The sequence below is a fragment of the Gorilla gorilla genome, chromosome 18, assembly GCF_029281585.2.
Source record: "Gorilla gorilla gorilla isolate KB3781 chromosome 18, NHGRI_mGorGor1-v2.1_pri, whole genome shotgun sequence".
Taxonomy (NCBI): Eukaryota; Metazoa; Chordata; class Mammalia; order Primates; family Hominidae; genus Gorilla; species Gorilla gorilla.
This window is the reverse complement of record NC_073242.2, coordinates 74,608,525-74,680,613: the sequence shown is the minus strand read 5'-3', so window position 1 is coordinate 74,680,613 and position 72,089 is coordinate 74,608,525. Positions and strand designations below refer to the sequence as shown.

The 72,089-nt window shown below is 41.0% G+C and overlaps 2 long non-coding RNA genes and 3 pseudogenes across 6 annotated transcripts; 3 read left to right on the top strand and 2 right to left on the bottom strand.

The window, feature by feature from the left end:
* Positions 1-12,617: 12,617 nt before the first annotated feature.
* Positions 12,618-30,643, top strand: LOC109023593 (uncharacterized). 5 transcript variants are annotated; one of them, XR_008672834.1, is made up of 7 exons: positions 12,869-12,998; positions 13,653-13,841; positions 14,129-14,194; positions 14,873-14,982; positions 23,233-23,362; positions 28,340-28,526; positions 30,183-30,643. It is a non-coding gene; the product is annotated as an uncharacterized lncRNA (long non-coding RNA). The 5 variants fall into 5 exon arrangements; XR_008672835.1 differs by lacking the exon at positions 12,869-12,998 and adding an exon at positions 13,033-13,163 and having other exon boundaries at positions 13,640-13,841; positions 14,135-14,194; XR_008672836.1 differs by lacking the exon at positions 12,869-12,998 and adding an exon at positions 12,618-12,737 and having other exon boundaries at positions 13,640-14,194.
* A 6,227-nt stretch (positions 30,644-36,870) lies between these two features.
* LOC134757505 (uncharacterized) lies at positions 36,871-65,959 on the bottom strand. The gene is made up of 5 exons (XR_010131553.1): positions 65,894-65,959; positions 65,606-65,659; positions 40,476-40,545; positions 37,875-38,041; positions 36,871-37,568 (listed from the first exon to the last, which is right to left on the bottom strand). It is a non-coding gene; the product is annotated as an uncharacterized lncRNA (long non-coding RNA).
* LOC115931031 (uncharacterized) lies at positions 49,395-50,253 on the bottom strand (annotated as a pseudogene).
* LOC101134913 (angiogenic factor with G patch and FHA domains 1-like) lies at positions 55,921-57,013 on the top strand (annotated as a pseudogene).
* LOC101138565 (mitochondrial protein C2orf69-like) lies at positions 58,449-62,241 on the top strand (annotated as a pseudogene).
* Positions 65,960-72,089: the final 6,130 nt, after the last annotated feature.

Below are 72,089 nucleotides of genomic sequence, written 5' to 3'. Positions count from 1 at the left end.
AAATATGGCCCAGGTATATTTCACATTCCCATCTATAGACATTGCTTAGACAGGAGAGCCACATCACCTGGGTGCTTGGCCTAGGTATACGTCACAATCTCGTGTTTACATGGGTCCCAGGCAGCAGAATAAAATCAATCAGGTGCTGGGAAAAAATATGTATCAAAATCACACCCACAGAAAGGCCCAGGGATGAGATTCACAATACTGCATATGGTCCGGCTTCAAATATGAAACTCAACACCTTTTGTGAGTTTTGTCCAAGTAACAGAGTTACACTGTCAACAGTGGACTGGATCTGTGAATGAGAGCCCAAACCTCATCTGAAAAAAGTGTCCTGATAAAGGAGACAGCCTCACAGCGTGTTTAATCTTGATCCAAAAGTCACCATCTTACCAGTTGTCCAGATCCATATATGAGAGTCACAGTTTCAACTTTCAATTGCCTCCAGGTGTGAGATTCAGAATGTCAACAATGGGCAGTGCCCATGCAGGTGAAATATAATCTTTACTGTTAGCTAAGTGTGCAGACAAGAGTCACAATTTTGTTTGTGTTATGGACCCTGTTATGAAACTCTCTTTACCACCTGAGTGCAATGTGCAATATGCTTGAGTGTTGTAGGGCTCTGTGACTTTTGTACAATTAAGAAACCCAGAACACTACCTGTTGCCTTAAGCCTAGTTACTAAAGCAAACATCTATTTTATTGGCTGGGTCCAGGTATGAGAGTCATTACTGGACCTGTGAGCTGGGTCCAGAAATGAGTCACCATGCCACCTGTGGCCAGATTTACATATAGCAGTCACAATTCCAACTGTGGACTTCATCTGCATGTGAGACTCAGGAGCTCACCACTGGGCTCCCTTCATGCATGAGAGTGACAATTCTAAATTTCAGCAGGATGTGGCTACAAGAGTCACAACATCACCTGTGCTCTGGTTTGTATTATGAAACTCTCTGTACCACCCAAAGGCTTCATAATATACGTGTGTGTGTCAGAATCTCCTGTAACGTTTTACAAGTAGGAGACTCAGGACCTTACCCTTTGCCCTAAATCTATCTATAAGAGTCAAAATATCTTCTATCAGATGGATCCACATCTGAAAGGCATCATGATTCCTGTGTGCTGGGCCTAGTAAAGGTCACAATCTTAGCTGTGGGTGAACAGAAGGCAAGAGAGTCACATCACCTGGGTGACGGGCAAGAGATATGTTACAATCCCTTCTGTTGACAGGTCCCAAACAAGGAGTTACATCACCTGGATGCTTGGCTCTGTGATATGTCACATTGCCCAGTGCAGGCAGGGCACAGGCAGGAGAGTCACATTACCTGGGTGCTTGGCCCAGTGGTATGTCACATTCCCTTATGTAGGGAGGGCACAGGTAGCTAAAGGGAGTCATATTACCTAGGTACTGGGCTAGAGCTATCAGTCTGTTGGTCATTCAGGGTGAGGGTTATGATCTCTTTAGACATCCATGTAACAGAGCCCCAACTCGTTCATCCTCAGAAGCAAAGGCCAGTGGAGACCAAATAAGGCTTGAAAGTTAAGTCCTCTAAAAAGGCAGAATGTCCTAGGCTTTGGCCTCTCCTCTTTAAGCACAACCAGATCATAACCTCTCTTTTGACTTCTCACTATGCCGCTCACTGGAACAAGGCTCCTGACTCCACACCCTCGTCTTTTCACCCCTGTACATTTATTGGGCAGACCAAAGACCCGGAGACCTGAAGTCTGGGACAGTCTGGGGAGAAGCGAATCCAAAAAGGGTTGGGGCAGCAACGGCTGAGCTCCCACAGGTGCCCCGGCCCAAAACTGCAGGCCCAGGCTGTGGTCCATGTGGCACTCAGTGCAGGTTCTGCGATGCCACTGGAAGGCCCAGAAAATCCACTGCAGCTGCTGCTTCTTCCTTTTCTTAAGTGCTGAAAGGTATACACTTCCCCAAGCTTTTCAGATACGGCCAGGCACCCCCAACTGAAAAGGGGGATAATCGCATTCTTCATCATGGTTTATCACCTCGCCCAAGCACCAGCCAGCCCCAGCCTCGCCAATCCAGCTGCCCCAGGCTGGAGGAGATCCTGTCAAGCCTCCTCTCTGAAACTCCACTCCTCCTCTTTTTTTTCTTCCTCAACCACTGGCATACTTTTGGTCATCCTACTTTTCATCCCAATGGGGCACCTGATACCATAAAGACCTGGGAACCCCACTGATCACAGGTCCTACAGGGGTCAGGCAAACATACAGGAAGTCCAGAAGGACAGTCATCTGCCACCTCCAGTACGAGAAGAACAAAACCCCCGCACTCCATGAAGAAGTCAGGAACCCAGTGAAGGCTGCAGGTCCAGCCCACAACAACCTATGTATGTGGGGTGCTCCATGGCTCATACGTGTGTCCTGCAGGCTGGAGCCCAAGCGAGGGTTCGCAGTCTTTGTTCCAGATGGGGAACTACTACTTCAGCTTATTACCCAGGCTCCCTGATGGGGAAAGGAAGGAAATGGCGAGAATCTTCAGCACAGCAAATCCCATTGTTCTGGCAGAGACAACTCCTGCCTGCATGCCACACCAGCAGCCGCAGGCTAGAGGCAGTCACATCAGGCCTCCCTCCTACAACATTTTGTTTTGTTTTGTTTTTCAAAAGGCCCTAATCACCTACTTTCGGTCATCCTCCTTGTCACAATAGGGCACCTGACGCCATAGAGACTCGAGAAATGCACAGATCTGGGGTCCTGAAGCGTCCAGGCGAAGGTGCTGGGAGTCAGAGAGGAAAGTCCTTTGAAGCCTCCAGAAGCAATGTAACAGGACCCAGCACTGCAGGAAAAAGTGTGGCACCCAGTGGCAAATGCAGGCCTACGTGTAAGGTGCTCCCTGTCCGTCGCCTGCTCCCTGGAACCTGGAGCTGCACCTAGGATGGGGGTCTCCATTCCAGACCCAGAATAAGCTCTTGGCTACCTCACCCAGCACCTGGTCATGCCAGACAGAATCTTGGCTGGGGCTTTCTCATGGTCTGCAGTGCCTTCCACTTTGGGCCACCGTAATAACACTTCTCCCACAGGGACTCTGCAGTGTCCAGCTCACCAGCCTGGAGTTTCTCATCACCCAGTGATTCCAAAAGAAACAATCTACAATGGCATGACCAAGTGCCAGAAACAAACAAACAAAATATCTGAGGCAAGTCCATTGGTTACTTTGATTTTTCAAAGGTAACATTTGTCCCTCCTTGAAATCCTAAGAGTGCACGAACAGGCTATTTTAATGGACGTGAAATTCACATTAAAACTGATTGACAGATGAATTCTGATTCCAAGGTACTTTGTATTCTCAAATTGCATCTGCTTACCCTGCCCCCCTCAAAATGGAAGAGTGATGACTATTTGTCATCTTAGCACTGTGGGGATGCAGAGCCTTAGATGGAAGTGTGTTAAAAACAACATTCCATAAAGGGCTGTCACTTCCAATTTTCAAGCAAGGTGGGAAACCAACCGTGATGTATGAAACACTGCTGGCCAATGTGCACAATTAGTGATACAAAATTGAATAATATAAACTATTGTAAATATGTGTGGACATTGTGGCAATTTGGACACCAAATAACACTGCCAAATTCAGGAAGAGAAAGCTGTAACCTCATGGTTGTTATGAAGCTTAACTTCTGGGTACTAGAACCTATCAAAATTTCTCCATGCCAATCTGTCCAAACAAACATTGAGATGTTTATTTCTATAAAATTCCTATAGAATCTTCCTGGGCATGACCCTTCTAGCCCCATCCTCACAGCACTGGTGCCAGGGGAACTGCACTTGCTCCTGCCTCCTCCTATATTTTTAGGAGTGGAAATATTTAGTGACAGGATGGATTGGGAGGGTACTGAGGCCTCCTGGGTGGGTGGGTCAGATCTACTGCAGCCCAAGCCTTTTTATAATAAATAACTTATAGGTAAATTAGAAAAGAATAAAAAATGGAACTCATTCTCTTTCTTTGCTCACCACAAAGAGAAACACAGCATCTAGACATGCTGTTGGAGCCAGGCTTGTCCTGGGAAAGTAAGAAGTGCTGATCAGGAGCCCTGGGATGGAGGGCAGGTGAGATGGGGTTCCCAGGAAGATACAGCCAGGGTCAGGTCTGGCCCACTCACACTGGAAGGGGCCTTCTGAAGGCCAGGAAAAATGGTCCAGGTCACTGAAACTCAAGCGGCCCATCTGAGCCAAAGATCTGTCCAGGTCGCAGTGAATCTCATCAGCCCTGCCAATAGGGGGTCTGATCAGCCCTGAAGAGCTCCATCAATGGAGGCAGATGGCTGGTGGATGGGTCAGGAGAGCTGCCTACTGCCAATGTGGGAGTCCACTCAGTGTGGGTTTACTGCGCCTCTCAGTGGCCTGAATAACCTGCTGAGGCTGCAGCTTCTTCCCGTTTTTGAGCAAACGGGGGCACGTATCATTCCCGAAGGTTTTCAGATAATCCCTGGTGACCCCTGGCAGGGGGTGGTTATCTTGGCGATCCCCAGCGAGGCTTATTGACTTGCCCCCAGGCAACACCCAGCAATCCCGCGCCCACCCAGGCACTTAAGCATTTGTGGTAAGCCTCTTTCTGGAAGCTCGCCTTCTGCTCGCCCTTTGTCTTCCCCACCCCAGTACTTCTAGCCATTCTCATTGTCATCACAATGAGACAACTGGCTCCTGGAGACTCAGAAACTGCCATGCAGACCTTGAGTTTTTCCCAGGCCCGGCCAACAGGGTGGAGAATCTTCCATCTCCTAAAGGAGCAGAACAGACCAGGCATGTAGGAGTTGTGCCCCTGTGCAGGTTGCAGGAGCAGCTCACAACAAGGCCTGAACATGGGGTGCTCCCTTGTTTGTCCTTTTTTCCTGGAGGCTTGGGCTTGCCTGGCCAAGGTTGCCCTTCAGGACAGGGAATCAGAGCTTTTTGTGGCTGCCTTACCCAGCCAGGGCAGCACCAGAGAGAATCGTGCCTGAGGCTTTCCTGTGGGCTGCAGTGCCTGCCCCTTTAGGGTTTCCACAAAAACACCTTCCCTGCAAGTAATCCACTGTGTCCTGATTGCCAGACGAGGCTTCCTCATCATTTGGTGATTCCAAAGAAAATAATCTACAGCGGAATGACCAAGTTCTAAAACAGGAGCACACAAATAATCTGTGGAAAGTCTGTTTGTCATCTAGATGTTTCAAATATACACATTTTCCCTTCTTGTTATATTCAGTCATGCATGAAACCGATATTATAATAGATGTGCAATACACTAAAGCTGATTAAAGGGTGAATTCTTATTCTAAGGTACTTTGTGGTCTCAAATTTGTCTGTTCCCACCCCCAGGACTCCCTTAAAACAGAATAGTTATCACTGAGAGCAGAGGTAGAAAGAAACTAGCTAGGCAGATAGAGCAAAGAGTACTTAGCGTAACATCCCTTCTAATGAAAAGCAGCCCAAAAAATCACATCTCTTTAACAAAGAGCAACCTGTAAGTTCGGGCTGCAATCATAGATAAGTAAGCTGGAAGCTTGTATGGGCAGGGATGGCTGCAGCTTCATGGATAGAAATGTCCAGCTTGGGCTAGATACATCCAACATGGGGGGCTCCACTCCTCTTTGTAGCACATGCACCATAGGAAAGAGATAAGCAACTTGGAGTAGCTCAGGCTAAAAACCCGCCTGCATAGTAGAAGGTTGGGGTATGGGCTGCCAGAGATTCATGCTCTATGCATATGACACACCTGGTTCTGACCAGTTTTTCATGCCCTATGTAGAGAAGATACCCCCTCCCACTAGCTCAACTATAAAAACCCTTGCATTTCACTGCAGAATGGCAACTCTTTTTCAGGACCCTTCTCTCCTTGTCTGCAGCAGAGAGCTGTTCTCTTTTTTTCACCCATTGCACTTTTGCTCTAACCTCATCCTTGGCATGTCTGCATCCTTGATTTCCTTGGCCCTAAGACCAAAAAGTTCGGGTATAATCCCAGATGACAAGGCCAGTTCATCATAACTTGTCTCATTACCTCTTGAGATGTGGAACTTTTGATGAAAATGTGACCAAAAGGACATTTTATAAAGTGCTCTCTCTTCCAATCTTCAAGCAATGCGGGAAACTATCCATGATGTATAAAAAACTTTTGGATGAAATGCACAATTTCTAATACAAAAATGAATGCTATAAATTACTCTATGTATGTGTATTATGGCCATTCGCACATCATCACACATCGCCACATTTAGTGAGAAGAACCGGTGAACTCGTGGCTGTTAGGAAGCTTAACTTCCGCATACTGTCACCTATGAAAGTTAGTTCTCCCTGCATTTCTTGAAACCAACCTTGAAATTTCTATCTTGTACACAATTTGTATATATACTCAGTGAGCTTCACCCTTCTGCTGCCACCCTCACAGCACTGGTACCAATGGAACTACTTGCTTATGCTTGCATTGCACCAGCTGACTCCTGCAGTTATCCAATTTTCTTGAGGTCATAAACATTTAGTGACAGAATGGAAAGAGAAGGTACTGAAGCAATGGCTGCTGCCTTCTGGGTGGGTGTGTAGAGAGCTCCTGCAGCCTGGACATCTTCAAAATAAATAGGTTATAGGTCAAGTTAGAGAAAAAAAAATTCTCTCTTTCTTTGAACACCACAAAGAGAAAAGCACTGGATCTAGATTTGTCTGTGAAGCCAGGTTTGTCCTGGGAAAGTGAGAAGGGCTGACCACAAGCCCTGGAAATAGAGAGTGGGTGAGATGTGGTCCCAATGGACAGACCGCTAGGGTCAGGGCTTGGCACACTGAGGCTGCCAGGGGCATTCTGAAGGCCAGGGAAGATGGCCAAGGACACAAGGCTGAAGCAACCCGTCTGAGCCAAAGGTCTGTTTAGGTCCTCCTGAATCTCAGCAGCCTTGCCAAGGTGGGCATGATCATCCCTGGGTATCGGAGACACTGGAGGACAGCAGCTGGTGGGTGGGCCAGGAGGCCTGTCTACCACACAGGTGTGATTTCACTGGCAGGCCAATTGCAGGGAGTGGATAAAGAGAGAGTTCAGTGTGGAAATCTCTCTTGGTGAATCATCAGGAAGGTGAAATCTTCAGCATTGCTTCAAACCCGGCTTGTGGGATAGCAATTCCAGTGAAGCTGAGACAAGCTGACAGTGCTCAACGAGGCCTCCCAGATGCCATGTCCCTTTCTACCACAGCTAGGCCTGGATTGGCATGTGGACATCCATAGAGTCCAGAGGATGAGACCCTGGTCAGTGGAGGTGCTGGTATGTGGTGTGAAGCCAGGTAGGGCAAGCCCTTCAGGTGGGAGGAGGAGCCAGCCTCTCCTGTGGTGTCCTGGACAAATCAACACTCTCTTTGGGCCTTTGTTTCCTCACCTGGAAAATGCAAAAAGCCTGTTGTGCAGGCCTCACAGGGTCATGATAAGCGGCGAAGGAGAAAGGAAATTTTAGAATTCTTGTGCCTGCCTCTTCCTGAGAGGGATGATGGTGGGATCAATAGTGATAGCCACATGCAACTGAGTTCTTGGAAGGCCCTGTGAGGAAGGTGTTGTTCCCATCACACTTCCCAGATGATGAAATAGTCTCCGGGAGGCCTGGATGCATGCCCAAGGTTACACACAAAATGAGTGTTGGAGCTGGGAGTAAATCTAGAATCAGGGCTCACTGGAGGTGGTGGAAGCATTGCACCAGCTGCCTCAGACAGTTATCCAAGATCTGAGGTCAGTGGGGCTGGGGTGTTACTCAGTGAGGAAAGCACAGTCTCACTGACCCTGTTTCTAACTCTGCTAGGTAGGGACCATTTTAGAGAGTCCAGATGGGGCTGCAGCAGCAGGTGAGTTGGCCTGTGGCAGGGAGGGGATCCAGGGAGTCAAGAACAGGGCTCCTCCCTCCCAGCTGGAGTTCTCCATATCAAGAGAGCAGGGTGTCTTCCTCCTCCAGCCCTGCCCTCCTGTGGCCACAATGCTTGAAATGCCTTCATTAGAGAGACCAGAGAAAGATCCTCAGGGAGAGCTGGGCTCAGAGTGGATTAGAGGAAGTGTGAGGGTGGGGACGACCTGATTTTGTGACTTATTAAAATCCCACCATAGAGGTAACAAGGAGGTGCTTGGTGTCTTTGGAGGTCATCTATGGAAAGAGGGAAAGATTTTGGGCAAAGAGATTAAGGGTCCTTGGCTGCGCCGAGTGAGAGACTTGGGTACGTGGGTCAAGGAGACATGGGTTGGTGAGAGTTCAAAGGATAGGCCTTGTGCAGGAAGCTGAGAATTGGTGCTGATCACTGCTACCACCTTGATAACACAGGCCGCTGTGACCCCTCTGGGCACACTTCTTATTGACCTGCATGTGCTGGAAATTGCCATAGAGGATTATATGGATGTGTGTGAGACTGGGGCAGGCAGGCAGGGTAGGGACCAGGATCCTGAAGCTTGTGAGGACAGAGTCCTGGACTGAGTCCTGAGATTGCAGAACTCAGCAAATCTTTTTTCCCGAGAGCCTACTAGATGCCCCTGTGAATAAGGGTGTCAGGTCTGTGTTATCTATAAGTGACGGAGGCTCCAGCAAAGAGGCCAGTCCCTGTTCCTTGAGTAGTGAGGCTGCAGAGCTAAGTCTCAGCCTCTGCCTTAGGTGGTACCCATTGAAGAAGACAGAAATTGAGACCCTCCTAAAAGGGGCAGTTACTAAATTGTTGAGTATCTTCTTTGTTTCCAAGGCCTCAGTTTCTCTGTCTATCATCACAGAGAATTAGGCCAAAAGTCACAGAGCCTCATTGTCCCTTCTGTGGAGCCCAGAACCTGATGCAGGTCTAAGTCCTGTTGTATGAACATGTCCTGACCCTGGCGGCCCTGGTGGTGGTGCAGCATAGGAAGTATAAGGGATGAGGTCTAGTCATGGGCCATGGAGCCTTTCTCATTAATCTGGGCTGTCTGCCTTCTAGGGAATATAATCAACACTAATAAAGGAGGAAGGTGAGCAGCTGGCGCTGTCGCTTTGAGGGAGGATGGCGATGTGAAAGTCAGTGACCACCGTGGGGAGGACACTCCCTGGCTCCATCCTCTGCATCTTAGATTTTATTGGGACAGTTTGATACACAGAGAAGGAGGAGACCCATCCCAATGGAGGGTTTGATTAGATGAATATAATCAGTGATAAATTCCTAGAGGAGGGACTTTTTATAATCAACTCTGAGAACAGGTTGGAGCTACATGGGATTGGAGGGGAGGGTGGAGCCCCTTAAAAGAAAAGCCCCAGAGATTGCCCCTGCCCTCTCTCTCCCCCACAAGTTCCATTTATTATCTTCCACCCAGGAGCTGTCAGAATCCTGCCCTTCCTTCTGTCTCCAGATCAAAGTCCTTCAGGAAATGCAACTACTTCAGTGACAAGAGATAATTATCATCTTCTGACAGAGGAGGAATTTGGGGTTTGGTCCCAGTCCATGAAGTGGCACAGTCAGAATAAAAGGTCAGAGCTTAGGAGATGAGCGGAGGGTAGAAGAACACTCTGTCTTGTGACCAGCTTCAGAGAGCCTGGGGCCATGGCTTCCTGGTCAACATTAGGCCCTGCTGCATGGTGACCCCTGGGCAGGCAGTGGGAAGCCTGAGGTGTGGCTCCTGGTAGCCTCACAACTGCCACTCTTTCCTGAAGCTGCTATTTGTTCTGTCGGCTAAGCCCCCATCCCAGTAGGCCAGCAACACACTTAAGACCAAGAACAGGCCATGGTGAATCTCAGGGCCACTGAGTGCCTGGGCTGGCAGGGGCAGAGTTCCTCAGGGCTCAGTGACATTTGGACTGAGCATGGGCTTTGGAGTCATACAGCTACACTGAGCTCCCAGCTTCACCGTGATCAGCCCTGTGTCTGGGACAGGGGCCTCACTGTTCTGGAACTTGAGATGCCATAGTCATAAATTTAACACACACTTCTAACTGCTTTTTCTTTTTTATCTGTCTTTCTCTATAATCACCATATACTACTGGTCTCTGTGTTTATTTAAATTAATAAACATGTTACACAGTGTGTATTATTCTTCCTCATGATTTCTTTACTATATTCTATGATTCCACCCATATGAGGTACTTATGTAATTTCATTCATAGAAACTCAAAGTAGAAAAGCAGTTAGTTCTTAGAGGACAAAAGGAAGGTAAAGGGGGACTGTTGTTTAACAGGAACAGAGTTTGAGTTTTGCAAAATGAATAAAATTCCCTGTGAATGTGGATGATGGTTGCAGAACAATGTGTGATTAATTCCTCTGACCTGCACTTTTAAAAATTGTTAAAATGGTTAATTTTATGTATATTTTACCACAATGTTAAAAAGGACTTTTTAAAATGAATGGACTATAGATATCTGCAACAGCATAAATAAATATCACAAATATAATCTTACATTTAAAAATTGATGTAAAAGTATCCATACTCTGTAATTTCTTGTATTTAAATCCAAAAACCAAAACTGAGGTTCTGGCTTCCACTAATGATGAAGTAGCTAGTTTAACTAACAATCTCACAGAGAAAAATGATGAATCCCAGGTGAAACATTATATGTTATTATAGAAACACTTCTATATATAATAGATATATGAAATATGTGTGTATAAAAACTGAATGCATATTTCAGCTGTGCCCTCCATAGAAGAGATAAGTATTGAAGTTAGAAGCCAACCCAATTAACACCCTCTTTAAAAAACAACACTCTTCAAATGGACAAAACAGAATCCAGAGTCTCTTTAACTCTTCTATACAGTCTCTAGTGCACAATTTTCCAATTCAGGAGATGCGTGAAAACACATGAAAATATAATACATACACAAGATAAAAAGCAAGCAGTAGACATCTCCAAGATGTCCAAGACATAATCAGCAGACAAGAATTTGAAGGCAGCTATTATAAGCATGCTCATGGGGGCAAAGGAAAATATTCTCATAAATGAACAGATGTGGAACATCAGCCAGAGAAATGAAAAATGACCACATAGAAAAATAATAAAAATAATTGTGAGCTTTTCTATGTATCAGAAACAGAAGACATAGCAATATAATTTAACCAATCTGAGGATAGAAGTAAAAATAGTTTAAAAGAAAATGAACAGAGCCTTAGACATCTGTGGGATGATTGATTCTGAGAAGAAGAGAGAGACAGAAAAAATTAAATGGGGTAGAAAAGCAAATCAACAAAATTTAAAGAAAATAAACCGAGGCTTAGAGACCCATGGAATCATTCAGTCTGAGAAGGAGAGGAGAGAGTCAGAAGAATTAAAAGGGTTACAAAAATAAATCAACAACTAATATCTGAAAACTTTCAAAAATTGTTCAAAAACCTAATTCTTTTTTAATCTAAAGATCCACAAACCCCCCACAAAAACACAAATAAAACCATACCAAGGCCATATTGTGATTTAAGAAACTAGCAGACAGGACTTTCAATTGACTTGATATGATTTATTATTTTTACTACTTATAAGAATGGAAATAAGTTCTCCTTAGTTTTTTTCTTGGAGAAAGTCTGACATGTGAGGCACAGATGAGTTATTAAAGGCAGATGACTTTCCAGCCTTGTCGTAAATGTTCCATTCTTTACCTTAGAAATTATTTAAATTTGTGTCTTCCAAATACTGTAGTAATCTTGATGCTCCAAAGAGATGTCCCACGGAGATTCTGCTCTTGTGTGTCCACCTGCAGGGAGCTGAGGCAGTTTCTATGACAGTTTCAGAAGCGAGTAGTCGTGCAGTACTTAATCTAAAAAACTTAATGGAAACATGAATTAAGAGAATGATCACTGTTTAGTTCTATCAGCAAACTATTAAAAGTGATCCAAAGGAGGTATTTATAAAGAGATATTAAAAGATTTTCCAAGGGAGCCTTATTCAGGGCAGAAACGCAGACACTATCGCTGACCTCACCACAGAAAATACCCTCATAGGTTGGGAGGGACCAAGGGGCGCTCTGGTCCTGCTGACCTGCGTTAATCACGGCCAGGAGGTCCACACTAGTACCATGAGGCCTGGGAAGCAGCCTGCGTGGGGTCAGAGAAGTGGTGGATGTGGCTCCCAAAGTGGCTTACGGGGTCCCTTCCCTGTGGCTGTTTCCTTACTGGATGCAGCAGGGTCAGGCCCTTCCCCTGTGACGTTTTCTCCTCTTTATCACAGTGGCGGGAGCGTCCCCGTGAGAGGCCCGACCCAGGTGTGGGCCACGCTGCGAGCCCGAGGACCAAGCGGCACTCCTGGGATGCAGAGGATTTGTGACAGCTTAGGGAACAGACAAAATGGTTTCGAAAAGGCTAATGGCAGGTGACTAAGGACACGATGTTTTCATTACTGGCAGTGAACTGACGGTTTCAGACACTAACAAGGGGGCTTCTCGAGGGGATCCCAAGGAGCCCAAGAACTGCCAGGTCGCCCGCCATTACCCTACGCCTAAGGACAGGCTGCACTGAGCATGTCTGAAAGGGTAGGCCCGTTAGCCCCACCCCTAGGAACGAGTGCACTCCGCATGTGTAAAAGGGCAGGACCTTTACCCCACCGCTAGGGAGGGGCTGCACTACGCATGTCTGAAAGGGCGTGACAAGAGGGAGGAGCAAGAAGGGGCGGGGTGGAGGGGGAGGGGGGCAAGAAAAGGGGCGGGGTGCGCCCAACATCCGGCGGAGAAGTATTACCATGGCAACCCTCCCGCGCAGGCCATAAGAGGCAAATGAACCTTTGTTGGTTGGCGGGAAATCGAGACCCTGGCAAGGGGGCTTCTCCCTTGGAGAAGCCTGAGAACTGCCAGGTCCGCGGCCGTTAACCCGCCACTAGGGACGGCCGCACTGCGCATGTCTGAAAGGGAACTAGAAAGGGAGGAGCGAGAGAGGGTGGGGCTGAGGAGGAGGCAGTGTGAGAAAAGGGGCGGGGCGCGCCCAAAGTCTGGCGGAAGAGCGTTACCCTGGCAACCCTCCCGCGGAGGCCGAAAGAGGCCACCGGTCCTTTGTTGATCTGCGAGAAATCAAACTAGGAACACGACAAGCATTAGCCTGCAGCTCGAGGAGACAAGGTGTCACAATTACAAGGGGAAACTAGCCGCCCTAGCTCCACTGTCTCCCCAGCACGAGAGATTTGAGAATAGAAAGGCTTCCCTCCGCAGGGCGAAACTGCTGGGCTGCCTGGAAGGGCGAGGCAGGGAGCGGAACCGTCTTCAGGAAATTTCGGGAGTTCCGGGGTCAGGTCCACTCCCCGGCTGTTGTTCTGTTGTTGGCAGGGCAGAGGGTCTAGGATGCCAGCCTGCTCCGGGCTGCGCTGTAAGCCTAGCCCAGGGCGGGGGGATGCGGGGCGACACCCGCCTCCCGGTGCATCCAGGAGTTGTAGTCTCTTCACCGGTTCCCCACTGTGGGTGGTGGGGCTGCAGGAGGACAATTCAAATTGAGATAGGAGCGGAGGCGGAGCGCGGCCGTGCAGGGAGGGGCAGGGCGGTGTAGGCGGCTTCATTTACCAAGCTTTGCTGGCCATTGTTTCCGTGCCAAACCCTTGCCAAGGGGATTGTCAGGAGAGGAACTTGAAGGGCAGGCGTGGGCTGGCCAGTGAGGAGGGTGTGTTTTTGCGAAGTGCGCCCCGTCTTTGCCGAAATTAGGAGTGTGTGGTCCTCACTCACGCGGCTCTCTGCTACTCAGGTCGATTTTCTCTCCCACCCTCACCCAGGCTCTTTCCACAGCATCACCCCTGCCCCAGCCCCTGGAGCCACCTGCTTTCCTAAGTGGCTTTGGAAACTGGGCTGAGGTCCCAAACGGTGTCCACTGTGCTGTTGCTCTCCGCTCTCTCCAAGCAAAGCACAAGCTCAGCCGCCTTTGAAAGACACCCACCGCCTGGCCTGGGAATGCACAAGTTCAGAGCTTTGCAAGAGGTGATCGTGGGCTATGGCTTCGTGAAAATGTCACCCTCACCAGTGCCTTTTTCGCGGACGTGGACGTGGAGGAATGAGGGAGGGTAATCACTGGGCTACCAAGGTACTGCTAAGAGCAGAAGAGAAAATCCCACTTTCCAGCCATGTGTCTGGTTTGACATTTCACCAACCCATTTAAGTGTGCAGGCCCCCAAATATCTGCCTAAAGATTATGATAGTTTAGGCATTTTACACTTGAAATTATTGACCTCATATCCACTGAAGCCTGACTGGCCAATGTCTCAAAGACACAGATGATGACCTGATCCCTCAGGAACAGATGGTGCTCCAGCTTTGTGGAGATGAATTTCAAGGTATGGAGCACTTGGGGGGTCTTTGAAACCTGTCAGGTTTCATATCTCTGCTTTGTGTGAAAAGATCATCACCTACAGTAGTCAGGGATGTGCCTTTACTTACTGTGCTCATCTGTTGAAACTTTATATCTAGACAATGGAAACATTCAGGAGCATTTCTGCTTTCACGTAGCCTCTTAATAATTGACGCCCTAAAGTCCTGTGTCCTCAGGGAGAGTTCCTTTGATTCCTGGGTGGTACCAGCTTTCATGCTGTTAAATCTGTAAAAACCTGCGCGTTAATCTCCATGAATATAAGACCTTGTTCTTTCTTAAATGCCCCACTTTTTTTCTTCTCTTGTCTTATATTCTGAGCAGGATTTCAAATACTGTGTGTAAGGAAGTAGTGAGAGTGGGCATCTTTATCTTAAAATAAATCTTAGAAAAGATTTCAACATTTCACCATTGACAATGTTAGCTATGGGCTTGTCCTATAGCTAATAAAGAACGCATCTCTTTATTTTGAGGTATATTCTTTCTATACCTAATTTTCTATAAATTTTGTTAGGAATGGATTTTAAATTTTGTCAAAATAATTTTAGGCATGCATAAAAAGTCATGATTTTTAATCTTTTTGTTGTGTAAATAAGGTGTATAGCATTTATTGATTTCCACATATTAAAATATTATTGCATCCCAGGAATAAATCCAACTTGATCATAACATCCAACTGTGTTGCCCAGGCTAGTCTCAAACTCCTGGATTCAAGAGCTCCTCTCCTCTCAGCCTACGAAAGTGCTGGGATTAAAGGTGAGATCCACTATGCCTGGCCATATATATATATAATTTGTAAATAAAAGTAACCTTATATACAAGGATAAATTCAAATGTCCACGGTGAGGTCTGGGCTTCAGCATAAGGAGGAAGTCTTGCCTGAAAAGGGCTGCAGCTTGGAACTTTTTACCCTGTCGTCATGTGGCTATGAGTTGGTTCACATCTTCTGTCATTCAGGACCCGAAGGGGTGGGACCTGGGGCCCTATTATCACTGGTGCTGGGGTAAAAGCTGTCTTAAAACTATCATTTTAATGCTTAGCAATGTTAATTTTTAGTGAGAAACAAGATTACTTAATTTAATATAACCAGATTTTAAGTTACTAAAAAAAAACCCTAAAATTATGACACAGGTATTTCCTCTAATGTTTTTTTGGGGGGTTTCAAGTACCTATGTCATATACTGAAACCTACTGTTCTGTAAGCCCTACCCTTAAAACAATCTTGTTGTTATTGTGAACAGTTACTTAGTGTAAATCCTACCCTTAGGCAAATTTATATGGTGATTTCAATTGTCCTTCACATTCCTTTCCTGTGTTAAGTGTCTGGGTTTAGGGGTTAACAGTGGGAGGATCCACAATCTTCAGCCATCTGAGACATAGCTTCTATTCATAAGTCCATCTTAAATGTTCCTTTCTGAGAAACTTGATTTGTCAGCCTCATTCTTCAACCTTTCAACTCCCTTGGCTTTTAAAGGCAGGTTTACATATACCTACTCACAACAAAACACCCTCATATATATGGTCTGTCAATTTCTATAACATTTTTATGTGGTTCAAGACTGTAATGTGTAGCACATGTAGTTTTGTATATGGATAGTATATTTTATATAGTATATTTTATATAGCTACTTTATATTGCACATCACTAAAATACATGTTCAGTAAGTGCTCACTTAACGTCATTGATAGGTCCTTAGAAACTGACTTTAAGTAAAACAAAATACTGTATGCCATGGAAAATTAACTTTTGTTTATATCAATTAGCCAATGGTAAAATTGGTTTTATTATATAGTATATTGTTTTACTTAAAGTCACAGTTTCCCAGAATCTATCAAAAAAGTGAGAACATACTGTCATTAGTATTATATAGTACATTACAGCATTACACTGTTATGGTATGTTATTGTAGTCTTAGCAGTTGGTAGTATAATGTGTTTCAGTTTCCCCCAAGGTCACAGAATTATCCAGGCCAACCAATAACACCTCCTGTGGGAACCAGGAGCATCTCACCCTCTTGATACTACAAAGCCTTCCCCGACACCTCCTGTTTGTTCTCTCTGCTCCCAGGTGCAATGGCTGTGTGGGTCTGTATACCTTACATAGCTTTCTCCTTCCATGATTATATGTAATGAATAACTGCTGTCAATCTCATCTGTCCAATGATTGGTGCCATGGTTTTGACTATTCCAGTAGCATTAGGGTGGTAATTTCTCCCTCACCAATGAGGTAAAGGGGAGGCTAATCAAACAATTCACAACACTAACTGGATTAATCACCCATGACGGAGGACATCTGCTCAACTTTAACTGCTTTTGGCCTACTGGTTTCATGATACATTAAAAGTCACCTCTGTCAGAGCCATCAGTTTGTGGTGGGCTTTTGCTTTGGTCTAAATAACAATTTGTGGCCTTTATCATGAGTTGCCTTCCCTGCCCACACTAAAGCACACATTAGCTAGACATAAATGTTCAATGGACTCTTCTCCCGCGTGACGTGTCATCATGTTTAGCCTGTGTTTGGCAGGCAGTTTGCAAGACACTTGCGTGTCAAGGCAGTGAAAACACAGCACCTTAATCAGTCAGCACTTCAGTCCTGATTACCAGGAGTCCGGCCGTATCCCTGTGGTCGCTTCATCTGGTCTGCTTACTATTACTAAATGCCTGGGTAGTCATCTGAACATTGTTTATTATTGCACACTCTCAGGACAGACCCAGGGATGGTCTTCTGTAAAACTGCAAAAACAAAAGGGACTTTTACTTTGGAGAGAATTATGCTTGTCATTCAGTTGCTCTAAGAAGTGCTACTGTCATGCAAGCAAGAACAGTGGCCTTGTCTTTTCTGAGCTGCTGCTTCCTTTGCTGCTGTCACGTGCAATCTCATGATGAGGTGTGCATTCCTTGTGCCTTATGGCTTAGGCACTGATGAGTCATAAAAAGGAGAAAGAGAATTTAATATTAGTCCCTCCCAAAACATTTGGGGTAATTCTCTCACTGTAAAACCCCTACTCATCATGTGAGCTTTTATCACTGCTGCTTACCAGTATGCCAATGGTGCAATCTTAGGATCAGAAGTTTGATGGACTCAAAAAAAAAAAAAGTACCATAATGAATATGGGTGCTAATCCCAGTGAGATGGAGAGGCAGTAAACACCTTCTTCCAAAGAGAAGACAGATTGCAAATAAACAAATAATGATATAACTCAAGAAACTAGAAGAGGGAGAACTTATCCCAAAGTTAGCAGATGATGAAATTAATTAAAAAAACAGAGCAGAAATAAATACAATGAACACTAGAAAAAAAAAACAGAAAATGTAGAAAAAATGTAAGAACTTGTTTTTTTTTGAAAACATAAAATCTTCCTATCTTTAGCTAGACTAAGAAATAAATGCTCAAATAAATAAAATTAGAATTAAATGGAAGATATTACAACTGGCAAAACAGACATACAAAAGGTCATAAGATTGCTGTGTACATAGACTCCTATTTACAATGATATCCAAACAAATTGTGTAAGGGAGAAGACATGAATAAATTTCTAGACATGTACCACCTACCAAGACTGAGCCATAAAGAAATAGAAAACATGAATAGATCAGTAATGAGTAAAGAGTTTAGATCTGATGACTTTACCCCTGAATTTTACCAAACATTTAAAAAGAACCAAATCTTTGAAAAAAAATTGAAGAAACAGGAATACTTCCAAACTTGTTTCATGAAGCCAGCATTACCCTGATACAAAAACCAGAGATAGACATTACAAGAAAAAAAAATTACACACCAATATCCCTGATGAACATAGATGCAAAATCATCCACAACATAGTTGCAAATGAAATTCAAAAGCACTTTAAAAGGATCATTTATTTGATGTGGGTGCCCCCCATCCCACCTTTTCTTAAAAAATGAAAAAAAAATAGCATGGCATGGTCATACATGTCTGTGGTCCTACCTACTTGGGAGGCAGAGGTGGGAGGGACACTTGATCCTGGGAGGTAGAGGTTGCTGTGAGCTGAGATCAGGCCACTGCACTGCAGCCTGGGTGACAGAACAAGATCCTCTCTCTCTTTCCCCCACTTTGTGTGTGTGTTGCACACACAAAGGGGAGGGGTGAGGGTGTGGATGTGTGTGTATTATTCAAAATGAAAACATAATGACAATTATTTTTGTGTACATTTATATTTTTTGGAGAAAGAGTATCACTCTGTCACCCAGGCTCAAGTACAGTGGTGTGATCTTGGCTCACGGCAACCTGTGCCCCCTAGGTTTAAGCGATTCTTCTGCCTCAGCCTCCCAAGTAGCTGGGATACAGGCGCCCACCATCTTGCCAAGCTAATTTTTGTATTTTTAGTACAGACATTGTTTCGCCATGTTGGCCAGGCTGGTTTTAAACTCCTGAGCTCAAGTGATCACCCACCTCAGCCTCCCAAAGTGCTGGGATAACAGGCGTGAGCCACCGTGCCTGACCAATGACAATTATTTTTAAATTTTAGATTTTACAATCTTTCTCTCCTCTTGAATTTCAGGCAGCCTGAGCTTTGAAAACTGGCAATCTTCTATTGCAGCAATGTGCAGTAGAAATAAAATGTGAGCCACGTGTGTCAAAGTTTTCTAATAGCAGCGTAAAGAAAAAGAAATATGAGTGAAATTGATTTTAATAACTTAGCCCAATATATCCAAAATATTTTAACATATAATGAGAATGAAATCATTACATATATAGATATAGATATAGATATAGATATATATGTAACTAAATCTCTAAAATACTTTCTGATCTTTTTCCCTAGCATATCTCAGTACATACTGTGTACAATTCAGGTGCTCAGTAGCCTGTTGTGGCCAGTGGCTGCCACATTGCAGGTGTATCTCTGAGGGCTCTTGACTTTTCTGACCTTCGGGAGGTAAAGGGCCTGAATTTTCCTTTTCTGCCAGATAGGAGTGAATGTCTCTTCTCTGCCAATATCACTCCTGTTTCAAGGGTAAGAGAGGTGGTGCACTGAGAGGAGGGACCTACAGGAAACAAGTGTCCACAGGTAGACCACTGCTGTCCGCTGCTGCTTGGTGTGGACTCATCACTCTTCCAGAAATCAGACAGAAGCCAAAAAATGGGGACCCAGAAGGGGGAAACCTCATGTTTTTAGATCTGTCCATAGCCTTAACCTCCAGAATTTAGATGTCAAGAGACTAGATTAAAGGCAAACCTTTTATCTTGCAATTTGGCTTTGGCAAATTAAAATAGAAATAGAAACGTGTCACTATAAAAATCAATTATATACAAAGGAAGGCAATAAGAGCAGAAAAGAGGAGAAAATACCTACAAGAAACAAATAGAACTATTAACAAAAAGGAAATATTCCATTCTTTTCAGAATTAAAATGAATATATACATGGAGTGAAATATACACTGGAAATATGTAAATTGGCTAAAGAGATTTTAAAAAAACAAGATTTATTTTCTGTTGTCTATAAGAAACTCAATTTACATCTAAGCACACAGATAGGCTAAAAGTGCCAGTATGAAAAATACCTTCTAGGAAAACTGCAATCAAATGACAGCAACGTGGGTCATAATTATGCAAAATACACATTAAGTCAGAACTGAAACAACAGACAAAGAAAGGTGTTGTATAATGATAAAACTGTCAATTCACTGGGGAAGCTGTGTTAATAATAAATATGTGCACACTTCACATCAGGGTTCCCAAATGTATAAAGTTAACATTGACGCAAATGAAGAAGGAAATGGCTATGCAAAAATAGTAAGAGACATAATTACCCCACTACCCACTATCAGTAATGAATAATAAAGCCAGACAGAAAGTTAACTTGAGAACAGAGAATTTGAATAACACTGCAAACTCTAAACCTAACAGGCATATAGAAAACACTAGTCACAGTGAATAGAAGTGAAAAAACAAAAGAAACAAACACTCCACACAGCAATATCAGAATATACAATTTTTTCAATAGGTCATGAAACATTCTCCTGGGTTGATGACCTACTAGGACACAAAAGAAGTTTTGCTAAATTTTAAAATGGTAAAATATGGGCCAGGGATGGTGGCTCATGTCTATCATTCCAGCATTTTGGGAGGCTGAGTTGGGAGGATTGAGTGAGTTTAGGAGTTCATGGCCAGCCTGGGCAACATAAGGAGACCCTGTCTTTACAAAATATAAAATTAAAAAATTAACTGGGCATGATTGCATGTGCCTGTGTGTCCAGCCACTCAGGAGGCTGAGGTGGGAGGATTGCTTGAGCCTGGGAGATCAAGGCTGTGGTTAGCCATAATTGAGCCACTGTGCTCCAGCCTGAGTAACATAGCAAAACTCTGTCCCAAAAGAGATTAAAATATTACAAACTATCATTTTTGATTAAAAGGGAATACAATGAGAAATCAATAGCAGAAAAAATACTGGAAAATCTACAAATATGTGGAAATTAAACAACCCACTCTTCAGCATGCTCTCGTTCAAGGGTCGGAAGACAATATTGTGAAGATGTTCACACTACCCAAAATTATCTACAGATTCAATGTGATCGCTGTCAAATTTTAACTGTCATTTCATTTGCAGAAATACAAAAAAAATTCTAAAACTTATATGGAATCTAAAGTGAGTATCAAGAGCCAAACAACTTTCTAAAAACATAATATTGGAGCTATGACACTCCTTGACTTCCTAATGTATTACAAAACTACAGTAACCAAACTATTTGGTACTGACATAAAGGCAGAGAGACAGACCAATGGAGCAGAATAGATCACAGGAATAAACTGTCATATATATGGCCAAATGAGGAGTTATTTTTATATCCATATTCATTGCAGCATTATTCACAACAGCTGATAGGTGGAAGGAACCCAAATGTCCCTCAGTGAATGAGTGGATAAAGGCAATTTGGAAGATACAAATAATGGAATATTATTCAGCTTTTTAAAAGCAGGAGATCTGATTATTTTTACACTAAGAATAAATCTTGAGGACATTATGTAAATGAAATAAACCAGTCACAAAAGGACACTGTTTGACTCCAGTTAAATAAAATATCTAATGTAGTTAAACTCTTAGAAACAGAAAGTAGAATAGTATCAGTCAGAGCCTTAGGGGTGGAAATAAAAGGGTAGTTGTTGTTTCATAGGTATTGAATTTTAGTTTTACAACATAAAATCATTTTAGTGATATGTTGCATAACAATGTGAATATATTTAATATTTAACTATGTACTTAATATATTTAAGATGGTAAATTTTATGTGTTTTGAGTACATTAAAAGTGAAAAACTTTCTAAAGAGATACATATTTATAACCTTTTTCAAAAATTACCTTCAAATCATAAAAATGTCAGAAAAACAATAAAGAGGCCAGGTGCAGTGGCTCATCCATGTAATTGAAATACAACAGGAGGCTGATGATGGAGAATAGCTTGAGGCCAAAAGTTGGAGACCAGCCTGGGCAACATAATAAGACCTCATCTACAAATCACAAGCAAAAGGAAACTGGCAAATTAAAAAATATGTGAGACTTAAAACAGCAGACTCTTGACCTCTTGTTCAAGGCTCAAAAAATTTAATATTATTAAGATGTCAATACTACTCACAGTGAAACACAAATTCAAAGTATTTTCTATCAAAATCCCAATGTTACGATTTTTTTAGAAATATTATTTTAAGTCGTAAAATTCTTACGGAATATCAAGGGACAATGAGTAGCCAAAGTAGCTTTGGAGAACGAAGTTAGAGGTGTCACACTTCCTGATTTCCAAACAGATTACAAAGCTATAGAAATACAACCAGAAAGACAAATAGATGATGGAACAGAATAGAGAACCCAGATATAGACCGTCATGAATATCATCAGATAATCTTCAAACAAGTTGCCATTACCAAACAACAGGGAAATAACAGACCCTTTAACAAATAGTGTTCTAAAAGTGAACATCAAAATGGAAGAAAATGAAATTAGACTTCTGACTTGAACCATATACAAAAATATCTTAAATAAATTAAACAAATGTAAGTAAGATAGCTATAAAACTCTTAAAATATGAGGTAAAAATCATGACATTTGTCTTGGTAATTTTTTAAAATATGACATTAAAAGCAGAAGTAACAAGAAAAAAAGCAGAAAAATGGGACTACCTCAAATGTAGTAAGCTTTCTGGACATAAAGGAAACATTTAATGCCACGTAAGAAATGAGAAAAAAATTACAAATGATATATTTGATAGAAGTTAATAACCAGAATGTATAAACAACTTTAAAACTCAACAAAAAAACCTGAACAACCCTATTTAAAAATGGGCAAAACTCTCAACAGATGTTTCTACAAAAGAGATATACAAATGGCCAAGAGGAATTTGAAAGGATGGTCAAATTCACGAATCTTTAGAGAAATGAAAAGCAAAATCCCAATGAGATATTACTTCACACTCATTAGGATGGCCACTATCAAACGAGAGAAAATAACAAATATTTTCAAGGATGTAGATAAATTGATATACTTGGGCACTGAGTGGTGGAAAAATAATAATGCAGCCATTATGAAAAATAGTACAGAGGTTCCTCAGATATTAAAAATGGAATTATTGTACTATCTTGTTGGAGGTCAAAAGAATGAGTGTTGTGACCAACTCATTATACCACTGGAGGCTATATGAGCAAACAGCAAACTGTTCTCATGAATGCAGGATGTTGGCAAGCTGACAACTGCATCTGCAACCAGAAGGAATGCTGAGGGCAGTCATGCCCCAGGCACACTGTTTCTTGTGGTTATCTATAGGAACATCTGGAGCCTGTTGTATAAAGAAACCAATTATGTGAGCCTGTGATAAATCAGGCAGCTGACTAACCATTACCTCTTCCTCCCTGTTGATTCTACCTAATGAATACAAAGGGCTGTATAAGCTCAGGGCCGTTGTTCCCTAGAAGCAAGGAGCCCCCTGACCCCTTCTTTAAAACAGATCTTTTTGTCTTTGTCTTCATTTCTGCGTTTGTCCTTCTTCTTCAGTCCTGAACTGACAGCCACAAGTGGCACCTGAACAGGGACTTGAACAAAGAAGGTCTGCTGGAGCAGAAAAAGTGAAACTGACCAGATGAATGAGAAACCCTGGGATGAGTCTGCCTGCGGAGGATATAAGGTCAGTGTCCTAAAGAGGTACTGGGAGTGGGAAGTTTCTGAATCAGGGTAACGTGGGGGCAGAGTTTGTCTATTGAGGAGCAGCATTACGTGCAGTTGCTTAAAGTTTTACTTAAACAATCTGGTGCTCAGGTTAGTTCTCAAACACTGACTAAGCTGCTGCAGGAGGTTATCACGCATAACCCCTCGTTTCCGCAGACAGGCGCTCTTGATGTGGAAAATTGGAACCGAGTAGGGGAAGGATTAAAATGGGCTCATCAAAAAGGTCTTAAAGTTTATCCTTCCTTTTTTTTCTGTTTGGAGTTTAGTCCGTACTGTCCTCCTGCCATTATCTCATTCTTATTCTGCCAAACCACAGGAGCCATGTTCTGAATCTCAAATTTTGAAAGAATCTTTTGTCCCACCCACAACACCCAAAGAAAATAATAAACAGGAGAGGGAGGATGAAAATTGGCCTCTACCACCCCTTCCAGTAGCAGAAACACCTGTACCATCTCCTTCAGTAACAGAAATAGAGACCCCAATGCAAAGAATTCTATGCTCTGCTACCATAGCTGGAGAGCCCTTAGGACATTGCACTTTCACTATTTCTGTAAGGCCTGATCCAAATAATCCACAGCAGTTTATTCATGAACATGCCTCACTAGAGTTTAAGTTGTTGAAGGAATTAAAAGCTAGTGTAGTGAATAATGGAGTACAGAGCCCATTTACTTTAGGATTGTTAGAATCTGTATTTTGAACTATGTGTCTTCCATCCTTTGATGTAAAGCATTTGGCTCACACTTGTTTGTCTGCTAGTGCATATCTGAAATGGAATTTAAATTGGCAAGAACTGTATGCACACCAGGCTAGACAGAATTGTGCTGCCAGACACAGGGACATTACAGAGGATATGCTGTTGGGTAATGGCCCTTATTCAGACCTGGAATATCAAATGACACTCCCAGTCGCTGCTTATAAGCAGCATGCACTGGCTGCTAAATGCACCTGGGCCACAATTCCAGAGGAAGGGGTCCCAATACAATCCTTTTTACATGGCATGCAAGGGTCAAAGGAGCACTATGCACATTTTCTTGCATGATTACAAGAGGCAGTGAGGCATCGGATTCCTCATACCACTGCTGCAGAAATGCTAACCTTAACTTTAGCTTTTAAGAATGCAAACACGGATTATAAATGTGCACTGGCTCCTGTGAGATGTACTAAAAACTTAGGACATTTTCTCAAAACTTGTCAAGATGTGAGAACTGAGCTTCATTGCTCTACAATGTTAGCTCAAGCAATGGCTAATTTAGTAGTTAACAAATCTAAAAAGGGCTAAGGGTCAAACCCTAAAATGCGAAAATGTTATAATTGTGGAAAAATCGGACATTTCAAAAAGGAATGCCATCAGACCTTGGGCAAAAGGGATCTTATAATGCAATACCCACCCTTCAGCAGAAAAAATTCCAGAAATTTGCCCTTGTTGCAATAAAGGAAATCACTGGACTAATCAATGCAGTTCAAAATTTCATCAGAATGGCACCCCTCTGTCGGGAACCAAGAAGGGAGCCTGGACCCGGTCCCCTCAAACAATGAGGGCATTTCCTGTCCAGGCCACAACCCCATTTCAGGGAGGAGTCTATGGAGGAACATTGATTCCCTTTCCCCAGGAACACCCAGAAGCACAGGAATAGATCTCCCTGTCAGATAATGGGTTACATTAGTTGGAGGAAACAAACCCACTAAAATTCCCACTGGTATTTGGAGACCTTTGCCAACAGGATATATGGGATTAATTTTGGGTAAAATCCATCTCAACTTACAGGGCATTACTGTAGTCCCAGGAGTTGTTGACTGTGATTATGAAGGAGAAATTCAAGTAGTGGTAATATCACAAGATTTGTTGGTTTTTGAACCGGGAGAATATGTAACTCAACTACTGCTTATTCCCTGTGAGTTGTTTCTTTCTCCACATAAGGAGAAATGAGAGAATCAAGGATTTGGGAGTACAGCTAGGAGGAAAATTTATTTATCACAACCCATAGCATCTAATAGACCCACCTGTACAGTGCAAATTAAAGGAAAAAAATTTCTATGAGCTTATGGACATGGGAGCTGACATGTCAGTAATATCTAAAAACAATTGGCCCCCATCCTGGCCCCTGCAATTAACTCCTACATCGCTAGTGGGAATAGGAACAGCTCAAAGTGTTCAACAGAGTGCTGAAATTTTACCCTGTCTCAAACCAGATGGACAGTCATATACTTTTAAAATTTATTTTGCAAATGTAACTGTTAACCTATGGGGCCAAGATTTACTTACAGCATGGGATATAAGACTTGCAAATGAAACTATTGACAATCCAGGGTTCAAAATGTTAAAGAAAATGGGATGTCAGGCAGAAAAGGCTTAGAAAAGTCCCTACAGGGAAACACTGATCCTATATCAATAGCTGGGCAAACAGATAGAAAAGGGCTAGGTCATCAGAATTTCTGATGGGAGTCACTGATATTTCTCCCCCATCTACTGTTTTACCGCTGGAGTGGCTGACTAAAAAACCTGTATGGGTGGATCAGTGGCCCCTATCACAGGAGAAACTAACACAATTCCATCAGCTAGTAAAAGAGCAAATGGATGCAGGACATATTGAAGAGTCAGTTAGCCCCTGGAATTCATCAGTATTTGTAATTCCTAAAAAGTCAGGAAAATGACGACTGCTACATGATTTGAGAGCTATTAATGCACACATTAAACCAATGGGTGCATTACAGCAAGGTCTGCCATCCCCGGCAGCCTTTCCAGGAGGCTGGCCTCTCAAAGTAATATATCTTAAAGATTTTTTATTTATTTATTTATTTTTTTACTGTTACATGAGCAGGATAAGCATCGATTTGCCTTTTATGTGCTTTCTGTTAATCAAAAAGAGCCTGTCTCTCATTATCAATGGAAAGTCTTACCCCAAGGCATACTTAACAGCATTATATCAGCATGTTGTAGGATAGGCATTAAAGGTGCCTCTGAATATGTTTCCCACAGCCTACGTCACTCATTATATGGATGATATTCTTTCTGCCCCTCCTACAGATCAAATTTTATATCAGTTATTCAGATAAATAAAATGAGCTTTGACTAAATGGAATCTCAAAATAGCTCCAGAAAAGGTGCAAACAACCTCCTGATACCAGTACTTAGGCACTATTGTTACTGAAAGAAGTGTTTGGCCTCAGAAAGTAGTCCTCCATAGGGACAGATTACAAACTTTGAATGATTTCCAAAAATTATTAGGGGACATTAACTGGCTGTGCCCAATGCTAGGTATTCCTGCTTATCAACTCAAACACCTTTATCAGACCCTTCAAGGAGATTCTTCATTAGACTCTCCTCAGCAACTTACTAAGGAGGCAAAAGCTAAGTTACAACTTGTAGAGCTGATGTTTTGGCAACGACATGCCTCCTGGCTACAGCCACAAAAGGCTTTGCTTCTGTTTATTCTTCCTACCCCCCATTCAGCAACAAGACTTTTAGGCCAATTCATAGTCAAATCTGTAGTAGTATTAGAATGGCTTTTTTTAAATCCAATCAGACAGTGAAATCTTTGCAAGTTTATCTTTCTTTAATTACTCAACTTATAACAATAGGTAGGCATAGATCAAAAATGCTTATGGGATATGATCCAGACAAAATTATTGTTCCCTTGGATTCCCAACAACACACTGCAGCATGTGAAATGTTGACTGCATGGCAAATTGCTCTTGCAGATTTCATAGGAATAATAGATAACCATTATCCATCAGACAAAATTTTGCAATTGTATAAAGTTCACCCTTTTATTCTCCCTGTAATCACTCATCACAAGCCTATTCCAGGTGAACAGACCTATTTTACTGATGGTTCTTCCAAAGGACACGCAGCTATTTATGGACATAACATATTTAGACAATAAAGACCTCTGGAGCTTCAGCTCAATGCTCAGAATTAATGATAGTTATTCAGGTTTTACAGCTCACCACTTCATCTCCTAATAACGTTGTTTGTGATTCAGCCTATGTTGCAAATGTAGCCAGTCGTGCTGAAACTGCCACTATTAAGAGCACCCTAGAACCAGAGCTGCTTAACTTGTTTCTAAGACTTCAACAAGCTGTTCACTCTCATGCTACTCCTTTTCATATTTCTCATATTCACTCTCACACGCAACTTCCTGGACCACTATCTCTAGGTAATGATAAAGCAGATAAACTAATTGGTTCTGTATTTCAACAAGCCCAAGCTTCTCATGCATTACTGCATCAAAACACCTCTGCCCTTACTCGTATGTTTCATCTGCCTCATGGACAGGCTGCAGCTATTGTGCAAACCTGCCCCACTTGCCAGCATGTTCCTGGTGTTGCACTTGTGGAAGGATGTAACCCACGAGGCTTGGCACCAAATGAAATCTGGCAGATGGATGTTACACATATAGCAGCCTTTGGGAAACTCAGCTGTGTTTGTGTGACTATAGACACTCCCATATGCTACATGTCACATGCCAAACAGGAAACAGCTGGCCATGTCCAACAACATTGTTTGTCATCATTTGCCCATATGGGGGTCCCTAAACAATTAAAAACTGACAATGGACCTGCTTGTGTTAGTCATGCTTTTCAAAATTTTTTACAGTTATGGGCAATCACTCATAACACAGGAATTTCTTACAATTCTCGAGGACAAGGCATTATAGAGTGGGCACATCAAACACTACAGTGTATGTTGTAAAAACAAAAAGGGGGAATAGGAAACAAGCTACCACCTCAAAGAAAATTACATTTATCCTTATTTACTTTTAATTTTTTACTTTTGATATGGATAGTAAGACTCTGGCCAAACAACATTGGCAAATGTTAGAGGGAAAGAGGAAAGTTTACCCAAAGGTACTATGGAAATCCCCAGAAGAAGGACAATGGAAAGGCCTGGTGGATTTACTGACGTGGGGATGAGGGTATGCTTGTGTTTTTACAGGAGATGGATAAACCGTGTGAGTGCCCTCAAGTTGTGTGCGACCATGGAATGGGAGACTGGAGGGATACATGGATCCCAACTACAGGCCCAGCTCCTCCAGTATGAGCCATGAGCCAGTTGAATCTGAATGTGAAGATGGAATGAAGACCGACCAGAGTCACACTGACGTCAACCCTCATAACATGGGGTCAGGTCAAGAAAACCACACCAGAAGCTGAGAAACTGGTGTAGTGCCAGGGTCAGGCAAAAACCCCTGACTCCATGTTTATGGCCATGCTAGCTGTAATATCCTGTGCAGTATGATTTTTCTGTGCAGAAGCAAAAACATATTGGGCATATTTTCCTAACCCACCGGTAGTGTGATCATACTCTGAAGCAGCACTCCTCCTGAGATATATCATGATCAAGGAGCATCAGTACCAGGACCTCTAACTCCCCCTGACACAGAGCAATTAGACTCTCAGAACAATGGTATCAATTATACCACTCCATTGGAGGGACTTCCTTTATGTGTCACCCAGGATACGTTGCTCAACTGCAGTTGCCTTGCAGTTTGATCCCAAGCATGGTTGAGTTACCATAAAAAAATTATGTACCTATTAGACCTTAGCTTTATTAATATTACTTGTGTAGTTACTAATCACTCCTGGCCCCATCACCCAAATTGTACTGATTATACAGAATGGGCTCCCTTTGATAATTCTCACCCCCCTCCTTGGGCCCACTGTCTTGGCCCCTTAGCTAGACAATAGTCCATGTTAATGGGAGACATTATTGACTGGGGTCCCTGTGGTCATTAAGATGGGAGAGATGAGAATCAGACCACATGGCATAAACTTCACTGGCACTGGTGGCGAAACTTTAACATCTCTTCACTTCAACACACTGGGATTCAATCCCAATCTGCCATGCAACTTGCTTGGCATGGAACGGGCTTTAGCCCACCTTTGCCTCAATGGCATTATCAAGGAAAGAGAGGTCCAATTCAGGAGTCTATGTGGAAGGCAGCACTCCCATATATGAATGGCAGCATTTGGGTTGGGACACTATCCAATAATAGTAATAGTGCTCAATACAGTTTAATGTTACCTTTGTAAAAAATGTTTGAAATTTGTGTTTTTAATCGCTATGTTTTTCTAGCAGCAAAAAAGGACCAACTCCAGGTAAACAATGCCCAGTTGAATTGTGATTCCTGTCAACTCTGTCATTGCCTTAATCATAGCACAATACAAACACACAGCATATCCACCCTAATAATTCTAGGTCGCATTCCTGGATTATGGATTCCTGTAAATCTGTCTGAGCCTTGGGAAGCCACCCCCACTTTACATTTTGTAAAACTTCTTACTCAGCTTACTCATGGCACTCATAGAGCCTTAGGCATGATAATTTTTACTATAGTCTCCTTAATTACATTAATACCCTCTGTTGTGGTGTCCTCAGTAGCAATGGACAGCTCCACTCAAACAGCTCAATATGCAGAAAATTGGATGCATACAGCTGACCAGGCATGGATGTTTCAAAATAAAACTAACACTGAGATACAAACAGAAGTGGCAATGTTAAAGACTACTGTTCTGTGGCTAGAAGAACAAGTAGAAAGCTTGCAGTTGCAGCAGCAATTGCGTTGTCATTTTAACCATACTCATATTTGTGTAACCAATTAGGAATATAATCAAAGTGAGTATCCATGGAACCTTGTAAAGGCCCATTTACAGGGAGCTGTTACATCCAATGTTACTTTTGATATTAATGATTTACAAAGTAAAATTCTAACAGCACCTCAATATCTTTTTCATAATTATTGGAATAATGTTACTATGTTTCTGTTTTTTGTTCATAGTCTGTAAAATCAACTGGAACACCAACCAGCAATTGAGAGCTGCACAGCCTGCAATTACCTTTATTCAATTAAATCAAAAGCAGAAGGCGGGAGATGTTGGAGGCTGAAAGAATGAGGGTCGTGACCAACTCAGTATACCACTGGAGGCTATGTGAGCAAACAGCAAACTGTTCTCATGAATACAGGATATTGGCAAGCTGACAGCTGCATCTGCCACCAGAAGGAATGCTGAGGACAGTCATGCACCAGGCACAGTGTTCCTTGTAGTTATCTATAGGAACATCTGGACCCTGTTGTATAAAGAAAGCAATTATTTGAGCCTGTGATAAATCAAGCAGCTGACTAAAACTGTTACCTCTTCCTCCCTGTTGATTCTACCTAATACATGTGAAGGGCTGTATAAGCTCAGGGCCCTTGTTCCCTAGAAGCAAGGAGCCCCCTGACCCCTTCTTTACAACAAATCTTTTTGTTTTTGTCTTCATTTCTGCATTCATCCTCCTTCGTTCAGTCCCGAACCGACAGCCACATGATCTGGCAATCCCATTTCTGGATATCTATATAAATGTGCAAAGCAGGACCTGAAAGAAACATTTGCACACCCATGTTTATAAGAGATTTATTCTAAAAATCCAAAAGGTAGAAGCTACTTGAATGTCCCTTGACAGATAAATAAAATAAAATAAAATATGATATATACATATAATATGATTTAAAAAGAAAATCTTGGGCTGGGTGTGGTGGCCCATGCCTGTAATTCTAGCACTTTGGGAGGCCGAGGTGGGCAGATCACGAGGTCAGGAGATTGAGACCATCCTGGCTAACACGGTGAAACCCCATCCCTACTAAAAATACAAAAAATTAGCCAGGTGTGGTGGCAGGTGCCTGTGGTCCCAGCTACTCAGGAGGCTGAGGCAGGAGAATGATGTGAACCCAGGAGGTGGAGCTTGCGGTAGGTAACCAGAGATTGCACAACTGCACTCCAGCCTGGGCGACAGAGTGAGACTGTCTCAAAAAAAAAAAAATAAATTAAATAAATAAATAAATAAATCACACACTGCAATGACAGTAAACCTTTAGGACATAATGTTAAGTGAAATGTGCCAGGAAACAAAGTGACAGTGAGTGTATGATTCCTCGTATGATATATCTTAAGTAGTCCAACTCACAGAAACAGAAAGTAGAATGTCAAAGGCTCAGGAGAGGGTAAAATGGTCGGTTGATGTTTATGGCTATTGAGTTTTAGTTTTGCAATGGAAAAGCTCTAGAAGCCTGTTGCATAACAATGTGGATATATGTAACACTACTAAATTATGCAGTTACAAAGGTATAGACTGGTAAATTTTGTTGTGCTTTATTACAATTAAAATATTGTAAAGTGATACATAAAAGAGATACAGAGTTATAAACTTTTCAGAAAATTACCTTCAAATTATAAGCGTGTTTTTCTCACACAAAGATAATATAGATTCATCAAAAAATATATGGGTAAATTAAGACTATTTACATGACTACTCTCCTGAACAAGTTAAAACAAACTTTTGACATCAGCCAAGAAGAGAAATATGCAAGATAAGAATAAATGGAGTATATTTATAGAGGCAAACAAACACATGATTTTATTGGTGGTAGATATGACTGATTCATATTTTAATTAAACCCCACATTGACTCGATGTGTACATACAGTTGCAGATTTACATCCAAAATCATAATACGTAGGTAAAACCAAATTCACAAAACACAAATGTCAAAGAAGCTGCCCCAAAAAAGAAGCACAGTAATATGAAATTTCAAAACAAGAATGAGAGAAACATTAACAACAACAACAACAACAACAAAAACACTTCTATATAAAACATAGATGTACAATTAAGAAAGAATCCGCTTAGATAATTACAATTTCCCGCTGTGACCTTGCACTGGTGGTGAGCACAGATTTTGAATCATGACTACGTTAGGGAGACGCCCAAGGGGACAGACAGTGCCACCTCCAGAGAAGCCATTGCTTCTCCTCCTGCCGCTGCTGCTGCTGCCCCCACCGTCCGCTGCGCCTGCAGCCACCACTGAGCGCCAGACTCCTTCCTGGAGTAGGGAGGTCCTGTTCCTTCTGGAGCGACAGACACCCTTTCTGCTGGCCTCCTCGCTTACTAGCCCGGCAGGTGCTGGACAGGAGATCTGAGCTGGTCCTGCGTCTCTGAGGAGCTAGGAGCCCGGCTGGGAGAACAAGGAGACGAACTGTGGGGAGAAGGGGCGACAGGAACGCCAGGCTCATGGGGCCGCTGGCAGCGGCCTGGGTATGGCTGGCGGCTGAATGGTCAGAGATACGAGAGGTGGCCACTGTCCCCACCTTTGGCCCCCTAGCCGGCATTCGTACATTCTGTGCTAAACAAACGGAAGCGGCAGCTGGAGCTGCTGCTCCGGGAGGTGGAGTGGCCTGGCAGAGGGCACATGGCTGCCACCTGCTGCAAGGTGAGCTGGTCTGCAGCCTGGGCCCACAAAAGGCCGCTCTTGTGCAGGACACACCGCTGCCCTTGACCCTCTTGCTCCCCCGCCTGCTGTGCAAAATGCTCAGGTCCCTGATCTCGGGCTTTCCTGGCAAGTGCACTGTGGTGGGGAGGCAGCAGGGAGGAGGGCTTTTCCAGGAGCCCTGAACAGAGGATCTTGGCATAAAGAGGAGAGAGAGGTGGCTGACTGGTTCCACTTGTAGGTAGGGGGGCAACAAACCCCATGGGACCCTGTTTTTTCAGGGAGATTTCAGTTCACTTCTTTTCTCCACCCACGTGAGCCTCTGAGAATAGAGGAGATGAGGCTGTTTTAAATTGGCCTAACCATAATGGTCTGGACCCTTGCCCCAGGGCAGACCTAATTTTGGGGCTCTTTGCAGCCTGGAGGCTCACGCCTGTCCACCCCAGGTGTCTTCAATATAGGGTCTAGTTAGGCCTGGCTGGCAGTGATGCTGAGATGCAGCACGACCTGGCCAGATCTTCGCCTGTTACAGGACATTATAGCCTTCAGTGCCCTGTGCCATTTATCTCGCTTCCAGAAGCCCCTGTGAGCCTCAGTGTTGCCGGTGCCCAGGCCCTGGCTGCCTCTCTATTAGGGTCCCATCTTATGCCTCCTAAATGCACCGGGGTCTCACTCTGCCTTTCTCCCTTTCCCAGAACAGGCCCCTTCAACTCCAACAGAACATGTCTGGACCATGTGCATCCCTCTTCAGTGTTAAAACAAAGAAAATTTATTTTTTTTTCACTGAACATGTAACTGATTTAACATATAAGGAGGTCAGCTTTATGCATAGATCTATGCATGTAAATATATACAAAAATTCTAACGTTGTGGGAAAATTAACATCCTTACACTTTGTTCAGTTATTTTATAGTTTTCTCTCTCTCACTCAATTGCTTTTTTTTTTTTTTTTGAGACAGAGTCTTGCACTGTTGCCCAGGCTAGAGTACAGTGGCAAAATCTCAGCACACTGCAGCCTTTGCCTCCTGGATTCAGGAGATTCTCATGCTTCAGCCACCTGAGTAGCTGGAATTACAGGCATGGGTCACCATGCCCAGCTGTTTCATGTGTTTTTTTTAGTCAGACCGGGTTTTGCCATATTGCCCAGGCTGGTCTCGAACTCCTGGTCTCAACTGATCTACCCTCCTTGGCCTTGCAAAATGCTGGGATTACTGGCATGAGCCACCATGCCCAGCCTACCTGTCACTATCTCTATGTTTATTTGTTCAACAGGAAAATTCTCAGTGAAGACTCCTCAGTATGAAGGAGATAAGCTTGCACAATCAGTCACTGATAGATGCTTAGTGGAAAAACTTCCAATTCCCATTTACAGCTCTCAGAGCTAGGATTAAAAACTCCTGGTCATAAACTCATGTGATGAGAAGTTATAGCACGCCCTCATTTTCTACATATCCACTTGCATTTATGGTTGGCTTTCGAGCTTGCTAGAAGGGAAAGAAGTGCAAATGTGTCCTCCTTAGAGCTACTCTCCTCCCCTTGGTGGGTTTCCAGTTTGTGCATTGTCCAGATGGCCCAGGAGCTGACGATCAAAGGGAAGAAGTCATGTTTGTCATGAGAATGCTTTGCTGCATCAGGATTCAGTGAAGCTGTTCACCGCCTGGAGCCCATGCAGCCTCAAGAGGCAGGATGGAGCTCAGAAACCATCACTGAGGTTAGAAAGTGAGCACCAAAGTTGAGGGAAGCCCACGGGAGTGAGCCAAAGTGCTCCCTTTGGATTTCCAAGTGGTTGCTGCTGCTTCTTCCATCAGCCTTGCTTCTGACCACAATGTGTTCCTGGTGCCTTCTTCTTGGCATTTTGCTGTTTGTGTCCAAGGAAAATAGTCCTGCATGGCAGTGGTGAGAAGGATGGCTGCCTGCTGAAGCTGATTTGCTGGTAAGCTTTGCAGCCTGTTAAGCAGAGCCTGAAATTCTTTCTCACTGAGTGGTGATTCAAACCTTGGAGGGTCCTCCCCTTGTGGATCGGCATTCAGAAAAGATTGTGCCTTTTCCTGAAACTCTGGGGTTTATAGGAGATCATGCAGATGGCTGGTGTGGTTGCTCCAGCAGGTGGATGTTTCCTTCGTGGCTTGTGTCTGTTTCTGTCACAGGGGAGACTCAGTGTGCATGGGCTGCTAAGGTGCTCCTGCTTTAGGTTGAATCATGACATCCTAGGACCCCTTGCCCAGGCTCCACCACTGCTGAAGGTGAGATTCGGCCTGTTGACCCAAACTCTAAAATTGTGGCTAAGAATGACCAGGCTGAGGCTGTCCTTTAAGGCAGAACTTCCAGGTTAGTGTCTCATTTTTCTTGTCATCCTGAAATTTTCCTTTCGACAGAGGCCAGAAACAAGTCTGTGTATGGGAGAGCCTCCCTCCTAGAGCTAGTACCATTGACACATGACTCCTGAGTGCCAGAAGAGGTTGAGAGAACTCTCCCATCTGCACAGCCTGTCTCATGCAGAATGCAGATGGATCCAAAAAATCACAGGATGTGGGAGGTGAAGGAAGAGCTTGTAAAAATGAAAAGTGGCTGGTGAAAGAGTAGGAGGCATGAAGAGGATGAGACCTGCCTGGGGCAGTGCACATGTTTTGTTCCAGCCAAACAATCAGATGAGGTCTTGGTCTTGGACCTGGTGCCAGGGAATTCATAAGCCCCCTTTTGCTGTGGCCTGGGAGCTGAGGTCTTTGGTTCTGAAACCAAATGTAAATTTTGGACTCTGGAATACCTGTCTGTTTAACCAGTTTCTCTCTACTGGTGATCGCAGGAAAGGAATTATCCTGTAAAATTTTGTGGATTCTTCTCAAAGGCTTCAATGAGTACACTGATCTGTGGTTCAGTGATGGATGTCCCTTTCCTCCTACCTTCTTATTTGACTTACACCATCAATATTAATGATGGCAGTTATGGTAATATCATTCTTTACAACAGAGGAAACTTCAAGTCATTCATTGATGATATCAAAGCCTCATTCTCCTACATTAAACATTCTCCTACATTTAGCTTCTTGAATCTTCTATGTCCACTGTCTAGAAAACCTAAACACATGAAGTACCACAAACTAGAAATAAATACCTCAATAGGCACCAATCATAAAAGTAAATCCAAGAAGGAACAGAATATATGAACACATATATAACAAGTAAAGGGATTCAATTAATTAAAAATCATCACACACAAAAAAGCCCAGAGTCATGTGGCTTAACTGATAAATTCTACTAAACATTTAGTGAAGAATTAATGCCAACTCTTCACAAGGCCTTCCAGAAAATAGAAGACAGTTATTGGGAACACTTCCCAATTTGTTCTATCAGGCCAGTATTACCCTGATACTAAAGCCAGACAAAAGCATCACAAGTAAATATGAACATAGATGAATTTCCCTGATAAATACACAAACAGAAAATCTCAAAAAAGAGTGAAATGAATCAAGAATAAATCAAAATGACTGTACACCATGACCAAATGGAATTATTTCACAAATGCAATATTGATCTATCCAGTAATCAATCAATGCATTACACAAAGTAATAGGATAAAGGAAATTAACAGAAAGGTCCTTTCAACAGACACAGGGAGCATTTAACCAATCCAATATTCATTTACGATCTCCCTGGAAAAGAGGAGTACAAGAAACTTCCTAGATCTGCTAAAGGGCGTCAATGTAAAACTTACAGCTAACCCCATAATAATAAAATACTGGTTGTTGTGTCTTGAAATTTGAGAACAAGACAAAAATGTTAACATCCAAATAAATTACATAAGAAAAATAAACAAAATCATCAATGTGGGAAAATAAGAGGTTAGAACTCTCTATCATTGCAGAGGACATAATGTGAATATAAAAGTTTACAAGAAATTCATTAAAACTCACTACAACCAATAAGTGAGTTCAGCAACATCACAAGATACAAAACCAATATACAAAGTTCAATTGTACTTTTATGTACTAACAATGATCAACCTGAAAATAAAATTAAGAAAACAATTCCATTTGTGTATGTATGAAAAGGAAAAAAAAATATTTAGGAGTAGATTTAATCAATTGCAATTTTACAGTAAAAAGAAAAACTGTTAAATAACTTTTAAAAACTGAAAAAAATAGGCATCAAGGTTTATTTAGTTAATATTATTCCATTATTCAGTGTATCCATTTAAACTCCATACAATAAAATAAAGTATATTTTAGCATTATTTTTGGTGTAATAAATACAGGTTGGTAGAAAACTCATAAATATAAAAGGAACTAATTCTACATGTGCAGAGTAGCCCATTCTAGTTTTTCTATTTTACATCTACTGTAAATCAAACAGATTTTCTTCCATATTTTATAGTGGATCTTAATATAAAATCCAAATTGTTAAATATGTGAGATTGATTATAAGCTTGCCAAGGAGGTTTTTACTCGGTGTGGGAATTTGGAGAGCATAAAGCTGCAAAGACAGAAGCAAATGCTTTTGAATGAATTATGAGGGACAATACTCACAGGAGTGATTCCCACTTTTATCGGTTGACTCATGTAATCTTACTTTAGGAGAAACTGACTCTCATTTTAGACATTGGTTCATCACAGATGCTAAATGAACCAGCACCAAGTTTATATCCAGGATAACTGCTCACTGTAGAGGATTTTGTCTCCTAGCTGATGACATGTTCTGTCTTTCATAGGCTACTCCAAAACTTTTATAATGATGGTAGAGTTCTGTAAAGTGGAGCCTCAGGCCTGCTATCCCCATGCTCCTGGCCAGCAGCAGCATCTCCCCTGAGCATGGTGACATAGGGCATGCCGTTGACACCCACTTTGCTGATGTTCACCTCCACATACTAAGTTGCTAGAGAATTTGCAGTGGATTTCCATTTTGCTGCATCTGGCTGTCCAGAAGCCCTGCAGGTAGAATGGGATGGTCAGGAGAAAACATTGAAAGAATAGATGGGAGTTCAGAGGCTGCCCACCCTCCTGCCCTCTGCCTACGGGCCACAGCCCTCACCCAGCTGTCCAGTGTGTATGTCTGCTAAAGGCTGCTGCACTTGTTCTCCATCACAGAGGTGGGGTGACAGCAGTCTGTGGGCACCACACTCCATGATCAGCCTCTACTGTTGGTGCCACAGCTCCAGGTAGAAGGGCAGGTGAGCCAAAGACAGGTCCCACCTTCCACATCCAGCCCACATTCCCACCAACTTCCAGGCCCACCTCCATATGCTGATGTGATGCTCTCCTTAGAGCTCTTGTGGTTCTTCAGCCAGGAGATGGAGAGAGTGGGGTTTCAAGAGTAAGGCAGTGAAAGTTGGTTTGGGTGGCCACCATGGTTGGTGGTTTCCTGTCCATCCACTCGGTCCAAGTCCAGTAAGGGGCCTCTGCTGGTGGAAGCACACATGAAGGCCATAGCTGGGGTGAGGAGCAGAGACTTATCTCACCAGACCCCCAATTCAAGGTCGCCCCTGCCCACCCACACCCTCTCTTTTCCCTCCTGTGTAGGGAGATTGTTGGCCTTTCAAACCCCTCCTCCTGGGCTGAATAAGGATTCCAGGAGCTTCAACATAATGTCCCCACCCAGTCATGCTCAGAGCTGGGCCATGTGTCCCCTCCCATTCCCTTCACTTCCCACAAGTGGCTGCTCCTGCTGAGAGGTCGGGGTGCTTCATCCTGGCCTAAAAACCTCAAAGAATAATGGAGTCTCCAAAGGAGCCCCCACCCACCCAGGGAGGCTGACAGGGAGGGCCCACCAGGAAGGGAGCCCAGCAGGTAGCCCAGCTAAGTGAATGAGCCAGGGCAGGCATTGGGAGCAGTTTACCAGGAGAAGAAACTCAGCCCCTTGCAGAGCAGGGAGCCTCAGAAGCAGCAGAGAAGCCTTGCCCCACAAGACTCTGAGTCCCTAAGCCACCCCCTGCAGAGCTCCAGGGCACTGGTGAGGATGGCCTCCTGGAGGCCTCAGCTCTTTTTTGTGCTAATGTCCAGGGCTGTCACCATTCCGCCCCCGCCCCCCTCACAGCTGAACTATTTTTCTTCTTTCTGGGGCTGGGGTGGGGCTGCCTTCCTGCCTGGATTCATGGGTAGGCTGGATTGCTTTACCCCTAGGAGAGAGGCACCAGGGGCCCAGAAAAGAGGAAGGAAGCAGCCCCTTCCCCACAGTGACCTCCTCGCCATTCACACGCAGCAACAGGCCCACCTCTCAGAGTAAGATGCTGAGGCACAGGTGGGAGCTGTGTAGAGAGACACTGGGAAGAGGCACCTCTCACAGCTCTGAGCTGACCCTCCAGCCCTCCAGGGATGGGGGAAGGTAGACCCATTGGTGATGAAGACAGCTCAGTGAGCTGTGGCAGAGGAAGTTCCCAGGACTGGGAGACGACAGTGACTCAACGCTACTCATTTCTAGACTGTGCTTTCTGAAAGTGGCCCTTCAGTTACCCCCACAGCTTGAGGCCACACAAGCCTGGGATGGCCAGTTAGGCAGACGCAAGCAGGGATTCAGGGGGAGTGCACTAGGATATGTGGGCAGGGGCAGAGGCCATTGAGGCAGGTGAGGAGAAATTTTCATCCTCTTCCTGGTCTGCCCCTCTCCTGGGGTCTAATTTCCTCTATTCCGTCTGCCTCTGGCTCCCTGGCTGGCTCCTCTTCATTCTCTTGCCTGCTCACCCCAGAGGTCCCAGGGGCTCAGCCCACCACAAATGGTCCCCAAGTTGTAGCTGACCCTTCCATGTCCATCCCATGAGGACCCTCATCTGCCTGAGTATATCTCTGGGCTCCTCTGAAACCAGAAGTCCCACCTCACTGACTGCTCCATGGCTAGGCAGCATCCACCTGCCACTGTTCCAGGCCAGAATGACTGGGCATTGTCCCCCTGCCTGCTCCCTCACACCTACAGCTCATGCCCTCAAAATGCTGTTGGCACCCTTCATACAACCCTCACAGCCACCCTGCCCCCTGCTGGGCTGTAGCTTTGGTCTCCTGGTGCCTTAACCCCTTTGTCCATCTGCCCCTGGGCAGCCACCTGAGCCCCTGAGCACTGCTGTGCTCACATCTGCAGTAGCCCCCTCACCCAGAGCCAACATCGAAGTCCCCACAGGCCAATCCTGGCCTGATCACTGCTCCTGGAACCCCAGGGCCCTGTGCCCCAATCTCCCCATCTGCAGCATGGGTGTCTCTTCCTACCCCGAGCCTGCCCCCCAGAGCTCAAGACATCCAGAGCCACCTAATACATATGTAATACATACAAATTACATAACAATTTGTAATACGTTGTACTACATACACATTTTCATATGAATTCATCATAATACGTACAAATTATGATGTCATAATATATTGTGATGTGACAATACACATGAATTATCATGTCATAATACATTGTGATGTCATAACACATACTAATTATGATGTCATGATATATTGTGATGTTATAATGCATATGAATTATGGTGTCACAATACGTATGAATTATGATGTCATGATACATTGCGACGTAATAAGAATTGTGACATCATAATATATCATGATGTCATATGCATGCAACTTATGATGTCATGATATACTGCAATGCCTTAATACAAACCAATTATGATACAGTAATATGTTGTGATGTCATAATATTTATCATATTTATCATATAACATTTTGTCAGATATTTTTATAAGAAAATTGAGTGAAATTTTGTAACATTAACGTATAAAGAAGCTTACAATCATGATGAAAGATGAAAGAGGAGCAGGCATCTCACGTGGTAGGAGTGGGAACAGGAAAGATGGGGGAGAGATACGCCTCACTTTTAAACCACCAGATCTTTTGAGTACTCACTGTGACAAGGACAGCACAGAGCCATGAGAAATCCATCTCTATAATTCATCCACCTCTCACCAGTCCCCACCTGTAACATCAGGGATTAAAATTCAACATGAGATTTGGAGGGGAAATCTAAACTATATCATATGACGATTAGAAAAACAGATGAGGTCCTTCACGTCTCTTTGAAGCAATTGTGAATGGGAGTTCACTCATGATTTGGCTCTCTGTCTGTTATTGGTGCATAAGAATGCTTGTGATTTTTGTATCCTGAGACTTTGCTGAAGTTGCTTATCAGCTTAAGGAGATTTTGGGCTGAGACAGTGGGGTTTTCTAGATATACAATCATGTCATCTGCAAACAGGGACAATTTGACTTCCTCTTTTCCTAATTGAATACCCTTTATTTCCTTCTCCTGCCTAATTACCCTGGCCAGAACTTCCAACACTAGGTTGAATAGGAGTGGTGAGAGAGGGCATCCCTGTCTTGTGCCCGTTTTCAAAGGGAATGCTTCCAGTTTTTGCCATTCAGTATGATATTGGGTGTGGGTTTGTCATAGATAGCTCTTATTATTTTGAGATACATCCCATCAATACCTAATTTATTGAGAGTTTTTAGCATGAAGGGTTGTTGAATTTTGTCAAAGGCCTTTTCTGCATCTATTGAGATAATGATGTGGTTTTTGTCTTTGGTTCTGTTTATATGCTGGATTACATTTATTGATTTGCATATATTGAACCAGCCTTGCATCCCAGGGATGAAGCCCACTTGATCATGGTGGATAAGCTTTTTGATGTGCTGCTGGATTCGGTTTGCCAGTATTTTATTGAGGATTTGTGCATCAATGTTCATCAAGGATATTGGTCTAAAATTCTCTTTTTTTGTTGTGTCTCTGCCAGGCTTTGGTATCAGGATGATGCTGGCCTCATAAAATGAGTTAGGGAGGATTCCTTCTTTTTCTATTGATTGGAATAGTTTCAGAAGGAATGGTACCAATTCCTCCTTGTACCTCTGGTAGAATTCGGCTGTGAATCCATCTGGTCCCGGACTCTTTTTGGTTGGTAAGCTATTGATTATTGCCGCAATTTCAGAGCCTGTTATTGGTCTATTCAGAGATTCAACTTCTTCCTGGTTTAGTCTTGGGAGGGTGTATGTGTCGAGGAATTTATCCATTTCTTCTAGATTTTCTAGTTTATTTGCATAGAGGTTTTTGTCATATTCTCTGATGGTAGTTTGTATTTCTGTGGGATCGGTGGTGATATCCCCTTTATCATTTTTTATTGTGTCTATTTGATTCTTCTCTCTTTTCTTCTTTATTAGTCTTGCTAGTGGTCTATCAATTTTGTTGATCCTTTCAAAAAACCAGCTCCTGGATTCGTTAATTTTTTGAAGGGTTTTTTGTGTCTCTATTTCCTTCAGTTCTGCTCTGATTTTAGTTATTTCTTGCCTTCTGCTAGCTTTTGAATGTGTTTGCTCTTGCTTTTCTAGTTCTTTTAATTGTGATGTTAGGGTGTCAATTTTAGATCTTTCCTGCTTTCTCTTGTGGGCATTTAGTGCTATAAATTTCCCTCTATACACTGCTTTGACTGTGTCCCAGAGATTCTGGTATGTTGTGTCTTTGTTCTCGTTGGTTTCGAAGAACATCTTTATTTCTGCCTTCATTTCGTTTTGTACCCAGTAGTCATTCAGGAGCAGCTTGTTCAGTTTCCATGTAGTTAAGTAGTTTTGAGTGAGTTTCTTAATCCTGAGTTCAAGTTTGATTGCACTGTGGTCTGAGAGACAGTTTGTTATAATTTCTGTTATTTTACATTTGCCAAGGAGAGCTTTACTTCCAACTATGTGGTCAGTTTTGGAATAGGTGTGGTGTGGTGCTGAAAAGAATGTATATTCTGTTGATTTGGGGTGGAGAGTTCTGTAGATGTCTATTAGGTCTGCTTGGTGCAGAGCTGAGATCAATTCCTGGGTATCCTTGTTAACTTTCTGTCTCGTTGATCTGTCTAATGTTGACAGTGGGGTGTTAAAGTCTCCTATTATTATTGTGTGGGAGTCTAAGTCTCTTTGTAGGCCACTCAGGACTTGCTTTATGAATCTGGGTGCTCCTGTATTGGGTGCATATATATTTAGGATAGTTAGCTCTTCTTGTTGAATTGATCCCTTTACCGTTATGTAATGGCCTTCTTTGTCTCTTTTGATCCTTTTTGGTTTAAAGTCTGTTTTGTCAGAGACTAGGATTGCAACCCCTGCCTTTTTTTTTGTTTTCCGTTTGCTTGGTAGATCTTCCTCCATCCTTTTATTCTGAGCCTATGTGTGTCTCTGCACGTGAGATGGGTTTCCTGAATACAGCACACTGATGGGTCTTGACTCTTTATCCAATTTGCCAGTCTGTGTCTTTTAATTGGAGCATTTAGTCCATTTACATTTAAAGTTAATATAGTTATGTGTGAATTTGATCCTGTCATTTTGATGTTAGCTGGTTATTTTGCTCGTCAGTTGATGCAGTTTCTTCCTAGCCTCGATGGTCTTTACAATTTGGCGTGATTTGGCAGCGGCTGGTACCGGTTGTTCATTTCCATGTTTAGCGCTTCCTTCAGGAGCTCTTTTAGGGCAGGCCTGGTGGTGACAAAATCTCTCAGAATTTGCTTGTCTGTAAAGTATTTTATTTCTCCTTCACTTATGAAGCTTAGTTTGGCTGGATATGAAATTCTGGGTTGAAAATTCTTTTCTTTAATAATGTTGAATATTGGTCCCCACTCTCTTCTGGCTTGTAGAGTTTCTGCTGAGAGATCCGCTGTTAGTCTGATGGGCTTCCGTTTGTGGGTAACCCGACCTTTCTCTCTGGCTGCCCTTAACATTTTTTCCTTCATTGCAACTTTGGTGAATGTGACAGTTATGTGTCTTGGAGTTGCTCTTCTCGAGGAGTATCTTTGTGGCGTTCTCTGTATTTCCTGAATCTGAATGTTGGCCTGCCTTGCTAGATTGGGGAAGTTCTCCTGGATAATATCCTGCAGAGTGTTTTCCAACTTGGTTCCATTCTCCCCGTCACTTTCAGGTACACCAATCAGACGTAGATTTGGTCTTTTCACATAGTCCCATATTTCTTGGAGGCTTTGTTTGTTTCTTTTTGTTCTTTTTTCTCTAGACTTCCCTTCTCGCTTCATTTCATTCATTTCATCTTCCATCACTGATGCCCTTTCTTCCAGTTGATCGTATCGGCTCCTGAGGCTTCTGCATTCTTCACGTAGTTCTCGAGCCTTGGTTTTCAGCTCCATCAGCTCCTTTAAGCACTTCTCTGTATTGGTTATTCTAGTTATACGTTCCTCTAAATTTTTTTCAAAGTTTTCAACTTCTTTGTCTTTGGTTTGAATTTCCTCCTGTAGCTTGGAGTAAGTAGTTTGATCATCTGAAGCCTTCTTCTCTCAACTCGTCAAAGTCAGGAACACTTTTACACTGTTGGTGGGACTGTAAACTAGTTCAACCATTGTGGAAGTCAGTGTGGCAATTCCTCAGGGATCTAGAACTAGAAATATCATTTGACCCAGCCATCCCATTACTGGGTATATACCCAAAGGACTATAAATCATGCTGCTATAAAGACACATGCACACGTACGTTTATTGCAGCACTATTCACAACAGCAAAGACTTGGAACCAACCCAAATGTCCATCAGTGATAGACTGGATTAAGAAAATGTGGCACATATACACCATGGAATACTATGCAGCCATAAAAAATGATGAGTTCATGTCCTTTGTAGGGACATGGATGAAATTGGAAATCATCATTCTCGGTAAACTATTGCAAGAACAAAAAACCAAACACCGTATATTCTCACTCATAGGTGGGAATTGAACAATGAGAACACATGGACACAGGAAGGGGAATATCACACTCTGGGGACTGTTGTGGGGTGGGGGGAGGGGGGAGGGATAGCATTAGGAGATATACCTAATGCTAAATGATGAGTTAATGGGTACAGCACAGCAGCATGGCAGATGTATACATATGTAACTAACATGCACATTGTGCACATGTACCCTAAAACTTAAAGTATAATAATAATAAAAAAAAAGAAAGAAAAACAGATGAGGCTGGGTGCAGTGGTTCACGCCTGTAAACTCAGCACCTTAGTAATCCGAGGTGGGCAGATCACAAGGTCAGGAGATTGAAGCCATCCTGTCTAACACGGTGAAACCACCCCCATCTCTACTAAAGATACAAAAAAATTAACTGGGTGTGGTGGCACTCAGCAGTAGTCCCAGCTACTCGGGAGGCTGAGGCAGGAGAATCGCTTAAACCCTAGAGGCAGGTGTTGCAGTGAGCTGAGGTCATACCACTGCACTCCAGCCTGGGCAAACAGAGTGAGAATCCATCTCAAAAAGAAAAAAAGAAAAGAAAAACAAAAAAAGAAAAGAAAAACAGATGAAATAGTAATGGTTTCTACAGATACTTTCATTACAGAGCATATGGATAAATGATTTAATTCAACATTCTGTGGTCAGAAGAGAGAAGGGAGGTGTAAAGGGGACTTTGACTGCATTTGTTCTACTTCCCTTATGCTGTTGTTGTGAGTTTTGATGTCACCACCTGAAGGGGTATTCATGGACGGAAGAATTATTGCTATTGTTGTGATTATTCCTTTTTCTTTTGTATTAGTAAAATAAATCTTTTATCTTCTCATATAATTTTCTTTAAAAGCCCTAAGAGTTTTGGTTAAATTCTTTGTTATTGTGTGTTATAAAAGTTGACAGGGAAATGGCTAAAATAGGTTAAAATTACACAAACTCTAGGAGTCCAGTTTCTGTTAGGCAGGCTTAGGAGAGACAGAACTGGAAACACTCCACCATCATAGACATCAGACACATGGGGCTCAGTTTCTGTCCAAGCCCTGCCCAGATCCACCCTCTTCTAAGGCCTTATCCAGGCCTGGCCTCACCCTAGAATCTCCTCTCACAGAAGGAGATCAAAATTAAAGGAGATCAAAAATTTGAGTGGTGGCTCCTCCTGCCTCTCCTTAGCTGATGCCCACAATTTCCTGAAAATGAAAAGCAGATAAATGGGAGCAAATGATTATCTATTAATGGGTCACAATTTCTTTTTCATTGAAGCCAGTGCGTGTAGAGACATCCCACCTAGCAAACTGCTTTTCTGCAGATCCAGTAGATGCTCTACAAAGCACAAGAAAGTCAATATAAATACCAAAAATCCCTCTGAACAGTTCACCCATTCTGTATCCCTTCCATCTGTCTATATAGATTTTATTCTACACATTTTCTTTTTAAGGTAAGTAATTTTAAAAATGAAAGAAAAATAGAAATGCTGGGCCCTTCATTTAAAGCCTAGGAATTACAGAACACTTAGCAGCCAACTACCAGGGTTGAGGATTCGCTCACATCAGGTGATGTTTGCAGCACAGTGCTGTGTAACAGACTTCTGAACACATAGTACACACTCAATAAACATTGTATTAACTCATGGATACATGTTTTTCAAATGCAGACTTACTCAACCATTGATGCCTTCTCTAGGCTCTATAACCTTTAAAGAGCCAGCAGAGAATAACATGTTTGTATGTAGTGATTGGTGGTTTCCACTTTGGGCCAAAAGGGTTTGTGTTGTGGTAAGAGTGTTGGGTGTCAGGAACTCTCTGTGCTGTTCCTACTTTCTCTATGAGTGCTACTACAGTGGATATAGTGGGAGAATCAACAGTCTCCCCTTAAGGGGAGACTTTAAGAAGCCAATTCATGGACCCCTTCCAAACTTGCAGAATCACATTACTAAGACAGAGGCCTGGAATCAGAAATGATTTGTACGTACATTGAAACTTGAGAGGCAATTCTTTGCTAAGTGGCTCTCAGCCTAGGTGTTCAATCATAATCACATGACCACTTTAAAGAAATACCATCACCTGTGCTCTCCCCACAGGTTCTGTCTGTTGAGCTTGGTGGGCTCATACATATGGTTTTAATTAGGAAGTCAAATTGTCCCTCTTTGTTGATTACATAATATTATATCTAGAAAAATCTAAAGACCACCAAAAACTTTTAGATTTGATAAATAAATTTAATAATGTTTCAGGATACAAAAATCAATGTAGAAAAAGTAGTAGCATTTTCATACACTAATAATGATCAAGCTGAGAACCAAATTAAAAGGTCAGTTTTTTTTTACAATAGCTACAAAAAAGTAAAACACACAGAAATATAATTACTTAAGTAGATGAAAGATCTCTACAAGGAAAACTACAAAACTCTGATGAAATAAATTGTATATGACACAAACAAATGAGAAAAACTTCACATGTTCATTGATTGGGAGAAGTATTATCATTAAAATGACCATACTGCCCCAAACAGTCTACATATTAAATGTAATTCCTACAAAAATTCTAATGTTAGTTTTTATAGAATTAGAAAAAAATTATATTTATATGGAACCATAGAAAAGCCTCAATAGCCAAAGCAAATTTGATCAAAGACAACGAAGTTGGACATATTACATTACTTGACTTAAAATTATTCTAGAAGGCTTTAATAACCAAAACAGCATGCTAATGATGTAAACAGACGCACAGAACAATGGAGCAGTATAGAGAACCTAGAAATAAAGCCATATACCTACACACAACTGATCTTTTCCAAAGTCAACAAAAACACACACAGAAAAAATGACATTTTATTCCACATATTGTGCTGGAAAAATTACGTTACTATATGCAGAAGTATGAAATGGAACCCCTAACTCTCACCATATACAAAAATCAACTCAATATGGATTAAAAGGCTAAAATGTAAGATCTGAAAAGATAAAAATTCTAGAAGAAACCCTATGATAAACTATTCTGGACATTGGCCTAGACAAGTAATTCATGACTAAGATCTCAAAAGTAGATGCAACAATAACAAAAATAGACAAATGGAACTTAATTAAACTGAAAAGCTCCTGAAAAGAAGCTTTTATTTAATAGGTGAGCAGACAAGCTATGGAATACAAAAAAATGTTTGCCAACTATGCATGTGACAAAGAACTAATGTCTAGAATATATAAAGAAATCAAACATCTCAACAAGAATAAAACAAGAAACTTCATTAAAAAGCAGGCACATAACGGGAAAAGATATTTTTCAAAAGAAGACAATGATGGCCAATAAGCATGTAAAAAATGCTCAACATTGCCAATGATCAGAGAAATGCCAATTAAAAACGACGGTGAAATACCATTTTACACCATTCATAATGGCTAATTATTAAAAAGCAGAAAAATGATAGATATTGGTAAGGATACCGAGAAAAGAGAATACTTATACATTGTTTGTGGGAATGTAACTTTCTACAGCCTCTATGGGAAACAGTATGGAGATTTCTCAAAAAACTAAAAAATAGAACTTCCATTTGATCCAGCTATCCCACTACTGCGTATCTACCCAAAGGAAAATAATTCATTACATAAAGAAGATACCCACACTCGTATGTTTATTGCAGGATTATTCACAATAGCAAAGATATGGAGTCAATTTAAATTTATCTATCAATGATTGAATAAACAAAATTTGCTATACATTTATACCATGGAAAACTACTCAGACATAAAGAATAAAATTATGTCTTTTGCAGCACCATGAATGGAACTGGAGGCCATTATTGTAAGTGAAATAACTCAGAAACAGAAAATCAAATACTGCATTTTCTTACCTATATATGGAAGCTCAATAATGCATACACTTGGATATAGAGACTGGAAAAATAGACACTGGAGACTCAGAAAGAGAGGAGGTTGGTAGAAGGGTTACAAATGAGAAAAACACCTAACTGGGACATGAGCACCGTTCAGGTGATTGTTACACCGAAAGCACATACTTCATCACTCTGCAATATGACCCTGTCATGAAACTTCATTTGTACTAACATATTAATAAAGAGACAAAAACTGACTTTTATCAAGAGAGCAGAATGAATAGACCTTCTACTTTTCATAAATACTTAGGCAGAAAAATAATTTTAATAAAAATAAATAAAAAAAGTATATTATATGTATTTTACATAATTTATATATTGTAAATATATATCAATATTTTATATATCAATATTTATATATATAAAATATATATCTTTTTTTATATATAAATATATTATATATATTATTTATATATAATATATTATATAATATATTTATATATATAAAATATATTATATATAATATATTTTATATATAAAAATATATATATATGGGGTCAGGGTCTCACTCTGTCACCCAGGCTGGAGTGCAGTGGCATGATTTCAGCTCACTGGAAACTGCCTCCCGGGTTAAAGTGATTCTCCTGCCTCAGCCTCCCGAGTAGCTGGGATTACAGGCGCCCCCCCACCATACCCAGCTAATTTTTGTGTTTATAGTAAAGACAGTGTTTCACCATGTTGGCCAGGCTGGTCTTGAACTCCTGACCTCAGGTGATCCATCTGCCTCAGCCTCCCAAAGTCCTGGGATTACAGGCATGAGCCATCGCACCTGGCCAATAATATTGCAATATAAGAATGGTATAAAAAGACACTTTGATGAGTTAGAGTAGTTCTTAGCGCAGACAATATGCAAGATTCTAAGCCATTAGACATTTGTAGACAGAATATCTAACAGTGTAAAATAAATAACACGAAGATTCATTGGCAATGAGAAATTGACATTTTTTCAATCATATTAGATGACATTAAAACCATTATAAAATTTACTGTTTTGTACATAATAAAGGATCATAATGTTAAACAACTTCATTAAAAGTTTGACAAATTAGGCATATAAATAGGCAGCATGTTGACCAGTAAACAGAAAATACACTTTTCAAAGACCAAACAAAATTATTTTTATTTATTTATTTATTATTGGTGGGTGAGCAGCTTTATTAGCTGGGGATATAGTGGGGTCCTCTCCCTGGGAGGTGGGGTCTTTCACTGGTCACTCCCGGCAGTGGTCCAGGAGGCGCCATGCAATTCAGTGCTGGGCTTCGCTGGGGGCTGAGCCTTGAAGAAGGCGAACTGTGCAGGGAAGTAGTAGTTGTGGGGTCTCACCGCCCGCTCCGCCCTGCTGCACTGGGTCTCCTGGTGCTCCTCAGCGTCCCACGGAGCCTGAGTCTCTATAGGACAGTGGCCTATCCGGCCCGAAACCTTCTCCTCAGAGCCCAGTTTGACGCAGGCCAGGCATTTCCACTTCCTTCCCTTGGGATGGACTTCGCACTCGTGTTTCTTCCAGTCCTTCCGCCGGCCGCTTGTCTGCCTGAGCTTAAATTCCAGTTTCACAAATGTTCCAGCTGGGAAGGACGTATCCACCGCGCCGTCCACACCGTTCTCCCGGAAGGCCCACTGCCGGGGAGTGTGCATTCCTCCAGGGCTACCTGCAGGCCCCGGCGCTGGGCCCCGGAGCTCGGACCCGCCCGCCTCCCCCGCGCCCCCCGCGCCCACCCACGGGGCCAGCAGCATCCGCAGCCGTGGCTTGCTTCCGCGGTCTCTCACTCTGGCCCTGCGAAGCGCCTGTGCACCGCTCAGCTCTCTGAGTCCGCTGGGAGCTGCCTCCTCCCCTGCTCTTCCCCTGGGTGGCTATGCCCACAGAACTCTGGGCAGAGGTCAAAGAGCCAGGAAATGTCTCTTTCTCCAAATTGACTTTGGTGTGCGCCTGGTTCTCTCCACTCCCTCCCGCCCTGCCCACACTGTTCCCTGGGGCCCGCAGGTTTAGCAAAGTTCCCTGCCCCCTGCCTGGGCCGGGAAGCAGTCCTGTTGCCCACTCCCACCCTTCAACCCTTTTATGGCCCATTCTCTCTCCCCACTGGGTCTCCCACACGACAACCCCTCCTCCCTACTGTCCCCGGAGCCCCTCTCTGGTTCTCGCGCTCAGCCTCTTCCCTGACTGCTTCTCCATCTCCATCCTGAATCTCCCAGCTCCAGTAGGGTGCCCCCGCATCCCAGGGCCCGGGCAAAACCAACAAAATTATTTAAAATGGGAATATTTGAATTCCACTGAATTCGTAAAAGCAGAAACCCATCTGGTTATATTTTAAAGAATTATGAATTAATAATAGCAACTATCAATTTAAAGTGTAACCAGGGTTAAGAATACCCACCATTTTAACAACAACAACAATGAAAGCGTGTTATAGCTAACAAACTAGTTCTGGAAAGTTGCAGGATACAATATTAACATGAAAATCAGTTGCATTTATATACAGTAACAACAAAATATCTGAAAAAGGAATAAAGAAAACAATTCCATTTACAATATTATCAAATAGAATGAAATACTTAATTCATTAAATAGAATGAGTTTAACCAAGAAAATTAAAGATCTGCATACTGGGCCGGGCGCGGTGGCTCACCCGTGTAATCCCAGTACTTTGGGACGCCAAGGCGGGCGGATCACGAGGTCAGGAGTTCGAGACCAGGCTGTCCACATGGGGAAACCCCGTCTCTACTAAAAATAAAAAAAATTAGTCGGTGGTGGTGATCTCCTGTAATCTCAGCTACTCAGGAGGCTGAGGCAGGAGAATCACTTGAACCCAGGAGGCACAGGTTGCAGTGAGCCGAGATTGGGCCACTGCACTCCAGCCTGGATGACATAGTGAGACTCCATCTCAAAAAAAAAAAAAAAAAAAAAAAATCTGCATACTGAACACTATGAAATGTTGATGAAAGAAGTAGAAGAATAGGCCGGTTGCGGTGGCTCACGCCTGTAATCCCAGCACTTTGGGAGGCCGAGGTGGGTGGATGACGAGGTCAGGAGATTGAGACCATCCTGGCTAACACGATGAAACCCCGTCTCTACTAAAAATACAAAAAATTAGCCAGGCGTGGTGGCACGCACCTGTAGTCCCAACTACTCGGGAGGCTGAGGCAGGAGAACCGCGTGAACCTGGGAGGTGGAGCTTGCAGTGAGCCGAGATCGCGCCATTGCACTCCAGCCTGGGTGACCGAGCGAGACTCCGTCTAAAAAAAAAAGAAAAAAAAAAAAGAAGCAAGCAAGCAAGAAAGAAGTACAAGAATACGAAATGTGAAATATATCCTGTGTTCATGGATTCTAAAAATTAATATTGTTAAAATATCTATACTGGACAAAGTCATCAACAAAGTTAAAGAAATTTCTATCAAAATTTTAATGCCTTTAAAATAAGTGTAGAACAAACAATTCTAAAATTAGTATAGAGCCATGAAAGACCCCAAATAGGCAAATACTGTGAAGAACAAAAAGGCTGAATGCCTCAAACTTCCTGATTTCAAACTGTATTACAAAGCTATAGTCATTAAAGTAGTATAGAACTTACATAGGAACCACTGAAACAGAATAGAGGACCCAGAAATAAATTTACCCATATGCAGTCAACTGGTCCTACAGAACCAGGAAAAGATAGGGACATCAAGAAGTGGTTTAGAAAAAACTAGATATGCACACACAAAAAGTGAAACTTTCTTATATCTTCACAAAAAATGAGTTTAAAATTAAAGGCTTAAACATAATAACTGAAATCACGAGTCATCTTTAAAAAATAGGGAAAAAGCTCCTTCACCCCGGTCGTGGCAATGATGTTTTGGATTCTACACAAAGAACACAGGCAACAAAAGCAAAAATTTAAAAAATGGAACTATATCAAAGTTTCTGCATGATAAAAGAAAGAATCAAGAAAATATAAAGACAATATATGGGAAGGGAGAAAATTTTCGTAAACCATTATGTAGGATAATATGTTGCTATTCAAAATATTCAGAATACTAATCAATATGAAAAAAGCATCCACAGGAGAACAAAACAAAAACCAATTCCCTGATTAATTGGGCAAAATATTCATTTTTCCAAAGACATACAAATGGCCAGCAGGTATATGAAAAGTTTCTCAACATCACTAATTATCAGTGTAATTAAAATCAAAATCAAAATGAGAAATCACCGTATCATGGTGTTAGGATAGCTATTATCAAAGTGTCAAAAGAACAAAGTGTTAGGGTGCACAGAAAAGACAATATTTGCACACAGTTGCTGAGCATGTCCATTGGTTCAGCCATTACAAAAAAAAAAAAAATCCAGTATGGAGTTTCCTTAAAATTTTTAAACTTGAAGAACCATTAATCCCAATTTGGAGAATATAGCCAATGGACATAAAATAAGTATAGCCAAGGGCGTCTGCATGCCTCTGATACAAATAGATGGATAAACTGTAAGAGAGAGATAATTTCAGCTTTAATAAGGAATGAAATTGTTTTAGTTACAAAAATATTGATGAACCTTGAAGACATGATGCTAAGTGAGATCAGCAAAATACAGAAAGGCAAATATTGCATGATCTCATTTGTAAGTAGATATATATATATATAAAAGAAAGAAACCGGGAGAAGGGTAGTTAGCATGGGCTAGGAAATGGGGAAAGGAGGAGATATATCCATTGAAGGGTGCATACCTTCAGTTATATGATGAAAAACTGCTGGGGACCTAATGTGCAGAATGGTGACTATAGTTAATAATAATGTGTAGTTGAAATCTGTTACTAAAGTAGACCTGAGGTGGTTTCACTACACACACTGAAATGTATAAAGTAACTATGTGAGGTGTTAGATAGGTTAACCAGCTTCAGAGATAATTTAAAGACGTATACACATCTCAAAGCACTCTATTGTATACCCTAAATAAATACACTTTTCAATGTGTAAATGTGGAAAAAAATTAACAGTAGTCAGCAGGTCACATCTAGCCACATGTAAACTTTATTTAAAATTGTTGGCCACCCTTTCTGGCTCAACCCGGGAACAACTGGAGCACTTCTGGCCCCTTTGACGCTCCTCCCACTGTTCCTGTACTGGGGAAGATATGATAGTTCCCAGGGGTGGGTGGGCACAGTGGCTCACGCCTGTAATCCCAGCATTTTGGGAGGCCAAGGTGGGCGGATCACCTGAGGTCAGGAGTTGAAGTCCAGCTAGGCCAACATAGTGAAACCCTTGTCTCTACTAAAAATAGAAAAATTAGCTGGGCCTGGTAGCCTGCGCCTGTAATCCCAGCTACTCAAGAGGCTGAGGCAGGAGAATTGCTTGAACCCGGGAGGCAGAGGCTGCAGTAAGCCGAGATCACGTCACTGCACTCCAGCCTGGGCAACAGAGTGAGACTCTGCCTCAAAAAAAAAAATATATATATATAATATATTATATATCTTATATATAATATATTATATATAATATATTATATATCTTATATATAATATATTATATATAATATATTATATATATCTTATATATAATATCTTATATATAATATATTATATATATCTTATATATAATATCTTATATATAATATATTATATATATCTTATATATAATATCTTATATATAATATATTATATATATCTTATATATAATATCTTATATATAATATATTATATATATCTTATATATAATATCTTATATATAATATCTTATATATATCTTATATATAATATCTTATATATAATATCTTATATATATCTTATATATAATATCTTATATATAATATATTATATATATCTTATATATAATATATTATACATATCTTATATATAATATATTATATATATCTTATATATAATATATTATACATATCTTATATATAATATATTATACATATCTTATATATAATATATTATACATATCTTATATATAATATATTATATATATCTTATATATAATATATTATATATATCTTATATATAATATATTATATATATCTTATATATAATATATTATATATATCTTATATATAATATATTATATATATCTTATATATAATATATTATATATATCTTATATATAATATATTATATATATCTTATATATAATATATTATATATATCTTATATATAATATATTATATATATCTTATATATAATATATTATATATATCTTATATATAATATATTATATATATCTTATATATAATATATTATATATATCTTATATAATATAATATATTATATATATCTTATATAATATAATATATTATAATATATTTATATATTATAATATATTAATATATGTTATATTATATATAATATATAAATATATTATATCTTATAATATATAATATATTATATCTTATATATATTATATATATCTTATATATATTATATATATCTTATATATAATATATTATATATATCTTATATATAATATATTATATATATCTTATATATAATATATTATATATATCTTATATATAATATGTTATATATATCTTATATATAATATGTTATATATATCTTATATATAATATGTTATATATATCTTATATATAATATGTTATATATACCTTATATATAATATGTTATATATACCTTATATATAATATGTTATATATACCTTATATATAATATGTTATATATACCTTATATATAATATGTTATATATACCTTATATATAATATGTTATATATACCTTATATATAATATGTTATATATACCTTATATATAATATGTTATATATACCTTATATATAATATGTTATATATACCTTATATATAATATGTTATATATACCTTATATATAATATGTTATATATACCTTATATATAATATGTTATATATACCTTATATATAATATGTTATATATACCTTATATATAATATGTTATATATACCTTATATATAATATGTTATATATACCTTATATATAATATGTTATATATACCTTATATATAATATGTTATATATACCTTATATATAATATGTTATATATACCTTATATATAATATGTTATATATACCTTATATATAATATGTTATATATACCTTATATATAATATGTTATATATACCTTATATATAATATGTTATATATACCTTATATATAATATGTTATATATACCTTATATATAATATGTTATATATACCTTATATATAATATGTTATATATACCTTATATATAATATGTTATATATACCTTATATATAATATGTTATATATACCTTATATATAATATGTTATATATACCTTATATATAATATGTTATATATACCTTATATATAATATGTTATATATACCTTATATATAATATGTTATATATACCTTATATATAATATGTTATATATACCTTATATATAATATGTTATATATACCTTATATATAATATGTTATATATACCTTATATATAATATGTTATATATACCTTATATATAATATGTTATATATCTTATATAATATATTATAATATATTTATATATTATAATATATTAATATATGTTATATTATATATAATATATAAATATATTATATATTATAATATATTATATAATATATTATATATTATATATAATATATAATATATATAATATATAATATATTATATAATATATAATTATATATTATATATATGTATGTACGTATTTCCCAGGGGTTTTTCACATCCCAGGCTGTGCAGATCAGGGAGGGCCATCAGCAGTCCCTTTACTAGTTGCCCACAGACCCGTTTGGCTCCAGGCAATGCGTATCAGGGCGTCCAGGCGGGAGCCACAGCAGCCAGCAGGAAGGAGGCTGCCTTTGGCTGCCTGCAGTCCGGTGGCCTCTGGCTCCGCAGGTGTCTGTAAGGCCCCAGCGCAGCCCCTCCTCACATTGCCTGTGAAGGCAATGTAACTGCAGAACATACTGAGGAGGAAATTGAGGAAAAAAATGCCCCCATATATTAGAATAATTGTCATTAGATGGCTTATGCTGCAGACAGGGTCACTGTTTATCATTACTGCTGTGAAACCCGCTACAATTGGAAGAGAAAATGATCTAGGGCATACCCTTTGATTCCCATAAGTTGGTGTCAGTAGGTTTCATGCAGAAATTTATTTTGACCGTGATTTACAAAGTTATGTCCTTCTAGATCAAGGCAGTCAAAATTGAACAACTGTTCATGGAAAATGAATTGTTCAGCTGAAAACTAAATGAGACCCTTATGTACGTGAGCATAGACATAAATTTAAAATTGGAGAGAATGTGTCACCCTTTCACATTCACCCTGGCAGTGATAGCTGTGATGGCAGGTTAGAACTCACTTTTGCTTTGATAAGAAAGATGAATCTTTTGTTGGTCTACCACTAAGTAAAGAGGAAAATGAGTTGGAAATAAGTAAACAATTAAAGAAAATATGACTAAAATGGGGTTTACAGAATATAGATTATGAACATGAATAGACACTGAATAAAATATAAAGATAGAGCTGGAAATCATAGTGAGCAGATTGGAAGTGAAGGAACATTCTAGAGAGATGTTGCTCCTGCATCTGTTCATTCTGAAATTACTGACAGTAACAAATGTCAGAAGATGTTGGAGAAGATGGGTTGGAAAAAAGGAGACGGCCTGGGGAAGGATGGTGGGTAATGAAATCTCCGATTTAGCTTCAGCTTCAGTGAACATATGGAGTCTTGGGGACAGGCAATCCATCCTCAATTGAAGACGTTCAGCTTCTCTGAAACAAAAAACAACCTGGGACAAAGCGTGAGAGAGGTTTGCTGAAAATTTCCCAGAAACCAAACCTTAAAAAGATGACCTAGGTACCAGGCCTTGGATAAAAGGAACTGTAGAGTGAAGGTTAATCATAGAAGAAAACTCAAGCTTTTCAAAAAATAGAGTTTGGAAACTCTTATTTTATTATATATTTGCAGTACTTTTCTCCCCAAAAGAGTCTGTGGCACAGAGGAACAGTGTCACAGTTTACCCCTTCTTGATTCAGAAATGTGTAATAAAGTTTGGTTTGCAAATTTTAAAAAACATTTTTTTAAACTAATAAATATTGACTCAAGTTATTCAGTAAGTGGACTAAAGTTTACAGGTTAAAGATGAGTTTATCAAACTTCCTTATTTTATCTTGTCATTTATGACATCCATATAAGCAAAAAGCCACATAAGCAAAACTCATAACCACTAATGACTTAAATGTACATTTGTCTGTGTGTCCATGTATTCACAGTAAGGTGCACAGCAAAAGAAACATCAAAAGTTTATAAAAATAAATCTGACTATATGCATCATTGTTTATGCCCTTTAGAAACTAGATAAAAGAACCTCTTATACTTGAAATAGCCTAAATATTATTGAAGAACAAATGAACAGGTGATATATTGTAGAAAATTAGTCAGTGTTTTCTTTTTTGAAGAATCCGCTTATTAATACTATATCTTCAGTATTTATATTGGTTTGTTTCATAGCTAATGTGATATTTAGATATGAACAACTGAGTACAGTGTTGAAATAGTGTGCTGGCATTTGTAGTTTTCATAAATATTATTGCAGGCAGTGGTGTTGTGCCACAGAAATCTGATTTCTAGTACATAAGGAATACTTAGCCAGGGCCTCATGTTTAAGATATTTAATGAAAATGTCTTCAACTGCAATAAAAACATTGTAACATTAAAAATACTCTTTTCAATAAATTCTAAATTAAAAAATTCAAATGATACCTTTTATGGAGTTAGGGAAGTGCTAATAAGGTAAAATGGCAACTGAAGCCAAAAAATGTAAATTCAGGTAAATACTTTTACCCTTATTAGTTGTATGTTAAAGGAAACAGTAATAAACAATAATTCTGACCATATTGCAGTAAAGTATTTCAGAAATTTGTGCATAATACATAATTAATTTTCTAATGGTATAAAAGTAATCACATTCTACAAATTATTACAACACGGTCTATTGAAGACAGCGGCATTTCAAGTGAAGAATCTTAGAGTTTCTCACGAGGCAGTGATATATGCCATATGAAATCTAGGTAAAATATTTTACTCATGTATGCAACAGTTGATATTTCTGCTTTCCAGGAAAATAACATGCTTTAAAAACTTAATGCAGGTAACTAAAATCACCAAGAAGTTATAAGAACTCACACAATGCCTAATATAGTTGAAAGAAAATTATGAAAACTTCTCAGGACCAGAAGTAAATAAAGGGTATAATCCAGAGAAGTATAGACCTAAGAGGCCAGTGCTCCATTCGGATGCATCTGATCACAAGGACATCAGATCCACATGGGTTGTTCAGCTTCTGACAAAGCAAATGGAATAAACAAAGAGAAACTGCCTGCAGGCATCCAGAGTGTGATGTCTCCTATATGTGAGAGCTAAACTATAAATTATGTTGCACACAAGGAGAAGAGCTATTAGAGTGAAGCATTAAATTATATGGCACATAAAACTCAGATATGAGGATTATAATTACATGTTTGCCAATATAATGAAAACACAAGAAACCGAAATAATGTGGAAAAAACTATGAGCTTGTCAAGTCATATTTGGAAAAGAGGCGAATGGAAAGTAAACTGTTGAAAATTTGGTAAAACAACTTAATGTACAGCATACAAATTACACATTGAAATAGACTGAGATGATGAGAGGACTAGTAAACTGGAATGCTGAGCACAATTAATGTAGTAATATACTTTTTAGAAGGCAAATTAATACAAAATACAAATATATATGAAAATTAAATGAGAAGAAATGAAAAACATTTAATTGCTTTACTTATACTATATAAACAGGAGGGCAATATTCAAAAAAATCAGTGACTCATAATTTTCAGAAATTGGAAACCAGGCATGAATCCTATAAAAGTTTAGAGTGTGATGTGTCAGAAAAGATAAATTAAGAAATACTTAAAAGAAATAATGATTTTGGTTATTGTGAATACTGCTTCAATAAACATGGGAGTGCAATTATCTTTTGGACATACTGATTTTATTTCCTTTTGATATATACCCAGTGGTGAGATTGCTGGGTCATATATATGGTAGTTTTATTTATAACTTCTTGAAAAACCTCCATGCTGTTTTTCCTAATGGTGGTACCAATTTAAATTCTCACCAACAGTGTATAAGTGCCTATTTACAGATGAATGAAGAAAATGTTATACATACACACAGGCACACATACACACACAGGAATAATGCTCAGTCATAGAACAGAATGAACTTCTGTCATTTATGTGAACACGGATGAACCTAGAGGACATTATGTTAAGTGAAATAAGCCCGTCACAGAGAGAAAAAGACCACATGATGTCACTCATATGCAAAATCTATGAAAGCGGATCTAATAGAAGTAAAGAGTAGAATGGTGGTTACCAGAGGCTAGGGAGAGTGATGGGATGAAGGAATGGGGAGAGGTTTGTCAGAGTTACAAAGTTACAGTCAGGGAGAATAAATTCTGATGTTCTATTACACAGTAGGGTGACTATAGCTAATATAATGTACTATTTATTATAACACAGCTAGAAGAGAGGTTTTTGAATTTTAATAGCGCAAATAAATTATAAATGTTTACACTGCTAGATATGCAAATTACCCTCATTGGGTCATTTTACAGTGTAAACATGCACTGAAACATCACACTGTAGCCCATAAATATGTAAAATTATTATGTGTCAATTATACATAAAATAAATCTTAAAAAATAATAATGATCGAATTGCATAAAATCAAAACGAAGAAAAACTCTTAAAAGTAGTGAGATAGAAGACAGCTAACCTGTGAAGCTGAGGGAAAACACTTACCTCTGTATCAAGTCAGAAAACAGAAAAATTAATATCAGTAAAATATTAAAAGCTTCTGGACAGCACAGAAATCTATTAATAGAGTGAAAAGACAACATATAAAATGAAAGAAAATATGTGCATCTGGCAGGGAGTTAATATCCAAAATATATATATGACTCAACCCAACAGCAATAAAAATCAAAAACCCAACTAAAGAGTGAGCAAAAAACCTGAATAGACCTTTTTCCAAAGAAGACACAAAGAAATGCTCAACATCACGAATCATCTGGAAAATGCAATCCAAAACCACATGAAATACCTCACCCCATTTAGAATGGCCATTATCCAGAAGACAAACGATAACAAGGTTTGGATGAGGATGTGGAGAAAAGGGAACACTTACTACACTGTTGGTGTGAATGTAAATCTAGTACCTTTTTAGATTCATTTATTTATTGATAAGAAACCTGCATGGAAAACTATGCAGGTTTCTCAAAACAAAAAACAAAAACCTAAAAATAGAACTACCATATAATCCAGCAATTCCATTGAGTATATATCAAAAGGAAATAAAATTAGTATATTGAAGAGATAGCTGCTGTCTCATGTTTATCATAGCTCTATTGACGACACCCAAGATATGGAATCAATCTTGTGTCCATCAGGGATAAATGGATAAAGCGAATATGGTGTATACACATAATGGAATACGATTTAACCATAGGAAAAAAAAAAATCCGCCCTTTGGGAGGCCGAGGCGGGCAAATCAGGAGGTCAAGAGATCGAGACCATCTTGGTCAAAATGGTGAAACCCCTTTTCTACTAAAAATACAATTAGTTGGGCGTGGTGGCACGCGCCTGTAGTCCCAGCTACTCAGGAGACTGAGGCAGGAGAATCGCTTGAACCCGGGAGGCGGAGGTTGCAGTGAGCCAAGATCGCGCCACTGCACTCCAGCCTGGCGACAGACGTTCCGTTTCAAAAGAAAAAAAATAATATTAATAAAAAGAATAAAATCCGGCGCTGAGCGGTGACGTCAGTCTCTGTCGTTAATGCCTCGCGCCGGCTACCGTCCTGCGCAGTCCCTTTCTGAGGACCCCCCCCCCACCCCCCACTCTCCGCCTTCCAATAAGGAGTTCAGGTTTTGCGGTCGCCGTGGTTGCTGTTCCTGCTGCCATAGGTTGGAACTGGAGATGCCTCTTCCTTCTCTCAGGACAGAACCATGAGCCTAGCGGCAGCGCCGGTCCGCGAAGCTCCCCCTCCGCCAACGGGCGTCTCCTCAGAGCCGACCGTGCCCGCCCTGCCGGGAACTGACCCGCAGCGCAGTGCACAGTTGCTCCTGTTGGCGGTGACCGGGGAGGGACTGGAGCGGCGGATCATCTCCAGGAAGCGGGCTGAGTAGGAACTGCAGCCGCCACATCCTCTCTTTACCCGGGGATGTGCAGGATTACCGTGAAATCATGACTCGTCATCCTGCGAATTACCAATGGGAAAATTGGAGTCTAGAAATTATTGCCTCCATTTTAGCCCACCGGTTCCCCAATAGCTGTATTGGGGTGATGAAGTGCTGCGGAACAAATGCAGCTGCCATGATAGTTTTCTGAAAAGTAACATGTTTGGTTTCCCAGAACACAATACAGACTCTGGAGCTTTTAAGCACCTTTATATGTTATTAGTTAATGCTTTTAAGTCAGAGTAGTTTATCAAAGGAAAATTTGAATGATTGGAATAAGGACTCCACAGCATCTAATTGTAGATGTCCAATTCTTCTCATACTACAAATCATTTCCAGGAAGGAAAAGATAGGACCTTTGAAAAATCAGATGGATCGGCCATGTGTTTTTATCCACCATCACTAAATGATGCATCTTTTTCTTTGACTGGATTCAATAAATGTGTTGTTTTGAATCAGTTTCTTTGAATTGAAAGAAGCCAAGAAAGACAAAAACATAGATGCTTTCATTAAAAGCATAAGTACAATGTATTGGCTGGATGGTGTTCATTCCGGAGGAAGGAATACTGGAGTTACTTATCCACAAGTCTTGAAAGAATTTGCACAAACAAGAATTATTGTTCACACCCGTGGAACACTTTACCAAGTATGTGATCTAATGAGATCTTGCATTGGAAAGGAGAAAAATAAATTTTTTAGATACTTGGGGATATTGGTATGCTGGTGAGTAGCTGAATTCATTTCACAAAGGAAGCTCCCTACATAGAGAATCCCTTTCAGAATTCATGAAGTGTTTGAGACTACAAGTATATTAATGTACTTGTTCAGCGGAAGAGCATAAGCACTTTGAGTGTTATAAATTCAGATAACGGAATGTACTTCATAGATGTATTGTCAGTTTGGGGGTATGGAGGGAAGCACACATTGCTGAAAAATGAGTGTAATGTGCGGTAGTATTTTTTTTTTTTTTTTGAGGCTGAGTCTTGCTCTTGTTGCCCAGGCTGAAGTTCAATGGCACTGTCTCAGCTCACCACAACCTCTGCCTCCCGGGTTCAAGTGATTCTCCTGCCTCAGCCTCCCAAGTAGCTGGGATTACAGGCATGTGCCCCCACGCCCGGCTAATTTTTTTTTTTTTTTTTTTTTAGTGGAGACAGTGTTTCTCCATGTTGGTCAGGCTGGTCTTTAACTCCCGACCTCAGGTGATCCGCCCACCTCGGCCTCCCGAAGTGCTGGGATTACAGGCGTGAGCCACCACGCCTGGCCTGCAATAGTATTTCTTGCTTTGGAATGTGAGCAATTTTTAATTTGGGTTGGGTTAGAATTAGTTAATTTGAAATCTAACAAGGTGGTTTATGATAATACCGAGGAAATGTAAGACCTTTAGAAATGAAAGTTACAACGTAGTTTTTGTAAAAGGTAACTAAAATTGTTTCTGTTGGAGATAGTTGATTTTCTGAGTAATGTTACTAATTTTGGTGATATTTTAACAGTAATTAGCTATTTTGGCATTTAAAACTTGAGTGGAAACAGTTTATTTCTCTTCAAACAAAAGCAAAGGCACAATGTTGTTTCTTGTTTTGGAATAACTACCCTGCCTCTTGTGTTTTGTAAACTCATTCACTCATTGTTTAATGTGCCATGAAGTACTTTTTTCTTGAGAGTCAAAATCTGTTTGTTCCCAATGTCCAAAAATGTGCAATAGTGTAAAGGTGGTTTTTAAAAACATAGCTGGGTGTGGTGACATGTCCCTTTAGTCCCAACTGCTCGGGAGGCTAAGTCAGGAGGACCCTTTGAGCCCAGGCTGTAATGCACCATGATTGTGTTTGTGACTAGCTACTGCACTCCAGCCTAAGCAACATAGTGAGGCCTCATCCCTAAAACAAAGAAAACAAAACAAATTACACTTGAGCACTATCGCTTAATTTTTAATTGACAGTCTTTTGTTGATTGTTTTGGGTAAGACATTCTGGGGCTTCTTGAATATTGGCAAAAGACAGTTGTTTTGGAAAACTGTTTTAAATTAAGCATATTTACGTATTTTGGATAAATTGAGACAATTTTGAATGTTTTATTATATTAATGTTTTTGAAAGAGAACAACTTAGGTAAGATAAATGTATAATGCTGTATTTGTTCATGCTCTATGAAAAAGGAAACAGATTCCATATGTCTAAATCAATGTTTCTCCACAATCATAACTTTGTCTGAAAAAAAAAATTATCCTTGGCCAAAATGGAAAATTACATTGCTGTAAGAAAAATTACAAGGGGAAGTTTAAACATCATCCAGCCTGAGGCCAGATCCTCATATAAAACAGTCACAATTTCAACTCTGAACTGCATCCATGTGTGAGATTTAGAATCTCACTAGTGGACTCTGTCCATGTATGAAGGTGACAATCTTAATTGTTGGCTACATGTGTTTATGAGATTCACAAGCTCACTGTTTGCTGGGCCCTGTTATGTAACTTTCTATACACCCCAAGGCTTTATAAAATACATGTGAGTGTCATAATCTTCTGTGACATTTTTATAATTAGTTGACCAAGGACTTTAGTTGTTGCCCTAAGCCTATTAGGGTCAAAATTTCTCCTATTGGCTGGGTCCATGTAAGAAAGCCATTATTATGACTATGCCTGGGCCTAGATATAGGTCACAGTTTCACCTGTGAGCAGAACCAGGGAGGAAAGTCACATCACCTGAATGCTGGGGCAGGGAAATGTCAATATCTCTCCATAGTCAGGAACCATACAGGAAAGTCATGTCACCTTTGTGTTAGGCTCAGTGATATGTCACAATGCCCAATGCAGGTAGAACGCAGTCAAAAGAGTCATATCACCTAGGTGCTGGGCCTAGCAATATGTCATAATCCCCCTTGTTCACAGGGCCCACTCATGAGAGGAGAGTCATGTCACCTAGATAATATGCTCAGATTTATGTTACTGGAGGCAGAGTACAGGTGGGAATGTAGAGTCTCATCACCTAGGTGACGTGCTCAGAGACACATTACAATGGCTCTTGGGGGCAGGATGCAGGCAGCATAGTAAAATCACCTAGGTGTTTGGGTGAGGTATATGTCATGATCCCAACTGTTCACAGGGCTCATGCAAGGGAGTAAAGTCAATCAGGTGATGAGAAAATATTATATGTCAAAGTCACACCTGCAGGAAAGTCCATAGATGATATTCACAGTCCCACATATTTTCTAGCTCAAGGTGTAAGAGACAACACCTTCTGGGAATTGTGTTAAAGTACACAAATCACAATCTCAATGGCGAACAGAATTCATGCATGAACACTTCAACCTCATCCGCAAACACTGTCTAATTAGGGCAGTCACTGCCTCACAGGTGTGCTGAGTTTTGGTATAAAAGTCACCATTTCTCCTGTGAACTGGCTCCATGTATGAAAGTCACATTACCAACTTTCAACTGATCTGGGTGTGTTATTCAGAACCTCAAAAATGGGCTGTGCCCATATGGGAAGATGACATTCCTCACTGTATGTTGTGTGTACATAGGAGTGTCACAATATCACCTGTGTGTTGGGCTTTTATAAGACACCCTCAGTGCCACTTAAGGGCTTCGTATGGTATGCATGACAAACCTGTTCTGAGACCTTCATCATGGTATAAACCCATGATCCTGCATGTTGCCCTAAGTTCAGGCATGAGAGTCCACACCAGTCCTATTTGCTGGGTCCAGGTATGAGAGTCATTAGTGTGCCTGGGAGCTGGGTCCAAAAACGAGGCACCATCCCATTTGTGGATGGATCCAGATATGACAGTCACAATTCCAACTGTGAACTGTTTCTGTGAGTGAGATCCAGGACCTCATGAGTGGATTATGTTCACATTTAATTCTAACTGTGGGCTGTGTGTGCATACAAGAGTCACAATCAGAATTTTGAGCTGGGCCCTGTTTTAACACTCTTTGTACAATCTTAGGGCATCGTACAATATGCATGACAGTTGTAGTTCTCTGAGACCTCTGTAAAAGTGGGAAGCCCAGGATCTTATCTGTTGCCATAAGCCTAGATACAAGAGTCAACATCTCTTCTATTAGTTGGAACCAGGCTTGAGAGACATTGACATGCCTATGAGCTGGGTTCAGAAATGAGTCACCTTTCCAACCTGTTGCCAGATCCACATATGACAGTTCTAATTCTAACCGTGGACTGTTTGGATATGTGAGAATCAGAACCTCACCTGTGGGCTTTGTCCATGTGTGAGAGTGGCAATCCCAGTTGTCGGATACTGTGCCTGTAAGAGACAAAATTTTACCTCTGTAATGAACTCTGATAAGACCCAAGTATTTATACAATATTCATGAGTGTCATAATCATCTGTAGTCTTTATACAATCAGGAGACCCAGAACCTTACTGATTTTTCTAAGCTTAACTATAAGAGTCAAAGTCTCTTCTTTTGGCTGGGCTGTCATATGACAGTCATCATTATTCCTGTGACTTGAGTGTAGGCATACGTCACAATCCTACCTGTAGGCAGAAGCAGGCAGGAGAGTCACATCACCTGAGTACTGAACCAGGGATATATGTGTATCCCCTCTGTGAGTTGAGTTCTGGTAGGAAACTGACATCACTATGGTGCTGGGACCAGTGATGTGTCACAATGTCCCCTGTGAGCAGAACCCAGGCTGAAGGATTACATCACAGGAGTGCTGGACTCATCAGTATGTCAAAATCCCCTCTGGGAATGGAGCCTGGTATATCACAATGCCACCTGTGAGAAGGGGCTAGGCAGGAGGGCCACAATACCAAGGTTATTGGCTTAGGTATATGTCACAATCCAAACTGTGGGCTTTATTCAGGCGGTATATTCAAATTAGTCAAGTTCTGGCTGGGCAAAAGTGTACGTCACATTCACACCTGTGGGAAGGTCCAGGGATGGAATTTACATCCTGCACATATTCTGGGTCCAGCTATAAAAGCATGCACCTCGTAAACTTTTACACACCTCATGTATCCAATATGCAAAGTCATGATTTCAACAGTAAATTGGATCCAGGCATGAAAGCCTCAACCTCAGAAAACACACATTAAGAGAGTTAGAGCCTAATATATTTGCTGAATCTTGGTCAGAGACTCATTATCTCACCTAAAGGCTGGATCCACATATAAGAGTAATAATACCAACTTTTGACTGCCTTTGGATATGAAATTCAGAACTTCAACAGTGGGCTGTGTCCATATGGAAGTGTGAAAATCTTTACTGTTGACAGTGTATGCAATGAGAGTCAAATCTTCAACACTGTACTGGGCCTTGTTATATTATTCTTTTCAGCATCTGCGGCTTTTAATAATATCTTTGAGACTTGCAATCCACTCTGAAGCCTTTGTGCTTATATAAACCCATGATCTTACTTGTTGCTCCAAGCCTAAGGATGAGATTCAACATCTCTTCTATTGACTGGCTCAGATATGAGAGTCATTACCATGCCTGTGAGATAGCTCCAGCAATGAGTCACCATTTTACCTGTAGCCAGATCCACATATGACAGTCAAAATTCCAACTGCAGACTGTGTCTATGAGTGAGATTCAGGACCTTAACAGTGGGCTTTGTCCACGTGTGAGACTGCAAATTTTAACTGTTGGCTGTGTGGCCAGATCCACATAAGACAGTCAAAATTCCAACTGCGGACTGTGTCTATGAGTTTCAGGACCTTAACAGTGGGCTTTGTCCATGTGTGAGACCGCAAATTTTAACTGTTGGCTGTGTGCTGGGCCCTGTAATGACAGTCTCTGTACCACCAAAGAGCGTTATAGAATATGCATAAGTTTTCTAATACTTTGTGATCTTTCCAAAAGTAGGAGATGAAGATCTGATACATTGCCATAAGCCCAGGGAGAAGATTCAACATCTTTTCTATTGGTTGTGTTTGTGTATGATAGTCATATTATGCCTGTGAACTGGACCTAGATATATATGACAATACCACCTGTGGGCAGGGATCAGGAAGGAGAGCCACATCACCTAAATCCTTACGCAGAGATATGTCAGTATCCATTTTGAGAGAAGAGCCCCAGTCACATCGCCTGGCTGTTGAGCCCACTGAAATGTCACAATGCCCTTTGTGGGCAGGGCCAAAATGGGAGAGTCAAATTGCCTGGGTATTGGGCCCAGCAATATGTCACAAATTACCCTATGGACAGAGCCCAGGAAAAAAAGAAGAGTCATATGACCTAGGGGATGGGCACAGAGATATGCCACAATGCCCTCTCAGGAAGGACTCAGGCAGGAGAGTTACATCACCTAGAAAATATGGCCCAGGTATATTTCACAATCCCAATTACAGGCATTGCTTAAACAGGAGAGCCACATCAGCTGGGTGCTTGGCCCATTGATTTGTCACACTCCCTTCTGTAGGGAGAGTCTAGGCAAAAAAAAAAGAACAGTAAAATCTACCAGGTGCTGTCCCCAGTAATACATTAAAATTCCCCAGGTAAGCAGGGCCAAGGCAAAAGAGGAGAGACATATCACCTAGGAGATGGACCAAGGGATATGTCAAAATTTGAAATGGGGTGGGGCCCAGGCAGGAGAGAAGAGTCACGTCACCTAGCAGATGGAACCAGTGATATGTCACAATGCCCTTTGTGGGCTGAGTCCAGGCCAGAGAGGAGAGTCACATCACCTAGCTGATTGGTGCATAAATATTTCAAAATCTCCTCTGAGAGAATAGCCCAGGCAAGAGAGTCACATCACCTATGTGCTTGGCCTAGATATAAGTCATAATCCTGTGTTTAGACAGGACCAGCAGAAGTGTAAAAATAACCAGGTGCTGGTCAAAGGTATGCGTCAAAACCACACCTGCAGAAAGGTCCAGGGAATGAGATTCACAACACTGCATGTTGCCTGGCTCCAAATATGAAAGTCAACACCTTTTTGAGTTCTGTCCAAGTACCTCAGTCACAATGTCAACAGTGGACTGGATCTGTGCATGAGAGCCCCCATCTCATCTGAAAACAGTGTCCTAATAAAATAGACACAGCCTCACAGGGTGTTTAATCTTCATCCAAAAGTCACCATCCTACCTATGGTCCAGATCCATTTATGAGAGTCAGTTTCACCTTTCAGTTGCCTCCAGGTGTGAGATTTAGAAACTCAACAATGGGCTGTGAACATGTAGGTAGATGATAATCCTTACTGTTAGGTGAGTGTGCAGACAAGAGTCACAATTTCATCTGTGTGATGGACCCTGTTATGAAACTCTCTTTACCACTTGAGGGCGTTGTACAATAACTTGAGTTTTGTAGGGCTCTCTGACTTTTGTACAAGTAGGAAACCCAAGACATTATCTGTTGCCCTAAGCCTAGTTACTAGAGCAAACATCTATTTTGTAGGGAGTTGAAGGCCTGTGGATCATGACCAACTCAGCATTCCACTGGAGGCTATATGATCAAACAGCAAAATGTTTATCATGAATGCAGGATGTGAGCAAACTTGCGACTGCACCTGCCACCAGAAGGTTTGCTGGGGGCAATCACTCCCTGATGCCGTGCTCCTTGAGGTTATCTGTTGGAACATCTGGAGACTACTGTTCAGAGAATGCGGTCGTGCAGCCTGCACCAAGTCAAGCAGCTGACTGACAACCACCTCTTTCTCCCTATCTCCTTTACTCAATAAATATGAATGGAGCTAGAAGTACAGGGCCCTTGTTCACTAGAAGCAAGGAGCCCCCTGATCCCTTCTTCCAAATATACTCTTTTGTCTTTATTCCCGCGTTCGTCCTCCTTTGTTCAGTCCAACAGGGATTGGGGCCACATCACTACTTTATTGTCTGAGTTCAGGTATTACTGGGCCTGTGAGCTGGGTCCAGAAATGAGTCACCATGTCACCTGTGGCCAGATTTACATGTAACAGTCACAATTCCAACTGTGGACTTCATCTGCATGTGAGACTCAGGAGTTCACCAGTGGGTCTGTCCATATATGAGGATGACAATCCTAATTTTCAGTGGGGTGTGCTTATGAGAGTCACACTACTACCTGTGTACTGGTTTGTATTATGAAACTCTGTGTCATTCAAAGGCTTCATAATATATGTGTGTGTTAGAATATTCTATAATTTTTTTACAAGTAAGAGACTCAGGACCTTCCTTTTTGCCCTAAATCTATCTATGTGAGTCAATATTTCTTCTATTTTGTGGTTCCACATCTGAGAGACATCATGATGCCTGGGCCTAGTAAAGGTCACAATCCTACCTGTGGGTGAACAGAAGGCAAGAGAGTCACATCACCTGGGTGATGGGCCAGAGATGTGTCACAATCCCTTCTGTTGTCATGTCCCAAAAAAGAAGTTACATCACCCAGGTGCTAGGCTCAGTCATATGTCACAATGCCCAGTGTAGGCAGGGTACAAGCAGGAGAGTCACATTACCTGGGTGCTTGGCCCAGTGGTATGTCACAATCCCTTATATAGGGAGGGCAGAGGTAGCAAAAGAGAGTCACATTACCTAGGTGCTGGACTCAGCTGTATGTCACTTTTGTTTTGGTTAGCAGGGTCTAGTAAACAGAGGAGAGTCATATCACACACTAGTGGGCTCAGTGATATGTCAAAATCCCCAAGGGAGGCAGGACATAGGCAGGAAATTAGAGTCACATCACTTTGGTGATGGGCCCAGAGACATGTCACAACGTATCCTGTGGGCAGAGCCCAGGCAGGAGAGTCACATCACCCAGGGACTAGGACCAGGTATATTCCAGAATCTCAACTCCCAGTTGTTTGTTAGGCTTCCACAAGAGAGTAAAATCAATCAATCAGGTGATGAGCAAAAGTATATGTTACTATCACACCTGCAGGAAAGTCAAGGAATGAGATTCATAATCCCACACACTACCAGGCTTCAGGTAGGAGAGTCACCACCTTCTGTGATTTGTGCCCAAGTGAGTGAGACAGAATCTCAATGGTGGACAAGATCCATAAATGACAGCCTCAACTCCACCTGTGAACAACGTCCTAGCAGGGCAGCCATATTCTCAATGTTGTGTTGAATCTTGGTTTGACAGTCACCATCCTACCTGTGGACCAGATCCACACACGAGAGTCACAATTTAACCTTTCACTTTCCTTCAGATGTGAAATTCAGAACCTCAGCAGTGGACTGTGTTTATGTGAGAGGGTGACAATCCTTACTGTTGGCTGGGTGTACATACAAGTGTAACAATCTCATCTGTGTGCTAGGCCCTGTTATTACACCCTTTGTACCACAGAAAGTTTAATAGAGTATTTGTGAGAGTTGCAATCTGCTCTGAGACTTTTGTGGTGGTATAATCCCATGATATTACCCTTTGCCTTAAGCCCAGGCACAAGAGTCAATATTTCTCCTATTGGCTGGGTTCAGGTATGAAAGTCATCATCTTGCCTGTAAGCTGGTTTCAGAAATGAGTCACCCTCTTATTTGTGGCTGAATCTATATATAATAGGCAAAATTCCAACTGTAGGCTGTGCCTACAGTAAGAATCAGGATCTCATCAGTGGGCTCTATTCATGTGTGAGGATGATAACCCTGTCAGCTGAGTGTGAGTAGGAGAGTAATAATCTCATCTCTTTGGGTTCTATTATGACACTCTCTGTACAACCCGAGCATTTCATGTGATATCTGTGAGTGTCATAATCTTCTGTAAACTTTGTACATGTAGGAGACCCTTTACTTACCCATTGTTTCAGGCTGAGCTACAAGAATAAAAATCTATCTTATTGTCTTGGCCCAGGTATGAGAGTCATTGCCTTACCTGTGTTTTGGGCCCAGATATGTGTTACAATTTGAGCTCTGGGCAGGACCCAGGAAGAAGAGTCACATCACCTAGGTGCTGAGTCCAGCAATACGTTAAGAACCTTTCCAGAGCAGGGCCCCACCCCAGCAGGAATGTCACATCACCTAAGTCCTTGGCCACGGGACATGTAGCAATCCCATCTGTATGCATGCTAGGCTCACACATGAGAGTCAGATCACTCAGATGTTAGGCAAAGGTATGTGTCACAATCAAACCTTTGGGCAAATCCAAAAATGAGATTCACAATCCAGCACATGTCTCAGCTCCAGGTATGAAAGTCAACATCTCCTGCTAGTTGAGTTCAAATACATGAGTTACAATCTTAACAGTGGACTTGATTTGTGCATGAGAGCCCTAGTCACACCTACACTGTGTGTCTTGGTAGAAAAATCACAGCCTAACAGGTGTGCTTAATCCTGGTTTGTGGGTCACCATCCAACCTGTGGACTGCATTCACATATGAAAGTCACAATTCTAAATTTTGACTGTCTCTAGTTTTGAGATTCAGAACATCAACAGTGGCCTGTGATCTTGTGGGAGATTGACAATCCTGTTAGCTGCCTATGCATATGAGGGTCACAATCACACCTGTGTGGTGGGCCCTGTTATGACACTCTCTGTACCACTGGAGGGCTTTATATAATGTGCATGAGAGTTGCAGTCAGCTCTGAGACTTTAATTCTGATATAGACCAATGATCTTACCTGATTCCCTATTTTAATGCACAGGAGTCAACATATTTGTTTTCTTTTTTCTTTTTCTTTTCTTTCTTTCTTTCTTTTTTTTTTTTTCATACAGAGTCTTGCTCTGTCACCCAGGCTAGAGTGCAGTGGGGTGATCACCGCTCACTGCAATCTCCACCTCCCAGGTTCAAGCTATTCTCCTGCCTCAGCCTACCAA